Source organism: Pinus tabuliformis, chromosome 7 (assembly GCF_031772625.1).
Source record: "Pinus tabuliformis cultivar Carrire ecotype Pingquan chromosome 7, CPIR1, whole genome shotgun sequence".
NCBI lineage: Eukaryota > Viridiplantae > Streptophyta > Pinopsida > Pinales > Pinaceae > Pinus > Pinus tabuliformis.
This window is the reverse complement of record NC_142293.1, coordinates 493090014-493162102: the sequence shown is the minus strand read 5'-3', so window position 1 is coordinate 493162102 and position 72089 is coordinate 493090014. Positions and strand designations below refer to the sequence as shown.

General features: G+C 37.6%; 1 pseudogene; it reads left to right on the top strand.

Moving 5' to 3' along the window:
- The first annotated feature begins 32598 nt into the window (after window positions 1-32598).
- Window positions 32599-38659, top strand: LOC149248185 (1-aminocyclopropane-1-carboxylate oxidase-like; annotated as a pseudogene).
- The last annotated feature ends 33430 nt before the right edge of the window (window positions 38660-72089 follow it).

The following is a 72089-nucleotide window of genomic DNA, read 5'->3' as shown; positions in this document are numbered from 1 at the left end:
TTTTTTCCATGAAAAAACTTTGTACATCATATTTGGTTAAGAAAAATAGATATTACAATTTGGTTAATATTACTTGTTTTCATATCTTTTTTCCATGTAAAAACTTTGTACATCATATTTGGTTAAGAAAAATAGATATTACAATTATTCAATCCATGAAAATATTACTTGTTTTCATATCTTTTTTCCATGAAAAAACTTTGTACATCATATTTGGTTAAGAAAAATAGATATTACAATTATTTAGTCCATGAAAATATTACTTGTTTTCATATTTTTTTTTCCATAAAAAACTTTGTACATCATATTTGGTCCTACAAATACATTAAGTCTTACAAATACATTAAGAAAAATAGATATTACAATTATTCAATCCATGAAAATATTACTTGTTTTCATATCTTTTTTCATGAAAAAACTTTGTACATCATATTTGGTCCTAAAAATACAGTCTTACAAATACATTAAGAAATATAGATATTACAATTATTCAGTCCATGAAAATATTACTTGTTTTCATTTCTTTTTTCCATGAAAAAACTTTGTACATCATATTTGGTCCTAAAAATACACTAAGTCTTACAAATACATTTATAGATATAGATATTACAATTATTCAGTCCTACATTTACACTAGGAAAAATATATACTACAAATATTTGGTCCTACATATACACTAGGAAAAATAGCTAGGTTAAAAGTCATGAAAATATTACTTGTTTTCATATCTTTTTTCCATGAAAAAACTTTGTACATCATATTTGGTCCTACAATGTCCTACAAATATAATAGTAAGAAAACTAGATATTACAATTATTTGGTCCTATATATACACTATATATTACAATTAGGTGTTCCTACATGTACACTAAGTACAATTATTTGGTCCTACATATACACTAGGTATTACAATTAGTTGTTCCTACATATACACTAAGTGCAATTGTTTGGTCCTACAAATACACTAGATATTACAATTAGTTGTTCCTACATATACACTTAAGTCAAAATAGCTAGCCTAAAAGCCATGAAAATATTACTTGTTTTCATATCTTTTTTCCATGAACAATAGATATTACAATTATTTGGTCCTACACATACACTAGATATTACCATTAGTTGTTCCTACATATACACTAAGTACAATTATTTGGTCCTACATATACACTACGTATTACAGTTAGTTGTTCCTACATATACACAATCAAAATAGCTAGCCTAAAAGTCATGAAAATATTATTTGTTTTCATATCTTTTTTCAATGAAAAAACTTTGTACATCATATTTGGTCCTACAAATACACTAAGTCCTACAAATACAGTAAGAAAACTAGATATTACAATTATTTGGTCCTACATATACACTAGATAATACAATTAGTTGTTCCTACATATACACTAAGTATGATATTAGAATTATTTGGTCCTACATATACATTAGGAAAAATAGGTAGCCAATCATGAAAATATTACTTGTTTTCATATATTTTTTCCATGAAAAAACTTTGTCCATCATATTTGGTCCTACAAATACACTAAGTCTGATATTACAATTATTTGGTCCTACATATACATTAGGAAAAATAGCTAGCCTAATAGTCATGAAAATATTACTTGTTTTCATATCTTTTTTCCATGAAAAAACTTTCTACGTCATATTTGGTCCTACAAATACACTAAGTCCTACAAATACAGTAAGAAAAATAGATATTAGATATTACAATTATTCAGTCCTATATTTACACTAGGAAAAATAGATAGCAGTCATGAAAATATTACTTGTTTTCATACCTTATTTCCATGAAAAAACTTATTCGGTCCTACAAATATTACTTGTTTTCATACTTTTTTTCCATGAAAAAACTTATTTGGTCCTACAAATACACTAAGTCCTACAAATACAGTAAGAAAAATAGATATTACAATTATTCAGCCCTATATTTACACTAGGAAAAATAGATAGCAGTCATGAAAATATTACTTGTTTTCATACCTTTTTTCCATGAAAAAACTTTGTACATCATATTTGGTCCTACAAATACACTAAGCTCTGCAAATACACTAAGAAAAATAGATATTACAATTATTTGGTCCTACATATACACTAGGAAAAATAGATAGCTATAAAATATTACTTGTTTTCATACTTTTTTTTCCATGATAAAACTTTGTACATCATATTTGGTCCTACATATACACTAGGAAAAATAGATAGCTATAAGTCATGAACATATTACTTGTTTTCATACTTTTTTTCCATGATAAAACTTTGTACATCATATTTGGTCCTACAAATATACTAAGAAAAATAGATATTACAATTATTTGGTCCTACATATACGTTTAGTTACTTGTTTCCATACCTTTTTTCCATGAAAAAACTGTGTACATCATATTTGGTCCTACAAATACACTAAGAAAAATAGATATTGCAATTATTTGGTCCTACATATACACTAGGAAAAATAGATAGCTATAAGTCATGAAAATATTACTTTTTTTCATACTTTTTTTCCATGATAAAACTTTGTACATCATATTTGGTCCTACAAATACATTAAATTCTACAAATATACTAAGAAAAATAGATATTACAATTATTTGGTCCTACATATACATTAGTTACTTGTTTTCATACCTATTTTCCATGAAAAAACTTTGTACATCATATTTGGTCCCACAAATACACTAAGTCCTACAAATACACTAAGAAAAATAGATATTACAATTATTTGGTCCTACATATACACTAGGAAAAATAGATATATTTTGATGAGATAGCCTAAAAGTCATGAAAATATTACTTGTTTTCATACCTTTTTTCCATGAAAAAACTTTGTACATCATATTTGGCCCTACAAAGACACTAAGAAAAATAGATATTACAATTATTTGGTCCTACATATACACTAAGAAAAATAGATATTTTCCATGAAAAAAGGACCCCATATCAATAACAAATTTGTTATTGTGTTTTTTCCATTATCTTGGCATGCACCAAAATAATCTTTAGCTAAAACAAATTTGTTATTGTAATTTTTCCATTATCCCAAAACTTATAGCTTATCAATTCTCACTTATTACCTAGTATTCTTGACATGCACCGTTAAACAATCTCAAGTTAAAGTATATTTGATTATCAGAATAGCCATTTATCTTGGATGTTTCAATTCCTTGGAACATGGCTTTGTTCCTAGCTAACATATCCCATTAGAAGTATTAGGATGTTTAAATTCCTTATGAACATGGCTTTGTTCCTAGCTAACCATAACTCATAGAGAACAAAGCAAGTAATGTATTTTGACTTTGCTACATATTTTTATTAAAGCCAATACTAAAAAAAAATCACCTAGGTATCTTTATATCCCATTGGAAGTTTCCACAGGTTAATTGTAGTACTTCTTTCCACACAAGTTTTGAGAAAGGACATATAATAAAAATATGATCCACTATTAATGTTTTATCATCTCCCTGATTTGTGAGAAGAATAGAACTTTGCTATAAGTTATTTGTAAACTAATTTCATTCTAACTCCTTTGTTGACTTCCATCTTTATATCAAATAATCTACCAATCCTTAACTTTCTACTCCTTCAATCTTATAAAACCCAAATACTTGTGAGTTAGCCAAAAGAGTTTCAATTAACTTGTAATTTCCCTTGCAACTAATCGATAGGTCTTTCTCTTGATCTTACCTTATCTCATTTCCCTATTTTTCAAGTTTTCTAAGTTATTTGTAAACTAATTTCATTCTAACTCCTTTGTTGACTTCCATATTTATATGAAACCATCTACCAATCCTTAACTTGCTACATCTTATAAAACCCAAATAAACATTGATGTCTTCCACAACACACAACACCCTAAACAAAATCTACTTTCATTGTATAGTTATTGTGTTTGTTGTCTTCCACAACACACGACTACTTTCATTGTATAGTTATCATCTTTGTTATATTGTATATTACGTTACAAACATAGGTCACCAAATTATGTGGAATCATTCTTTTTTGGATAAGAGAAATTAAAGTACAATCAAATACCCTTAACATTTTCCTAGAGGTTCTAGATTTTTCAACCAATCTCATAATTTCATCCTCTAATAACTCATAAACACACAAATAGAACTTAGGTCCAAACATCTAACCCTAGGCTCTTAGCTTTCTTGAAAGAGTGTAAAATAACCTAAAGCATAAATTACAATTCTTTAGTCAAGGTCTTCAAAATGAAGCTTTAATTCTTCTTGAAGGAAAGTATATATCTTGAAGCATAAATTACAATTCTTCAGTAAAAGTATTTAATATATATAAAAAAAAAATATTCTTCTCGAAAGCAAACTTTTCTTAATATTCAATCCCCTTTTCAATGGTCATGGTAAAGTGACTTTTAAATCTTCATCATAAGTCTCTTATCACACTTTAAACATTGAGTTACATTTCAATATTGAAGTTCTTTCATCCTAAGAAAGTAGAACGACAAATCTTCACCAAAGCTCTTAGACCTTTGCCCCCCCTTTCAACCTTATGAAGACTAAGTATTGAAGTCCAAAACATGAAATATTTGCATTTATCGCAGTTAAACACTATAGTATTCACTATGTTTCATTTCCACAACAATTATCATCTAACATGTAACATAAAGTAATGTAAGGAGGATTATTGTCACTTTGCCAAAACACTCACAACCGATAGTCCAATGTTTAATTGTGTTATTTTTGGGTAAGTCAAGTCCATCGTATATTCGTTTAAGCTCAATTCCTCGTAATAATGAAATCCTTGTAGATTCACAAGTAATGTTAACCTCAATACTATGAAATTGTGACTAAGTTCTCATATCCATCAAGTAATGTTAGCCTCAATGCTATGAAATTGTGACTAAGTTCTCATATCCATTACACTGGTTTTATCTTTGTTTAAAGGATGTTTTGTGTATTTTGGTGTGAATTTATATCTAGCTAGAGCTTTAAAGCTTTCACATTATTCACTATATCACTAACTTTCATGAAATTGCTTATAATTGGTAACTTGTAGCATGATTCCATAATCTTCATGAAGTAATGAATTTGGTTTTCATAAGTAGATTTTAAATAAGCTTCCTTGATGTAAGAAGCAAAGTTTGTGAATCAAAATCCCATGTCTCCCATATGTCTTATAAATATCACTATTAAATAAGCTTCCTTGATGTTAGAAGCAAAGTTTGAGATTCAAAATCCCATGTCTCCCATATGTATTATAAATATCACTATCTTAAAGCAAAAAAACCATATCCTACTATATTTTAAGAAATATTTCTTTATTAAGAATTCCATTACCATGCTTTAACATAAATACATCATTGATCACAAAGGAAATTCATTATTTTTTTTCTACTAAAAATATTGAACAAAATTGTCTTTCTTAAATCAAGATATATTAATTAAAGGTGATTATTTTGTGATTTTGGATGATTGATTTTGACATGTTGACAAATAGGGATTATATGGATCTAAAGACTTCAAAGAGTAGAAAACAAAAATTATGACAAAGAAATTACAACTAGAATTACCAATAGATCCTACCATGTCAATTATAAACCTTGTCAAACTAGTTACAAAGCTTTCTAGGCCAATTTTTAAAGACATATCCCATACCACAAGTGTAGCTCATTTTTTGTGGCTAGGGTGATATTTTCATCAGATTTAGAGAGGAAGAATATCCAAAAAATATACCGCGAAATTGTGCAAATGATAGAGGCATTAATGAACATGTATTTCCAAATATAAGAAAGCCACATTTACATTGTGTGGCAACTAGAACATCAATGTTCCCTTATTCTAAGGTCATTAATGGATTGTAGATCACACTAATGTAGAAATAAGACTATTTTTAGTGATCACTGAAGTTTCATAGCATATATTAAACCTTCAAAATTGGAAAAGTTTTGGAAGTTTTACAACTCAATTGTTTACATGACCACAACATTGATAGAAGAGTTTCACAAAGATAAGGAAGATAAGAAATTAATAAGTGGTGGGAAAGAGGGAGAGGTTTTGAATCTAAGAATTGTGGTGTTCATTCCATTATCAACTTAAGAATCCCTTATATATATATATATATATATGTTTTTCGCTAAGTAAGTAGACTCTATAGATGTTAAAATTGGCAACTAGGGCCAAACTCCACATGGGTCATCTTATTTATGACAGCTGATATTTTTCTTGGATTCCTCTCTCTGAGAGGTGTAGGATTAATCTAGAGGTCATATGATTCTGACATGTACAAATGAAGTTTTGAATTTATTTTGGTTATGGACAAATTGTGAAGTTCGGCCATCAAACTTATGTAGGCTCAGAAGCCTAACAGTCACATCTATTCATCCTCTGCATATAAATAGAAGGTGACTTAACCTCATTTGGACACACTCATATTCGCACACCTCTCTCTCCCCTCATTGATTCACTACGCATTTATGGTCAGCATCTCTCTCCACACATGCGAATGAAAGGAACGTTCTATTTTGGGCATTGACCAGGTTTGACCGAATTTCCAGATTGTTGTTTTCACTGTGTTGACCACCTTTGACTGCATTTTTGTGAGGGCTATCTCTCTTTGGGTAGGCCGTATTTTTGGGCATAGAAATCGCTAAACGTTGACTGCGGCTAGGTTTGACTACTAGTGGATTGTTTGACCAAACTTTGACTGGGTTTTTCAGATTGTTTTGAGGGTTGATTCATCTTGTTGTTTGGAGGCTAAAGTTAACTGAAGTTGACTGAATTGTTGAGGGTCAAATCTTCCATGTTGACCAGCGTTGACTTTTCTGGTTAGTCTCTTTTGCTGTTGTTATAAATTATCATATTTGTAAATTGTATTATCTCTCTACTTAACTATTGAAGACTAAAGAAGAATTGATCAAGGGTTTCCCCACATTTGGGTTTGTCCCTGGTGCCACATCTTGTGTCCTCTTGTCTTGGCTTGTCTTCTTCTGTTTATGTTTTATCTGCATTTTACTATCATGTTGATGTGATTCTTAAATTGGATATTGATATTGGGCTAATAAAGAAATTGAAGTAAAATTACTTTTAACCATAGAACGTACCATAGTTGCCTAAAATTACCATGGTATCAGAGCTGAGGTGAAGACAAAGCCTAAGCAAGAGTGAAAGAGCAATCACCAAAGACAGTTGGACAAGGACAAAAGGTTCAATGGGTTCTCCATCTTACTTCCCGGTTAAAGACAAGCTCCATGATAAATCTGACTATAATGGATGGAAGATGTCTCTTGATTTGACCTTGAAAGAAAAAGAAGTGATGGATTATCGATATCAACCCTCTCCACTACCTCTCCCCCGGACACTTTGGGAAATTGTTTGATTGATAGTGGTGCCTCAAGGAACTTCATCGGATACAAGGAATCCCTCTCTAATCTGATAAAAAAGGAGACAAACTTGGAGATCATCCGTGGAGACGATGCCACCTATCCCGTGAAGGGAGTAGGGAATTTTACCCTTCAATCGAATCAAGGTAACATTATTCATTTTCAAGAAGTTCTATATGTACCCAATCTCAAGAAGAACCCGGTGTCCATTTTGGAAATGGAAGATAAAGGATTCAAGCTTGCTTTTATCGATGGAAATGTACGTGTTTTGAAAATAAATTTTAAAGATTCTTTTACTCTTGGGTTTAGGGTTGACACTATGTATCAAGTTGGAGGAAGTGCATTGGGATCCATGTCTTTCGACACATCTCTACAATCTGAACTATGGCATCGGAGGTTTGCCCATCTTCATTATATGGCCGTACCCAATGTGAGACAGATGGTGATAGGTATGCCTGAGTTCAAAGTAGAGCATGAAGGTGTATGTGCGAGATGTGCCGAGGGAAAACTTACAAGAGGACCATTCCCCTCAAGTAATAGAAAGACAGATATATTGCAATTGATCCACTCTAACATATCTAGTATGATGCTCGTAAACTCTTTGGGAGGATACTTATATTATCTCACCTTTACGGATGATTATTCCCGCAAGACCTAGATCTTCTTCTTGGAGAAGAAGGTTGAAGTGTTCACCTGGTTTCGACACTTGAAAGCCTTGATCGGAAACCAATTCGAGAAGAAAATCAAAATATTGAGGACTGATAATGGGGGACCGAGTGTGAATCTAGTGAATTCCAAGATTATTGTAGAGAAGCTGGAATTAAGAGGGAGACTACAATTCCATACACTCCCAAGCAGAATGGTGTGGCTGAAAGGAAGAATTGATTTATTGTAGAAGTTGTTCATGCCATGCTTCATGATCAAGGCCTTCTGAAGTTTCTATGGGCTGAAGCTGCAAATATTGTTGTGTATGCTCAAAACTGATGCCCTCATAAAGCATTGGAATCCACGATTCCCGAAGAAATGTTCACTGGTAAGAAACTTGGTGTCTCTCATTTTAGAACTTTTGGAAGTCCTGTATATTTTCATATGCCAAAAGAGAAAAGAAGCAAATTGGGTGCATCTGGGAAGAAGGGAATCTTTGTGGGCTATAGTGAAAATTCTAAGGGATATATAATTTATGTGGTTGGTCAAAAGGAAGTTGAGATAAGTCATGATGTCACCTTTGACGAAGATATCACCCTCAGGAAGATCAACAACCTTCCTATCCTAAGGAAGGACAAAGAAGCTAACACCAGAAATCAGGGTGAAAAAGAGGACGAAATGATGCCTGATGTTGATGAACCTATGGATCCTATTGATCCTCCTCCTCATGAGCCCTCCTCTTCCAAAAGGAGACCCTCATGGCTTAGGGAGACTCTCGAAGATGTCGAGAGACACATTGCACCAAGGGAGGCTTTCCGTGAAAGCAATAATTCGAATAAGTATCAAGGATATTTGAACACCATGAGCACTATCATTCAAAATGAACCTTCATCATTCGAAGAAGTCCTGAAGCAAAAAGTTTGGAAGGATTCTATGAATGAAGAATACGAGTCAATTATGAAAAACGATGTTTGGGATGTGGTCCCTAGACCCTAGGACAAATTGGTTATCACCTCTAAGTGGGTCTACAAAATCAAGCATGGAGCTGATGGAAGTGCATAAAAGGCCCGCTTTGTTGCTCGAGGCTTCTCTCGAAAGGAAGGTGTATATTATGATGAGATACTTGCACATGTATACACCACCATCCACTCGATCATATCCCTTGCTGCCTCGCAAGGATGGAACCTACATCATATGGATGTCAAGATCGCTTTCTTGCATGGTTCAATTAAAGAGGAAGTCTATATGGAACAACGGGGTTTGAGGTTCATGATCAGGAATATCATGTATGCAGGTTAAGGAAAACTCTCTATGGATCGAAGCAAGCACCACGGGCTTGGTATGAGAGGATCGATAACTATCTGATGAAGTTGGAACTCACTAGAAGTGAAGCCGATCCAAACCTTTACTTTAAGGTTGAAAATGATAAACCTCTGATTCTAGTACTTTATGTGGACGACCTCTTTCTAACAGGTGCAGACCCTCTCATTTTCAAATGTAAGAGGGATTTGGCTTCTGAATTTGAGATGAAGGACCTAGGACTGATGCACTACTTCCTAAGGTTGGAGGTCTGGCAAAATCCAGGTGAAATTTTCCTATCTCAAGGAAAATATGTTGTGAAGATATTGGAAATATTTGGGATGGTGGACTACAAGCCTGTGACTACCCTGATGGAACTTAACTTTAAGAAGTTATGTGGTAGTGTTGTTGGACCTTAATTGGGAAATGCTTATGAGTATCGTACGCTCATAGGAGCATTGATGTTCTTAGTGAATTCCCGTCCAGAAATTTGTTTTACTGTTAACACGTTGATCCAATACATGGTTAAGCCTCATCATGTACATTTGATTGCTACCAAGAATCTTTTGAGATATCTTTGGGGCACAATCACTCATGGATTGAGATACACTGCCAAAAATGTGACGTTGCATGGTTATTCTGATGCTGATTGGGCTGGCAGTGTGGTGGATCGCAAGAGCACTTCTGGATGTTATTTTTCTTTGGGTTCTACTTCGATATCCTAGATGAGTAGGAAGCAGAAATCGGTTGCCTTGAGCACTGCCGAGGCCGAATATAGAGCTACTGGTATGGCCTCCTATGAAGTTGTTTATTTGAGGAAGCTCTTCAGCGAATTGTTTGGACATGTGCTGGATACCACCGTGATCCTCTGCGATAACCAGAGTGGGATCCGATTATCAGAGAATCTTGTGTTTCATGATTGCTCCAAGCATATAGATATCATGTACCACTTTATCCATGATATGGTACAACGAGGAGTAATAAGGCTCCATCACATTGGGACTAATGAGTAGTTCGTTGATATTCTCACAAATCCCTTAGGGAAGGTCAAATTCTTGGCCTTCCGAGAATGGCTTGGAGTCATGGAGAGACCCTCTTATGGGGGTCCTGTATGAGATGGACATTGAGCTATGGGAGCTTTGGGGTGCTTGGGGTACTTCTTAGAGCGGTGAGCAACCATAGGGTGAGTGTTTCAACCTTCCCCTAGTAGTTTGTTGTGTATAGGGTGAGTGGTTCAACCTTCCCCTGTGATACCGCTTGGCCACATGTAGGCAGGATGAGTGGTTCATCCTTCTCCTACTGAGAAATCCTACCCATGCAGTCAGGGATTCATGGGAAGTACCTCTCATTTGTCCAATGAGTAGGTAAATGAGGATAAGTACCATAGTACTACCGATGGATGCATCGTGTACTACTGTACTCCCTATGCTAGGATGATGGATATTGATCTGGGATCAATTGGAACTGACTTCGGGTCAGTAAGAGTGGTATGAGACACTCTCTTTTTATTGGGACTGACTTTGTGTCACTAGAGAATGGTACAATACATTCTTGATCACTTCTTCTTCTTTATAGTTCAGTAGAGCAGAGCAGTGCATTGATGGCAGAGATAGTATAGATTGGTAGATGGATTAGCAGGTGGAGTTCTCCCTAGTTGAGAGGGAGTGTTAAAATTGAAAACTAGGGACAAACTCCAGATGGGTCATCTTATTTATGACAACTGATATTTTTCTTGGATTCCTCTCTCCGAGAGGTGTAGGATTTATCTGGAGATCATCTGATTCTGACATGTACAAATGAATTTATGAATTTATTTTGATTATGGAGAAATTGTCAAGGTCGACCAACCTCATGTAGGCTCGGAAGCCCAATAGGCACGTCTATTCATCCTCAACGTTGCATATAAATGGAAGGTGACTTAACCTCATTTGGACACACTCATCTTCACACATCTTTTTCTCTCTCCTCATTGATTGGGTATGCATTTTTGGGCATCATCTCTCTCCACACATGCGAAGGAAAGGGAGGATAAATTTCTATTTTGGGCGTTGACCAAGTTTGACCGAATTTCCATATTGTTGTTTTGATTGCGTTGACCACCTTTGACTGCATTTTTGTGAGGGCTATCTCTATTTGGGCAGGCCTCATTTCTAGGCACAAAAATCGAGGCTAAACATTAACAGTTGACCAGCGTTGACTGCGGCTAGGGCTAACCGTAGGTGGACTGTTTGACCAAACTTTAACTAGGTTTAGACTGTTTTGAGGGCTGATTCGTCTTGCTATTTGGAGGCCGAAGTTGACCGAATTGATGAGGGTCAAATCTGCCTTGTTGACTAGCGTTGACTTTTCTGGTTAGGGCTCTTTTGTTGTTGTTATAAACTATCAAATTTGTAAATTGTATTATCTCTCTCTCTTTGTTGAACTATTGAAGACCAAAGAAGAATTGACCAAGGGTTTCCCCACATTGGGGTTTGTCCTTGGCTGGTGCCACATCTTGTGTCCTCTTGTCTTGGCTTGTCTTCTTCTGTTTATGTTTATGTATGTTTATGTTTTATCTACATTTTACTATCATGTTGATGTGATTGCTAAACTAGATATTGATATTGGGCTAATAAAGAAATTGAAGTAAAATTACTCTTAAGCATAAAACATACCATTGTTGCCTGAAATTAACAATAGAGAGCCAAACGCCATTTATTTTAAACAAACATGGGTCTCACTAATCTAAATCGTGACTACATGAGGTGCCATTTTTTCTTGGGTAATTGGCTTATCCAATACTATGAAGTAAGCATTAGCTAAAGCAAAGGGCCACAAACCTAACTCTCCTTTAACATTCTACATATTTGGTAGACATTATATTCCAAAAACCATTTTCTAGGTATGGGATGGGCATGGAGCATCTCATATATTCATATGCATGTGTACTAGTGGAATATATGGAATATCAAATACAAGAGAGTGTGCAAGTATTTATTATAATTTCTTTGCTAAATTTCAACTTACTATTATGCAAAATTTCTCATATTTTATATGATGAAGCTATATAGCTCCTCAACAACTTCAATGAATATACTTATATTAGAATCTATGGGGTTATTGTAGCATTGCACCTATTACCAAAATTTGTGTCAAATAGGTTAGTGCTGAGAGAGATATTTTTCATGGCTTTAATGCATCACCGATCAAGGAAAAAGTGAAAATTTTCATTTATTATTCTTTGTACAATGCACAATATAGCTAAATAACTCCACCTTCACAAGAATAGAGGCTCAATCTATGCTAGAATGTTAATTCCATAGAGGAATATTTAAAAGGCACAAACCCAAAGAGATGGTAGGAAAGAATGCTACTCAATTTGTTATATCATGGCCTTACACACATGAGAAGTGGGAAGTGGAAGAAGTAAATAGAAGGATTACATCATGGGAACAAGTCCAAATAAGAATTAGGCAACGAGACTAGATATTATCTCATCAACAAAAAGGAGCAACTAAAAGAAAAGAAGAAAAGTGATGAAGTTGACATAAACAAAAACAAAAACGAAAACAAAAAAAGATTGCATAAGCCAAAAGGAAATGGGAAATGGATGCAAAAGCTAGGTAGTTGTGAGCTAACGAATTGAAGAAATAAGTGATGCAGGAAAGGAAAAACGAAAAATTTATTGTAGGAGAAGTTGTTACTAAAAAAGATAAAGGGGAAGCAACTGCTAGAAAAATGAAGAAGAAGATAAAAGGAATCAAGATGGACTTAAAAGGAAACAAAAAAAGGAGCAATATGTAATGGCTAAAGAAATAATTGAAGCAAATAAAATAGAAGATGAAATATGATAAAAAAGATAAAAAGGAAAAAGAAACAAATCATATTTAGACTAGAACTTTGAATTAAAATAATGAGAAGTAAACTAATGCTCATAGTGAGGTCACAAAGGGAATTGATTGAGAAAATAGGAACAACGAGATAAACATGTTTATGATATTCCTAAGAAAAGTATAGTCATAATGAGTAAGGATAAAAGAAAATGTAAAATTGATGAAGTGGTCAAACCAAACAAATTGGAAATTTTGTTAGCATGGGAAGATACACTTATGCCCCTTCCCATTGATGAATTTGTAGATTTGGAATTGTTAACATATAACGAAAGGAAGATGAAGATTGTCAAATAAACCCATAAGAAAAGAAAAAATTATGTAGATAAAACAATAGTGCACACAATAGACGTCAACTTCCTAGATACCAAGAAGCCCAAACTCGTGGCCTTAGCGTCAACTAATTTAGCACTAGCACATGGAATTGCAGGTAGAGCCAATGATGAAGAAAGAAACATAAAACAATATGAATTATGAAATTGTTTTTCTTGAGAATCAAGTTAATTAGTTTAAAGTAATATACAATAATAATAGACTTTATTGAATATGATCTTAAAGTTCTACATGAAGTTGGACATGTGAAAAGGAAATTCTATGTTAAAGCTAAATAGTTACAAATAATTGAGAGTTAAATTATTACATTTACACAATGAGCTTCAATGCTTGAAAATTTAATAAGAAATAATTCAATTACACTTTGATATGGTGAAGGAATTGTAGGATTTTTTTGGGCAAAATCCTCTAGATATTCTCACCTTAAGTCCATGGGAAATGATAGTTATTGAACATGGTTCAACATATTGGAAAGATATAATTGAAGGTACTCAGGGATATCTAGAGAGAGAATGGACTGAATGTTTAAAGATATGGACTCGTATGGAAAGGTTAAATAATTTATGCAAGCTACCATCATTCAAAGCTCTTGATAGATTCCACCCACCATATGAAGTCGTACAAGCTTTAGAAAAATATATACAATAAATTGAAATGGGCATTAGAAGTATACCACATGTTTGTGGGGTTCACATGTTTGATGCATCTCACAAACCCAATAGGTTGCATGTCTCTCATAAGACAAATATTTCCTATGTTGGATAAATACATTAAAAAGGTTTTTGCAAGCTTAATATCTACCTTATTAGGTCCACTTACTAAAATATTTCCTTCCAAAGAGAACTATGTAATAATTTATTTGAAGCTTAAAATAAATATGAAAAAAATCAAAAGAATGAAATGTCCCTTATCTGTTGAATCACCCTAAAGAGAGTTAGGGTTTCATGTAATTGAATCAATTAGAGGAATAACGTAATTCTCATATATATATGTGTGTGTGTGCGCGTGTGTATATATATATATATATATATATATATATATATATACACACACATATCTATACACACGCACACACACACACACACACACACACACACACACACACACACGTCAAATCTATCATGAATGGATTTCTAATCTATGATTTTCTTGTAAAGTTATCTTTGCTAAAGTAATATTGAGAAGGAAGTTTGTAACTTATAATTTGGGAATGAAATTGATCTCTACTTTTCACGAATTAGAGACTATTCAATAGCTATATAATCATGTTTTGTAAAGCTATCGTTGTTATTTCACAAACTATTTTTGAGTTGTGCTTTAGTTCTTTTTATTCTTTTTCCTGTTGAAATATTACTCTATTATAGACTTGTAGTTATAATTTGCAATTAAATTTGAAGATCATTGTGATATATGTGATTAGCCATTTGAATTCAAGCTCGTTCTCCTTATGATTATCCTTAGAAATAGATTTAGATTAGGATTATATTGTTAATAGTAGCTTAAATATAACTTATGCATTTTTCTTCAAAGAACTCATCTCCCATTAAAGCTCATTGAAAGGTTTTTTAGATCATTAATCTTGTAGATGGGAAGTGGTGGGGGAGGATTTCCATCCCAAATAGGAATGATTTTAACTGGGTCTTTTCCTATGGTAAACCCCTCCTACTAGTGTTGAACATTCCCCCCATCAATACATAATAACGCAAGCTCTTGAGCTCCTCGTATGAGGTGGTATGGATGTGATGGAGGTGATGTGTGGGAGCAACATGTTGATTGTACCTCCAAGCACTCAAAGGGAACATGCTAGGAATCCCCTCCCATAGTGAATTAATGTCACTAAGTGGTGACAAGCTCTTCTCAAACAACCATTATTATTATATGTTTCCTTTCATCATATTCTAGTTTTGTATTGGCATGGGTTTTATTGGTTCCTTGGATCCACTCATTCTCGTGATTTTCCTTAGTCAATTTCAATTATGATCACTCTATTTATTGATGTTATCCTTGTTGGAATGAGAAACCTCAACAATGTGACCTCTAAGACACGTTGATTAGGTAGCCACTCTATCTTGTTGTTTCCTTTTTCTCTATCCTAAAATATGGGAAGTTATTACTCCTTGTCGGTGCTTTTTCCTCTGCTTCCCTCTCCCTTTTTTGTAGAATTAGGTGGTTAGGTTCTCTAGTTCAAGTTATCCATCTCTTTTCGCAAGCTTTTAGTCTTTTATTCTAGTCTTATTCTGGCATGTCAACCATTCCTTAGCAAAGAGAAAGGTATCGTTGGGGTGTTGCCTACCATTAGACCCACGGGAGTTCTCAAGCATGATAGTGAACCAAATCATCTAACAATCTATTCCACTTTCTCACACTACATCATATACAAGTTGAGAAAGTAGAAAGGGAGATTGTTGGAGAAAGAAGGTGCTTATCCAACATAGATATGATAAAAGAAGTTATTTCTTGGGTACCTGACTATGATCATACCTAAGGGACGCAGAACCAATACCTACAAATGGTCTACTTGTATTGGTAGATGAACACAGTCCTGGGGCAATTTTTTTTGGATTGCAACAATGCTAAGAAGGGAATTATCCTAGTGTTAGATGAGATTATGTTGTTTTTCAATCTATGGATAGGTGTCTCCAATGAATTGAAGATCAAATTGACTTTACTCCTCATTTTGGTAGTTCTTCGATTAATGGAAAGATGCTTATTGAAGTAATCTTATTGGATTCATTTTTGTTAGCATAATCAGGTGCAATTTCTTTGTTTCTCACCTCGGGTCTTATGTTTTTATGTATATCTTTGTTGATAGGTTGAATTGTAGAGTTATTTGGACTGAACACTCAATTTTTTTAATCTTCATGCATGGTTATCTCAGAATCCAAAATGTTGTCACTGGTATGGTTCCCTATCGACAAACCAGGGCAAATCCAAGAGTATGTTTCTCTAGTATTTTGGTTAATCAACATAATTTTTAATTTACACAAAAGAAAACATAAGCTCTTGAACTAGATATTTAAATAATATTAATCATGTTGAAAACATCATGCTCATGAATAGAGTGATTTTATTCATTCACTTGCAACCATAATAAAACACTTCTAAAGGATAGAGATGCATCCATACCTACTCTAAAGGAGAAAGAAACATTTATATTTGTCCAAATAATTACAATGCCATTGATCAATCGAAACCCATCTAGCTAAATTTTGATCCAAGTGGCCTTTGGGTAATGCATTTTAGTGATAAGCAACCTAAGGTTCAATGTGATGATCTAGGGCTTCTTTAAACCATTATGGAATGTTTGAAAAAAGTTTCTCACTACCTAAATAACATAATAGTTGCCCAAGATAGATCACACTTCATAAGGGATTAGCATGATAAGGTAGTGAGCATAATGTTTTAGTTGAGGAATTGTAGAAAGTGAGAAAGAATGTGATTTAACCACAATTTAACTAAGGAATTTGAATGTTAGGTTTATACTCACCACTGAAAACCAGTCAGGAAAAAAATTAGGACAAACATGTAGCAACAAAGGCAACTATGTTATTTACCTTAGGATCCAAAACACATTTCATTAGCAATCCAACCCACATGCCAAGTGAAAACATGATGAATTTTAGCTTGAGTGGAAATTTTATTAAGTTCCATTATTGTTTCCAATATTCTCGAGGTAAATTGCATGAATGGAAAAATTGTTGCAACATATCAAGTGATATGTTTTATCTTATGGTGCTTATCAGTGTCATAAAAGTACTAAAGATAGACCCAATGAGCTGAATTTGTTACATGGAGGAGTGCAACAACATGTCAAGTAAACAAGTGTGTTTTACCTTAAGAAACCTCAACAACCCCTACAAAAACCAATAACATGCCTATGATGTCAAAATGAATTAGTTGGGAAACTACAATAGCATATCAACATGAGAAGTAATTTATTTTCCTTGGGAAGGAAAATTGATATATATCTATGTCTACATCTACACACACACAAATATTATACCTCACACAAGCAAAGGCAACAACCAATAGAAAAATGCATCAAATGGGGGAATGCAGCGATGAATTAAGCAATGTGCTCTACCATGGGGTTGCATGTGTGGTGTATTTTTCTCAACAACTTCATTTATTGTATAAATTTCCCATATTCATTATGTCTCATACTATATATATCAAAAGGAATTGAAAGAATTGGAGATCTCACAAAAACATTAATAAGCAATATAGACTTGTAACACTCTTTGTCATAATCTATTTCGAATCCAAAGATGCCAATTTCATCCTCGGGGATAAAGCATAATTCATCATGGGAACGAAGATCAATTTGGGTAGGATATTTCACCAACATTGTTGATTTGGGTCTAAGATTGGTTGGATGCATGAATCATCACCTTTTAATAATTGATTAACCCTCGATTCCATTGTTATACATTCTCTCTATGTTTATAGATGCGTGTTTGGTTATTTTGTGCAAACATATAGTCATTTGGATGCATTGTGAATTGGCAAAAGATTTTGGGATAAAATTTAAGTCTCAAATATTATTCCTTATACTGATTTACCCTAAAATGAGTGATTACGCCACTTATTTAACTTCCAACACTTAGAAATATTAATTATTTATATTTATTACTTGATTAACAAGATTTATTATTTAATAGACAATATTTATTTTATTAGCAGTAATTATTGACTCAATGCTTTTTATTGCATGAGTAATGTTATAGATCATAGTCTTATTATGCAAAGCATAGAAGAAGTCATCTCCATGCTTTATTTTTTTATCACTTTGATCTTTTTATTTACATTATGTTTCCCATCATTTAACATTGCTCACTATTTAAGCCTTTTCCATGGTCTGCCTCTTCATCTGGTCCTGATGATCAACCACACTTTTTGGTTCGAAACACATCGGCCAATTTTCTTTTCTCTTATGTGATTTCTATCGAAAGACTTTGCTTAATTCATTATGGATCACAAAATCTTGAATACATAAATTTTCCATCTTTTAATCAACAGAAAGAAGTTATGAGCTAATGTGTTTTTTATTTGCTTGATCTATTAATGATGTTCCAATTTACCTCTTTGTCATTATGATGGCCAATATAATTTCTTATCATCCCCCACCCCACCCACCCCCACATGGTTTCATTTCTCTAGTTAATATAGGCATAGTGCGTACTATTACAACCTTGTCATAAATAATTTATCATTTTGTAGGTTTAATGGTAATCATATATTGGAGAGACAAAGAAGATGGAGAGAAGAAGGGGGATTGTAATTTTTCTATCAACAAACCTTAAAGCATGCACAAGAACCTAAGTGTTGGAGAATGTGCAAACTAGTGAACAAATGACAAAAGACTTGTCAAGCACAAGTAAAGAATAGAGGTAAATATTTTTCCCATCTTTGATTGATTAAGTTTTAGCTATTTCCCCCTTGATGGGGGTGAGTATCAAGGAGTTGGTTGGCTCGAGGCTATGTTCCCGCTACCTTGTGAACATAGAGTGAATTAAATGGAGGGGGTGGCATGGCCACCCCTGTGCATGCAATACATGCGAGTATTTCACCTGTTGTAACTCATGAGGTAAGTTAAAGGTAGGAGCCAGGGAGCATGACAATCTTGCCTGTACGACGTCCCTGTAGGAATTTTGATTGTTGCTGGTACAAGTGAGATTTGGACATATTTTCAGGATAATTTTGGGCATGAGCGCGCCCTTATTTCTATTCTAGTCTTGAATTTTTTCAGATCCTCAACCAAGTGATCTATCCCTCCAATTCATTACTCTAGAAGCAAAGCTTGTGCCAACTATGTGGAAGGAAATGGTGCTTTAAATCCTCGAGACAAGGGGCTCATAAAGGGTGTTAGTAGTTCAAGAAATGAACATATATGACAATCCTACGTTCTAGTCACCCATGGAGGATTCAATATGTAGAGACCTGATGTCGCTTTCGGTGCTCATCATTCGACAGTCTCATTTCCTCAGGTAATTTCACAACTCTCTAGAATTTCTAAGTTTGATTTTGACTCTTCATTTGGTTACTTAATTGTTAATTTCTTTGAGGTTTATCGTCTATACTTTGTGGGTCGAGTGGATTTCTAGATTCAAGTGTTTTCAAGTTGTGCCTGTTGTATAACTGGGTTCCTATATATTTTTTGGGTTAGTGCCTAACCTTATCTCATAAGGGTTTGTTTGTTTCACTATAATTACACCTTGGATGGTCGATTTTTATTTAGGCTTAGCGATGTTGTTTCTTTAAAGGGCCTCTCCCCTCTCATGCTTGTTTATTTGTCTCATATTTGCATTCAGTCCCCCGTTTTTAGCCAAGTTGGTTCTTACCCATGGAATTGCAATTAGTCAACTCTAACGCAGAGGCAATGTATGAGAATTAGAATGGAGGGTAGGGAGGGCATGGCCCCCAAGACTGATCTCGAGCCCAACAACAAGCCCAAGAGGCCGCTGAAAACGTTCATGTTGCAGTTCCCTAAAAAATTCAGAGTGAAATGCAGAACTTGTAGACCATAACAATGAGAGATAGGCAAGCCTTCTCTAATTCAGAGGTCATTGAGGAAATAAGATAGTGGGTTCCCAACCTTGGTCATACCATGGGAAGGAAAAGGTAATATTATCAAGCTTTGTCTTTCTATTTTCGAATGGAAACTCTATTGGGCAGGGTCCTTAATGGGAGACAAGATGAAATCTATAATGTTTTTGCAAGTTAGGAAGATGTGAAACAACAACAAAGAAACCAACATATCTATATGAAAATAATGGACATGGGTCTGGCTTAGATTGAGAGACATATTCCTTGCATCCCTACTATGTCAACTCCTTCGGGATCTAGTGCACAAGATTTTTCTCCAATAACCTCTTGTGATGCCTAGTTGTTTGACGATGTCTGTCAATTTTTTGTTATGGGATTATGTAGTAGAATCTTTTGTTATGCTTCAGATGTTGAGACTCTTGAAATGCTGGACTACTTATTCTATAGGCAGGTGGTCAACAACATCTAGTTTCCCATTGGGAAGATTGAAACCACCTATCTAGCATATGTTTGTGATGAAATGATGATTGATGTACATGATGTAATATTGTTGTGAGGTAATACAAAATATCAACTTACAAGAAAGAAAAAATTAGTAATTAGTGCAGTTTGCAATTTCTTATTTCTTATTTTTATTATACCTCCCTATGGCAAAGTATATTGTAATTATTTTGTCAAATTAGTGTTTGACTTTCTAATTCATAAGTTTAAACAAAATTTTTATAATGTTTATTAAATTTAGCATACAAATATATATTAACTCAAATATTTTAAAAGTTTAAAATTATTTTTTATTTAAAAAATAAATTATATTTATTGATTGGTTAATATTTTTGATAAGACTATTTTTATTTGGTTTCAAATGTAATCATCATATACAAAATAAATTGAAAATTATAAAACATGGCCATTTATCTTTATAATTACATATAATATTGTAATAATTATTAAATGTAATATGAATTCATCAATGATTGGTTCAAGGGGTATGTGATGAAGGACGAATTTAATAGATCAATATGTTGTCAAAACACATTTAAAAGATCATTTATGTTTATGTGAGAACCACCCTAGATCCATCTAACTATGAACCTATCATGCACCGAGAGGGATCAAATCCCTCAAGATGTAAACCTTTCCTCAAATTATTAATCCAAAGTTATTAAATTTAATAAATATTAGATTTAAGGAGTAGGGGGGATTGATTTCGAAGCTATGAGGGAGTCGATATGGAAATTTTTAGGCGATTAGGGTTCGACAACATCAAAGGAGGCTAGGGTTCATTATCAGGTTGCTTCTCTTCTTAGAGGGTTCAGTGTCTGCGATGCCTCCAGATCAGCAAGTGTATATTCCATTGTTTGCTAACTTGTAGGGGTTTCAGGTAAACGTGTTGCTGCTTGGTTTTCACCATTACATTTTTTTACTATCTGCATTGGGATTTTCCTAAACTTTCTGCCATTTAATAGTTTTACTATACGCCCCATTTCCAACGAGTTGGCATAGTATCGTTCAAATGTCGATGGATTTGGACCTTGTGGACTATGAGCCAGAAATTCCAATGGAGGGGTCTCTATTTTCCATGTCAATCTTTCTTGGGGCACTCAGCTTGGTGGAGGGTATCGACTTTCTTCCATGATGGCGTTTACACCAACAAGTAGACTCACCTTCCGGTTCAGTCGCGTGTGTCGCTGAACGCCTAAAGGATATGATTGTTTGCTCTACAGGCTCAAATTTATTTTCATATATTTCATCCTCTTTTGGGCCCTCTAATTGTTTTTCCTTTCTATCCCCTATCCATTGCAGTGCTCCTAAAGGAATTTTTTTGTGGGAAGAATATACCACTGTAAGAAAAGGGGTCGATTATTCTACGAGCAGGGGGGATCTATCAGACATTTTTGGGCCTCAAGGTACACTCCCTAGTGAAATAGGTCTTGGAGCTGTGGAAAGTTATGGGATTTTCTCATTACTTTCTCAATGGCTCTCAGGGCTTAAGGGCAAGGTTTTCGAAGGTTTCCCCTTTTAGCAGGAAGTGCGTACAATCCCTTGCTAGAAGGAAATTGGTTCTCAATCGTTGGTTGCACATCAATGAGAATCCATCCTTTTGGTCCTTGTGAAGAGTTCCAAAGGTGAAGAACAGTGTGTTGCACATGTCTAGGGTGTTGAGAAATCTAGGGCATGAGAATTAGGAGATTTCTCTTCTAATGATAATTTCTTTTGAGGACTTTTTACTTCTCTTAATTAGGTTCTTCTTGTACTTGATTATTATGTGTTATTCTTCATCAAACAACTATTAAACCATAAATAAAAATGAGGCAAAGGACACAAGATGTAGGTGATCAACTAGGGCCAAAACCTCTCCAAGCTTGAGATGAAAACCCAACAAATTTTTCTTCTAATGGAATCTTCAATTCACGAATTCCAAGACCTAGACCCTTTACCAAGAACCCTTCCAAGACCAAGTTTATGCTCCTTCTTTGAGTAGCTCCTCTTTCAAGAAACTTCGACTTATCCTTCAACTACACCCTCGACTTGCCTAGAAATTGCAACTTCGACTTGCCCATAAATTGCAACTTTGACTTGCCCAGAAATTGCAACTTCGTCTTGCCCAAAAACTGCAACTTCGATTTTGCCTAGAAACTGCAACTTCTCATCTTTGCTTAGGTAGATTCTCTCTCTAGAGAATTTGGCTTCCAGAACAACTCTTCTTGCTGGTCTAGCTTTACTTCTATAACTTGAATTTACTCCAACAAAATGTGCCCTAATTCCTTCGCACGTGTGGAGAGAAGTAGCCCAAAACTTTGAATTCTTCTCCTTCCTTCTATCTCCTCTTCTTCCCACTTCTTATTTTCTATATGATCGAACTTGTGTGAGTGACAGTGTGTCCTCCAATTGAGGCCAAGGTCTTCTTTATATAGGGTCGAATTGCTTCCTTTAGGCCGAGTAAAATTTTCCTTAGGATGACTTGAACTTTGTGCCATGACGAGGTGTTGGAGGGTCTTTTGACTTGATTATGACTCAATAATTTTTTTCTTTACAATATGTAACATCCCCAAATGGGCCATTCATACATTACAATGACTTAATGACTTTATTAAAAACCTAGAAACACTCAATGGGTACTTGACCTATAAATTCTCTTGAGCATGAAACCCATGCCTCAAGTCTTACAAAAATAAATTTATGTTATTTTCATTATATACATAAAATCATAATTACACGTCATTATGAAGATCGAACATCGTTACATATTTCAACACTCCCTCTTAACAAGGGAGGTATTCATAATCCATACAAGGTACTTGGACATTCTCAATTTGAATAATTCTCATAAGAAGAGTCAGATGAGTAACCCATCTGTATAACATCATATCAACCAACATTGTCACATAACAAGACCTTGACTAACAATTATATTTATCCACAAGATCAGAGCACAATGTTGGCAAGACCAATGATGTATAGACACCCTCATCATTGTCTCTCTTGGAACATACACTACCCGGGTTCTCAGTGTGTGTTCCATCAAGGCTATTCTTATCTTGGATTCCCAGTCCTCAAAGAATATTTTTCCTTTAAGAATAATCTTATCTTGGATGCCCTAACTCATCCTTAAAGAGTATCAAATGCCAGATGTTTTCCCAGTCCTCCATTTCATCTTCCTAAGTGAAGACAAGAAAGATGTGTATATCTCTCCCTCTCAACCTAGGGAGGACATACCCATTCTACTAAAGGAATGCACCCATTCCTATAGACAGGAATGTACCCAAGATCCCTCTTAAATAGGGGCTTTACAAATCTCCCTCTTGAACAGGGACTTGCTTTCAACAGCTCTTCGGGTGGAGATCATGGGACAACCAACTTCTTGTAGAACTCCTTCCTTTGATGTCATGAATTTCCTCTTTGTTATAGAGTCTATATCTTTTGGGACTTCTTCGTAGGGCACACACCATCCAACACTTTCATTCATGAGTCAGTCATGTCATCATTCCTTTCATTGGAAAGTGATCCATTAGTCCATATCTGGTAATCCTTCATGCCATGTTGCCTTCTTCATATAATGTTTCCTTAAGGACCTTTTATCATGCCACATGATTTTCAGTTCTAGAAGACTTCCGTAGTTCTTTCCTTTGCAACCCTGCATAATCCCATCCAGATATCGTTCAAAAATAAAAAATGAACATTAAATCAAAATTACCTTTGTGATGTTCTTTCATCCGGTGACATATTTTTGTTTGGATCGGCATCTTGCATACATATTGACACATCTCCAAAAGATATATACTACCAAGGGTCTCTTTCTTTTTCATACTTCATTGGTGTCTTCATATCTTTCATGGAGATATCATAGTCAAATATTTCAGTCCTTGGATGTTGATTTCCTTTTCCATAGTTGCATATTTCGTGATCTCTTCTTTTCTTTCCTCACACATTTTCTTCCAAGAACTTCCAATCAGAGTTCCTCTAAAATTTTCAACCACCTCATATTTCATATGAGGACATATTATGTTGAATTCATCTAGTCAATGTGTGACCCATGCCTTCCTGCATCCTTCCAAAGGAGGAGATCCTTTCTTTTGCTCTCAAAGTAGAACACTCATAATATCTGCAACCATGTGACATTACTATCTATATATATATATATATATATATATATATATACCTCATTTCTTCCTTTAGGTCACATAGACTTCGTTCAACAACTTCCTTGATCGAAATAACTTCAATCCCTTGACTTGCTTCACTTATTTTGACATCATACCATCATCCCTTGAATTCCATACAATTTGAAATTCTCGGTGAGACACTTGCTTCTTCCAGTAGGTGAACCTTCCAATGAAGATTCCAACGAAGGATCTCGATCATCCTCATCCTTGCTAATTCTCCTTTTGAATGATGTATAATGAATTCTATGCTAGATGATTTTATTTTTCCCATTCTTCTAATGAGGTTATCAAAAGCTACATCCGTCTATAGGTGACAACCATAGACTTCTATTTATACTATCTTTCATGCTTCATTATGATGATGTCATTGGCTCTTGCTTTCAATCCTATGCTTCTATGATGCCATCTCCTAACATGATGCATCCTATCACGCTTCTAATGATTCCTAACATGACAGTTATACTCTATAAAGAAAACAAAAACTTGAGAAGAACTAGGTGAGGAAAATTATCTCAATAATAGTAGAGATATTTTGCTTCCTCCTTCTTGAATTTCTTCTTTTCATCTTCTTCCACTTCTTTAGTGATATGGGATTCTTCCCTTCTTCATTTGTTTTTGTCCTTATTGAGCTTAGGATAACCTCTCTTCTAGTACCCATATCCTTGACATCCATAACATTGGATCTGAGACATATTTATATTTTTCTTTTTATGAGGAACAACCTTGCCAAATATCCCTTTTCTTTTTGACATGAAAACAAATTTTTGACCCTGCTCATTTGATCCTGTATCACTTTTTGCCTTCAACTTGTTTTCTTCACTCTTGCATAGTGACCACAAATTATTCAATGGGATAGATTTCTCCTATTCATAGTCATTTGATACGAGGTTTCCTTGTTCATCAATTAGAGCATTTAGAACAATGATAATAATTTCTTTATCAAATATCATCTCTCCAAATCTTGAAGTTGATTCCTTATTAGACATTCTTTTGTGATACATGTAGATATCCCTTCACCCTTTGATGCTTTCAATTTGCATAGATAAGATCTTAGTGATATGATTTTTCTTGTCGTGCTTTCAGAGAATAATTTTGCTAGCCTATCATATATCCCTTTTGATGTCTCCAACTCTGCTACATATGGGATGAGGGAATCCTTGATGGATTCTATAAGGATCCTTTGAGCCCTTAGATCCTTTTCATATATTTAGATAATGCTTTCCCTTCAGATGGTTTGGATACTTTTCCATTGACATGATCAATAACTTCATTTTCCTTGAGGACTAAGTCTATCCTCCTTTTCCATGCAAGGAAGTTCGATGACCCAACCAACTTGTTGATCTCCTTGCAAAATGAAGTCATTTTACTAAATTTAATTATAGGAATAAAGATACTTACTTGTCAAGTGAAGATGAACTCTTCAACTTGATCCATTTGTTGATGATTATTGATGACTTCTTGATGTTGTCTTGATTCTTTTTGGACAATCTTCTTCAAGGACAAGGATTTTATTTTCACATGAAATCCTTTGCTTCAAAGAGAGGGATATTGATGAAAATGCCTTTGATTTAGCTACCCTTGGATTAGCAGTCTTCAAGATGCTTCAAATTCAAGTCCTTCCTTTCTTGAGTAGAGATAGGGTCTTTGAGAGCTCCTTCTTTGAGGTGATGATTAAGTGTGGATCTCAGTAATGCTCCTTTTATTGAACTAGGGTTTTGAGTATTTTCAAGATGATGATGTGATCCTTATCCTTGAAATGTATTGGAGATGAGGGAATCCTCGTGATGCTTTGATTTCCTTGATACTTTTCCCAAACTTTGATCCTTGAGTCTCCTTTATTGATTTGCACTTCCTTGAATTGTTAACTTAGCTTTGATACCATGTTGAGAAATCTAGGGCATGAGAATTAGGAGATTTCTCTTCTAATGATAACTATTTGTCAGGACTTTTTACTTTTCTTAATTAGTTTCTTCTTGTACTTGATTATTAGTATGTGTTATTCTTAATTAAACAAATATCAAACAATAAAGAACAATGAGACAAAGGACAAAAGATGTAGGCGATTAGTCAAGGCCACAACCTCTCCAAGCTTGAGAGGAAAACCCAACAAATTCTTCTTCTTATAGAACCTTTAATTGATGAATTCAAAGACCTAGACCCTTGACCAAGAACCCTTCCAAGACCAAGTCTATGCTCCTTCTTTGAGTAGCTCCTCTTTCAAATAACTTTCACCTATCCTTCAATTGTACCTTCGAATTGCCCAGAAACTGCAAATTCGACTTGCCAAAAAACTGCAAATTCCACTTGCCCAAAAACTGCAACTTCCACTTACCCAGAAACTGCAACTTCCACTTGCCTAGAAACTGCAACTTCCACTTACCCAGAAACTGCATCTAGAAACTACAACTGCGACTTCGATTTTTCCTAGAAACTGCAACTTCTCATCTTCGCTTCGATAGATTCTCTCCTAGAGAATTCGTCTTCTAGAACAACTCTTCTTGGTGACCTAACTTCACTTTTGTAGCTCAACTTCATTGCAACAAAATGTGCCCTAATTCCTTCACACATGTGGAGAGAAGTAGCCCAAAACAAAACCAAAAACTTCGACTTCTTCTCCTTCCTTTGAACTCCTCTTCTTCGCACTTCTTTTTTTCTCTATGATTGAACTTGTGTGAGTGAGAGTGTGTCCTACAAATGATTTTGAGGTCTTATTTACATAGGGTCAAATTGCTTCCTTTAGGCCAAATAGAAGTTTCCTTAGGCCAGCTTGAACTTTGTGCCATGATGAGGTCTTAGAGGGTCTTTTGACTTGATTATGACTCAATAAATTTTCCTTTACAATATGTAACATGCCCAAATGGGTCACTCATACATGGAAATGACTCAATGACTTTATAACAAACCTAGAAGCACTCAATGAGTGCTTGACCTATAAATTCTCTGAGCATGAAACCCATGCCTCAACTCCTGATGATGAACCACACAGGTTAGTTCGAAACACGTCAGCCTAAATCTACCAATGTGATTTCTTCTGAAAATGTTTTCTAATAATCAAAATATGGATCATAGAAGCTTGAATTTGAATAACAATAATTTTCTTTTCTTTTCATTAGATATATAAAATCATAATTACACTTTTCATTATGAAGACCGGACCTAGTTACATATTTCAACATAGGGCAGTGAGAAAAGAAGTTTAAAGAAAGGGAAAAAGAAAGAAAATATCCTAAAGAGTGAAGACGTTCCTATCCAGTACTATCTATGTGTTGGAGATGAAATCGAAATGTCAAAAGATGCAGAGTTGGCAAAAAAATATTTGGTAGGAAGAGCTAGAAAGAGGATCTTCAGCATAGGTACCCTAGAGTAGTGGCATGACATGAACATCAATGGCAAGGTCTCAACCTCCCCTGAGGTCTGTCATCTGGTTAATGGTTGGATTCAAATTATATGTCAGTCATGGGAGAACGATGAGAAGATAGAAAAGGAGGTTAGGTTCATCAACTCCACTCTGGTTGCTTTCAAACCATGGACTCCAATGTTTGATTCGCAGTGGGATAAAATGAAAATTATGCCAGTTTTGTTCCTCCTTCTGGGAATTCTAGCACACATGTGGAATATACAAAGCTTTTGGCGACATGTTACTTTTACAAGGAAACCAAGGATTTCATGGTGGCCAAAACACTTATAAATTTGGACTTGACCTAGAAGCTTTACCAAACCATGAACATAGGTAAGTAGAAGGAGTCGTTAGTGGAGTTGGCTTATGAAGGGATCCCATTTAGATCTAACAGGTGCCATAAATATGAACATTTAGCAAACAGTAGCCCTTTTTCATTCAACCCAAAGCAGATAGCAACGGGACCAAACAAGAAGTAGAAGAACCTTCGTGGCTCAGCGGGGTTGGAGAATCCAGAAAAGCATGATGTCAAGGTTCCTAGTTTAGTAAAAACCAAGTGTGGGGATACAAACAGAGTCGAGGCAAGCTTTAGATATGACTGGATAGAGCATCCCACAGTCAATCTCGGGGGAGGGTGATATTACAAATGATGAGCATCAGATCAAAAGTGTTGAGGTTTCAAAGGATGTCGGGGGGTCGAAACTTGCTTAAGCGGTTTCGATCTTATCGCACCCCATGCTTGTTCCTGATGCAGGTTGTTCCACTGTTCAAGTTGCAATAGAGGTCGTGGTCTCTGATCCTTCCCATTTGGGTTCCTCATAGGCTACTTCTTTTTCCTTTTCGACAAATCCTTTTTTTTTCTTGCATGTTTTCCTATATGGATGTGAATTTAGATAGTGTATTGTGCAATATTTTGGCAAGAGTCTCCCATATTCCACTTCCACCCTATTCTTTGCAAAAGGGTTCTTGTGTCGTGTCATGTGTAACTTAGGAAAATGTTACCCCCTCTTTAATCTTAGACTATGAATCCTCTGACCTTATATCATGACAAATCAACCCTTTTCCTGACCCTCCCTCTAGTGGTCTTGGCTTTGTTCCTGGCCCGCCCCTCCTTGGGAGAGGTAGGAGTAGGAAATCAAACATCTCTTTTCCCCAAGCCAGAGCTAGGAAGTAATTAGTATTTGGAAAATAATCATCCATGGATAGGGCCCTTATAGCTTTAAAGGCCTAATGTGGAGTAATCCAATGATCATAGTCTCTTTCAACTTTCATAGGTTAGCAAGCCCCCTCAAAAATCTTGTGCTAAAATGACTCATCCAAGTGGAGCATCCTGAGGTTATTTTTCTGCAGGAAATGTTGGGGGAAGGGGACTCTATTATGGATTTCCTTGAGAAAACATTTCCCTTCTAGAAATTTATAGGATTTGATGTTAGAGGTTAGTCTGGGGGATCGGCACTGGGATGAGACTCTAAAAAAATATAGGCCAAAAACACTTGGAGTGTCCCCTCTGGCCTTAGGATGGAGGCTTTTCGGTGGAATTGGGGAAGAGTTTTACTTTCCTGAATATCTATGTGCTGCATGAATATTGGGTGGGGTTCTAGACCTAACTCTTTGACCCATCAATAGCTAAGAGAAACAACCTAATTATAGGAGGGGATATCAATTTCTCCATTGGTGATTTTGAATCTTGGGGTGTGTGTGCTAGATTGGTTCCTTTTTCTGGTTTTTTCCTTCAACACCTTTCCTCCTCCAATTTGATTGATCTACATCCTATTCATTTGAAGCCCACTTGGAGGAACCACGGGGTAGTGGATGATATATTGGCAAAACATATAGACAAATTCTTATTAGCAATTGGCCTGGTGAATCAACTCATTCTTCTTCGTCATTGGGTTGGGGTTGGGGGAGTTTCATACCACTCACCTATCATCCTGGAGTTGAAAGGGAACTCCCTTAAGTCAGCCAATCCTTTTAAATTTAATGTTGAGTGGCTCAAGGACGATTCTTTCCTATATCTAGTAAAGGAACATTGGAGTCCTTTCGATGCAAGTGTAGACAACTCAGCAACATACCAATTCACTGCTAATCTAAAACAAATAAAATCTTTTGCAAAGTATTGGGCTTATTGAAAGAAACTCAGGGAAGAGGAGGAATTTCGAACAATTGAAATCAATTTATTCTTTTATTAGAGTTACTGGATGAAGGATTCAATGATCAGGGTTCTAGGAAAGTTTTGGGAAGGCTCTTCATAAGAAGGAAGGAGCTTCTGGATGTAAAAGAAGCATAATGGAAGTTAAAAAGTAGAGTCATCTAGCTTGTAAAAGGGGATGATAACACTAGGTTCCTCCAAGCATATGCCAAGAATTAGAGGATGGTAAATACAATTTGGAGGCTTAAATATCCTCTTGAAAGGGAGGTGTCAAACTTCGATGGTTTGGAAAAACTAGGCAAGGATCATTTCCAAGGATTTTTTTCTGCATCCATAGGAGCCACAATTGTCGATGTTCTTAGAGTTTCTTACCATTTTCTAAGGTTTGTGGCGGAGGAGGAAAATCAGAATTTGATGGAGGAATTTTTGGTTGATGAACTTAAAGGTGTCTTGTCTAGCTTCCAGAAGGACAAGATCCTTGGACCTGATGGATGGACTATTGATTTTTTTCAAGAGTTCTATGAGCTCCTTGGCAAGGATCTCCTGCGGGTGGTAAATGAATCCAAGAAGGAGGGTCACATTATTCTGGCCTTAAACTCAACTTTCATCGCCCTGATCCCAAAAGATGCCAACCCTTCCACATTTGAATATTTCAAACTTATCTGACTTTGCAATTTCATCTACAAAATCATCGATAAAGTGATTGCCATCAGGATTAAACCAATCCTCTCTTAATCTATCTCATGTGAACAATTCAGCTTCCTGGATGGTAGACAGATCCATGAAGCAATAGGGGTGGCCCAAGAAGGATTGCACAACATCAAAACCAAGAATTTGAAGGGGGTAATTCTCAAACTAGACTTATCAAAGGCCTATGATCGTGTGAGTTGGATTTTTATCCGTATTATCCTCACTCAAGTTGTTTTTGAAGTTCCTTTCATAAACTGGATTATGGGATGCATGTCCTCGGTTTCTTTTATTATGTTTATCAATGGGGAAACTTCCCATTTTTCAAAGCTGGGAGAGGTTTGCACCAAGGGTTCCCTCTCTCCCCAATCCTTTTTCTTGTTGTTGTTGAAGGTTTGAGGAGAATGCTCAAGGTGGCAAAGAGAAGAGGATATTTCCAAGGCATAAGAATTGTTCAAAATTTTCACATCTCCCATATTCTTTTTGTCGATGATGTCTTAATCTTCTGCAATACCGCCTTAAATGAACTAAAATGCCTTCATGATATTTTGGGCTTATTCTACAGAGCTACTGGTATGGTCATCAATATCTTAAAATCGTCCATAACCATTGATAATGTTGAGCACCAAGACATTCAAAATATCAGATCTTTCTTCCCATATGTTATCTTGACTTTTGAAGCTAGGCTAAAATACTTAGGCTTCCATCTTAAGCCAAACTACTACAAAATTCAAGATTAGCACTGGCTAATTGCAAAATTGGAGAAGAGGCTCTCAAACTAGAGTCACAAATGCCTCTCTCGGGCTAGCCATTTGGTTTTGACAAAATCATTGTTAGAGGCCATCCTTGTCTATTAGATGGCCCTTGCCTGGATACCCAAAGGAGTCTTGGAAAAAGTGATGATGATCTGCTTGAAATACCTTTGGGGCAGAACGAAGGATAAGAACACTTTACCCTGGGTCAAATGGATGAAAATTACAAATCCAAAATTGTTGGGGAGCTAGGGGCTAAAGAATATCTTTTATGTTGAAAAATCCCTAACTGCAAAGGGTGGTTGGCGTATATTGTCCAAAAATAGTCTCCGGTCGAAGGTTGTTTTGCAGAAATACATTAGTCCAATGTCTCTTGAAAATTGGATCAGACTCCCTGTCAATCCAAAAGAAAATATTTCAATCGTTTGGCGCGCGGTTCTAAACTCTTTTGATCTAATCGCCTCTTGTCTAGCCTGGAAGATTGGAAATGGTCAAAGACAGATTGGGATATGACCCTTGGCCTGGATGTCAGTTTCATCATCTACTCCCTTAGGAAATAATTATTTTCCTTCAGGATAAGGGTTTCACTCACATTTCACAAGTTTCAAATCCCTTTTCTACCACAATTTGGAGACAAGGTTGGCTCACTGCAGAAACTTTAAACATGCATGTGGAGTTCCGTGAGGAATGGAGGCATTATGTGGGAGCACATGAAAAGGGTTTCATCAGATTAAATGATCAAGATGATGAATTAATTTGGACCTCATCCCCCCAAGGTATCTACACTCCAAAACTAGGATACATCCACATCATATCTCAAATAGACCTGGTAATCATGAATGGTGGTGGAAAGTTGTGTGGAAGGAAAAATGTCCACCCAAATTGAAACTTATTATGTGGTGTATAATGGCAAGGAAAATTCCCACCTGGGAAGTAATGCATAAGAGGTATATTGTTGGGTTGGGCTAGTGCTTGCTTTGCAAAAATTCGGATGAATCTCTAGACCATTTGTTTGTCTTGTGCCCTTTCACTCAACAAATTTGATCAGAGTGTTAAACTATCCTTCATTCTCCTTATTGATGGAATGGAGAACCCTTTGTTGATGTCTGGTTAACATGGGAACATGACCATTTAAATAGGTTGGTGCACGCTTTACCCTTCATCATATGTTGGTGGGCCTGAATTGCCCGGAACCAGTCAATATTTAGAGATCTTGTTTCTTATCCTGGGAAGATAGTAGTGGAATGCACTATTATTCTAAGTCATTATCCTCAGAATAAATGCATCGCTCCTATTAGACAAATCAGTCAGGAAATTATCAATGTTGAATTTCCCTAGGATTTTTTTGACGGGGCAGCTCAAAACAACGGGCTTCAGGCGGGTGGTGGCTTCATTCTCTTTATTTCTTCTCGGCACTTGTATCATGTTAAAATTGGCCTAAGCATCGGTACTAATAACTAGTCTGAGACATGGGCTTGCAGATCTTTAATTGCATTTGCTAGGGAAAAAGGATGTGAATGTTTACAAATTATGGGAGACTCATTGTTGGTAGTAAATTGGGTGAATGGTGTGCAAAAATGCAGGAACGTTTATTTGGAAAACATTATTATGGATATCAGAAGGTTATGTCTTAACTTTGTAGAATTCTCTTGCAGGCATGTTTACATAGAAAGAAACAGGGAAGCAGACCAGCTTTCTAAAGAAGGCATTCTCTTGGATAGGGGCCTCTGGCAGGTAACAGAAGACATTAGTCTGCTTCACTACGAGTACTACCACAGGCCTTTTGAGGACAGGTTTTAGGATGATGGGGGGCTAGTACTAGCCCCATGATTTTGGTTTCTTTTTGCCTCTGTTTTGATTACGATGTTGATATGTTGGTTACTGGTCACTTGGTTGATTGTTTAATTATGTTTTTGTTTTCCATTACTCTCCTCAACATTGAAACTCCATATTTTTGTATGTATTTGTCCTTCCCTGGAAGGGCTTCAATGGCACAAGATGCATGATAGGTTTCAATGTCTATGATTGGCTATCTATTTTGGATGGTTTGGTTTCTGGAACCTTGGCAGCTCTCTGTACTTTGGATAGTCTACTATATCAGGTTTTCCTATAACAGTTGGCCATTCTTACTTTCCTTGTTTCAATATTGGGACAATCTTAGAATGCACCAGTTTCTTGACTGGTGTATGTGCAAAATGTAATTTTGTTAAACTTTTTAATGGAATTAAAAAAAAAAATATTAGTTTTAATAATGATTTTTTTTTTAATTTTTTAATATTAATATTAGATTTAATGATGTTTTTAATATGACATGATTACAAAAATTATAATAAAACTACATCAAACTAATATTTGCAAATATTACAACTTTGACTTAGAAATATTTGTCTTTAACATTTTTAATATATCCATAGGATATGGTTTTTCATTCATTTTATAAAAGAAATATTAAAAGATTTTTGATTCTTTGTGTTGAATTGTACTATAATTTTTTTAATCTATATGGTTATTTTCATTTTTTTGGGTTGACATTAAATTTTTTATTTTTATTATTATTTTATCACAGATGTGACATAGTTACACATCCTCTCCTACTAGGTTGTCATCCCCACCTACTAGGTTGTCATCCCCTCCTACTAAGTTGTAGAATGCACCTCTCCACAGAATAAACACACTTTCCATTGATATGACTTGTGGTATTTTATGCTAAACATAACTATTTGTGAACACTAGTGCTATTAACATGTGAGTGGTAGTTGATCTACACTAATGATACGTTTCTATGCAATTTTGTAAAATTTCATCAATGGCTTTGCTACATCAACCCCTTTCTGCGGCATCATGTGACTATGCATTAAGAAAATGCAACTAAAACCTAACTAAAAAATGTTATAAAATAAAATAAAAATAAAGTATTTTGATTTTAAAATGAGTTATGGTTTTTGGGGAAGTGGTATTAATAAGTCGTTGTATTGGTGGTGATATTGTAACAAAACCTATTTACAATTTAATAATATTTAAGGTAAAATGGAGGTAAATATCTATAGTTAAAAATCTTGTTATATTGTGAGTATTAAGTTTTAATTTAAAAAATGCTATAAAATTAAATTAAAATAAAATATTTATTAAATATTTTGATTTTGAAATGAATTATGGTTTTTGGGCAAGTGGTATTGATAAGTCATGATATTAGCCCATAATAATGTAACAAAACCTAAATTATTATGACCACCAATAAAAACTTTTTTTTTTTAACTTTTTTTAATATACTTTTTCTATTATAATAATAATTCTGAATTTTTCCAAATTTCAAAAGGTAAAAATTAATTGTATGTAATCACAATGGCTTTAGAACATTATAAAATAGATATAAATACTAAATGAACTTATAATGTAAATGTGGATACCCATATTCTAAATATGGACACCCATATTCTTATTATGGAGCAGCCAGCTTTATGTTTTTGTAAAAACTAGGTGAAAAAGGTTAAAATTTGAAAATGTATTTATTCTTATTATGGAGCAGCCAGCTTTATGTTTTTGTAAAAACATATTCTTATTATGGAGCAGCCAGCTTTATGTTTTTGTAAAAACTAGGTGAAAAAGGTTAAAATTTGAAAATGTATTTATTCTTATTATGGAGCAGCCAGCTTTATGTTTTTGTAAAAACTAGGTGAAAAAGGTTAAAATTTGAAAATGTATTTATTTGATAATTGTAGTTTATTTTTAATATTTTTCAAAAATTTAATAAAAAATTATATATTTAGATTTATTATTATTTTTAATTTTTTTATTATTTGATACTAAATTTATATAATATTTTATTAAATATAATAATCAAAATATCTCAATTTATCATCACATTATCTTTTCACTTGTGTTAGAAAATAAACCTATATAATAAATATTAACATCCATTTTTATTATAATGTAAATGGTACACTCTAATTTTAAATTATTGTTATATATTACACCTTCATAAGAGATTAGTGAATACTTCACATTTAATCTAAATATCAAACATTGATATTCCTATAAAATATTAATATAGTCTAAATACGTGAAGAATTAGATTTTTTAAACCTAATAAATTAACATTTTTAATTTCAAATTCAATATAGATATTAAATATTAACATTATTTAAATTAATTAAATTCAATATAGATATTAAATATTAACATTATTTAAATTAATTATAACAAGAATATTTAATAATTCTTAATCCATGGATAATTTCATTAATTCAAATTATATTTTAACAAACACATTACCTCACCAAAAGCTTTATTGTAAAGTAAGAATTCCAAATCAAAATATCATTAAAATATGGATAAATACACCAATTATATATGTATATATATGTGTCAATTGGATTTAACTTGCGTAGTTAAAAAAATTGATTATTATCCTTCCCATTTAAAATTCATATTTATTTATTTATATTTAATAATAATAATAAATGAATAGATTTATATAATTAATTTATTGAATTTAAATTATTTAATTATTTAAATTACTTATATTTATTGATTATAGTTTTTTTAGTTTTTTAAGTTTATGTGAATATTAAGATGATTAGTGTTGCCATTTAAGGGTATTTAAGTCATCAAAATCATTTAGGGGTATTTAAGTCATCAAAATCACTTACAGATCACACCTTGCTTGGGTCACAGTAGCTCTTAGCATCCTTGTATTTTTGCTCCATCGCTATATTTTTGCTCATAGAATTCCAAAAAAATGATCTTTATACCACAGATTGCCTTAACATATCACTCTCACCATCTACTCTATGCCCATGGGAAATTTTAACTTTAACTTTTATTCTCTTTCATTTCTAAAATATAATACCAATATAAAATATAAAATATAAAATAATTAATATAACATTTTCTTATAAAGAAATTTACAAAATATGTTATATATATGAATCTTCCATTGAGTTTCAAAATAAACGAAATCTCTTCAATTTTATATTAAATTTGGTAATCAATTCAAGTATATATTTTCATAACAGCTTAGTTACAATTTAATCTAAGTTATATTAATAACAACTTAGTTACAATTTAATCTAAGTTGTATTAATTTTTAGAAGAAATAATAGTTTCTCGATACAAATTCAGCTTTGTTTTTGTGTTTATAAGATGAAGTGTTCTTTGAAATGTTAGGAACATAATAAGTTTGTTTTTGTGTTTATAAGATGAAGTGTTCTTTGAAATGTGTGGGTAAGTACATTAATCTGTAATATGAGGTTAATTTATTATTTATATTTAATTATGAGATTATATTTGTGAATTTAAATTTACTAAAATAATTTACAAAATCAAAATATTTTGAAGATTTAATTTTATTATTAATATTTTATAAATTATTTTTAATAAATTCATAATGTGAGTTATTATCAAAATATTTTGAAAATTTAATTCAATTATTAATGTTTTATAAATTATTTTTAATAAATTCCTAATGTGAGTTATTAATATAATATATTACAATTTCAAATGCCCTCCATCATCTTATTAGTCCCTGCCTGGGACTTTTAGCGATCGATTGTGTGTTGACCGCATATTAATCTCTTGTTTGACCAAAAATTATCGTTGTGCATCACAACTTTAACCAAAGTTTTCATATTAGAAAATAATATAAAATTGATTATGTAATTTTTGATTGGACAACAAAGTTGGGGGTCTTATTGTAGGCTTCGCAGCGTTCAAGACATTATGTTGGGGTAAAAATAAGATATCCAAAGTTTTCGGAGATGAAAAGTTTTTGTTATCCAAAGTTTCCTCATATTGCCGAGCTGAACATTTTATCAAAAGCACAACTTAGTTTGTCCTAAGTTTTTGGTACCTGTTCTCCGTGTCCTGCATGCAGTGTCGTGCATCCTGCAAGTGCCAGCTGTTTGCATATGCAGAGGCGTCCACGGTGGTTTACAAATGCCTTGTTCGGAGTCCGGAGTAAGTTCAGAGCAGAGAGTGTCGAGCAGCTAATTCTCCGGAGTAAGTTCAGAGCAAAGGCGTCCACGGTGGTTTACAAATGCCTTGTTCGGAGTACGGAGTAAGTTCAGAGCAGAGAGTGTCGAGCAGCTAATTCTCCAGAGTAAGTTCAGAGCAGAGAGTGCGGAAAGGATATTAGATATAATCTGTGAAAATCTAGGACTGGAGAAAGGGTATCTGAAAGAAGCCATAGCAGGGGGCAATGGCGATGGCAAAGCCCCTTTCTTTGGCATAAAAATGGCTCACTACCCGCCATGCCCAAGGCCAGAACTCGTCGATGGGCTGCGCCCCCACTTGGACACTGGCGGAGTCATTCTGCTACTGCAAGATGATGAAGGACGGCACTTGGTTCGACATCGAACCCATTCGACACGCAATCGTTATTGACATTGGCGATCAGCTGGAGGTATATAAATTGTATATATTCAAATATCAAATGTTTTTTCGGTGCATATATGACTTATCTAATTACTAATGATGGGGTTTGCGCGTGAATACAATTCAGGTGATGACCAATGGGAAATGCAAGAGCGTGTGGCATCGCATGCTTTCTAAGAAGGATGCAAATCGAATTTCGGTCACAGCGTTTGATAACCCATCGACCAATGCGGAGGTGTTTCCAGCTCCACAGCTGATCATGAAGGCGACAGAGCAGAATGGCAATGAAAATGACATTAATAATATGAATGCCCAAAGTGGCTATAGTTATCCAAAGTTCGTCTCAAAAGATTATATGAAAGACTATGGTGAGCAGAAGTTTCTCGAGAGAGAGCCGCGATTCGAGGCTATGAGAGCACTCTGTTCCCTGAAGTAATCTTCTTGAGGAGATACTAGCTCCCAGCAATGCTTCACTTTCAACTGGTTCTCGTTATAAACTTATGTTCAATAAAGAATTAGAATTAGATTAATCTATATAGGAAATAGAGCTCTTCCCTGTGTATTTTCTTATCGAGCTCCATCGCAATATTTAGGATCTATGCATGGAACAGAATTAGGATAGGATATAGCAGGTTGGATGTTTTCCAAGTGGTTATCACTCTTTTGGAATCTCCACTCCCCAGTAAACGCATTAAACTTTATTCGTGCAGGCTATATTCATATCGAAGGTACTTTGATGACATATCCTCTTTTAAATTGTGTAAACCGTTACGCAGACTTAATTTGAATACTTTATTGAGATGTAACTGTGCATCCATTTCTAAGCATTAAATTTGGATTACATATTCTATTTTAACTTCTCGAACCTCTTGATTCCGCGTTAAATTGAACACTTTAGTTATTTGGAAGCGCTTTACTGTTTCTATCTCCAACCTCTTGATTCCGCGTTAAATTGAACACTTTGGTTATTTAGAAGTGCTTTACTGTTTCTTTCTCCAACCTCTTTATTTCGCGTTAAATTGAATACTTTAGTTCTTTGTCAAACCAACCAGAGCATTTATATTGTGTTGTTCTGGCAGAATACTTTAGTTCTTTGTCAAACCAACCAGAGCATTTGTATTGTGTTGTTCTAGCAGATTCCGGCAGGGACTACCGGCTGCATGCAGCACTTGTTCCATATAGTTGGATTAAGTTTTTAGAGTAACATATTATTATCTAATTCTATTTTAATTCTAAAAGGTATGGAGTAGTCATTATCATTTCTATTCTACTATTTTTTAAGATGTTCATAATTGATACATTATTGCAAGTTTTAAGTATTTTATAATTACTTTAATATTTTTTTTGGATTACATACAATTATTATCGAGAGGTAAGTATAAGCAACTTTATTGCTAATTTCACTTGTTAAACATTTATCCCTATAAATTAGTTGAACATCCAAGCTTAGGGTAAACAAGTTTGGAACGATTTGACAAATTGAGAATCTCACCTAGAGTAGCTAAAGAGCCATAAGGTTGCAAGGCCAAGAGCTATGAATTGCACTTGTAAATATGATTATTACCTTCAAGAAAAGGATTGTTTTTTAGCATTGGAAGTTATCGTCATATGTTAACAAAGATACTATTATTAGCTAATGTGTTTTTATTCTTTTGTAGTTGCTACAACAACATCCAAAATTTTAGCCTAACACCAAAGTTTGGGTCCCCCTCTACTTTTCAAGGTTCCAATGGTTAGGTTTGTGTCTTTGAATTGGTCATATCTTTCAATGTCCTAGATGTGTGATCTGAAAATGGGGCACTTAGGCTTCTTGTCTAATTTATAAGAACCTCTCCCACTCCCAAAGCTTAAACATTCCCAAGTCACAAATGATTAACCAATGCGGAATTAAATATGTGCTTGAAAGTAAGGTGCATGCTTATGGTTATTTTAACTGTTTATGTGCTTTAAAATATGTTGTTTGTGTTGATATGTAAATACATGTAACAGTGCAAATAGTGCAGCAAATAACAAACGCATAAGACAGCAACTTAATATGGAGTTCACCCAAAAATCTTGGGCTACGTCTCCATGAGCTCTAGGCAACTCAATTAGGCTCTCTGGGATTATGGCAAAGTCCTTTTACAAGCTCTTGGCTCAACTCCACATTTTTACACATAAACAATGAGTTTAGACACCATTTTATCCCTGGCTCTTGAAGCTCTCGGCTCTCGCTCTGGCTCTCGGCTCTCACTCTTGGCTCTGGATCTTGGCTCTCGCTCTGGCTCTCGGCTCTCGCTCTTGGCTCTCGCTCTGGCTCTCGGCTCTTGGCTTTCTACAACCTTCAGCTCTCTGGCTTTTCACTTGAACTGCAAGTGACTCCAAAGGCTCCCTCAGTTGCTTTGCGCAGTAGCTTTTTTCTCACCTGCTCTCTCCTTTTGCTTCTCGAATTCTCCTGTCTCAGCATTCCTTGCCTCTGTTTCTGTTAGTCTATGGCTTTAAAGCCAATTGGTGTTGTCTGTTCGTTTCCCCTTCTCGGGCTCTCTGGCTCCCGGCCTCTGTCCGTTCGAATCCCCCTCTGAGCGTTAGCAATCATTGCTAAACGCCTTCAGGGATGGTGGCCACCTGTTCTGTAACAGAATGGACCATCGGTGCCTTGGAAATCCCAAAAATGGTCGTTCTCTGTTTACACAGAGAAATACGCAAATACACAGGAAAATTCTCCCAAACGCGGTCTATCGGACTTCAAAAATCGTTATTTCTGCCCTATATTCCCTTCGAATCCATCTTTGGGCGCGATCACAAGTGATGTTGATCAACAGATGTTATTGATTTCAGGTGGCTAACACAGACTGGGATTACTTGCCCGAAAAGGGTGGTTTTCCCACTCTGGCGCCTAGCCACATGGTAGCTAGTGTATGGGCTCGGGCAGAGCCCGACCAAAACCACTTACCGTCTACGGCCTGCCTGAAATCCCGCTCGTTTTGTGGTTTCCCTTTGTATTTGAAAAATACATTAAAACACTGAAATACCGATGAATGGCTTTATGGAGGACTTCAAATACTATACATCAGCACTTATACACCCTTTCGGGTCCAGATTCATCGTATTGGGCGCATTCCTTTTGTTTTTTGTTTATTTAACGAAACTCATTTTCACATTGAAAAAACGCCTTTTTATGGACTTCAAAATATATATACTTTGACCCAGAAGACCCGTCGGGTCTGGCTTTATCGCAAGTCATGTATGTATCGGCCCTCGCTCTTTTATATCGTTCCAATGCAATATTGCAATATCGCAATCGCATAGTCCTGAGGACTTTCCATATGGCATGGCCTATGCCAACGCTGATTGTGATCCGCCGATATCGGCGATCGCAATATCGCTCGGCGCGGGGTCTCGCCTTAAGCCCCATGCCATTGCCGATGCCAATCCGCCGATATCGGCGATCAACATATCGCATCGGCCCGGGGGTCCTCACCTTATGTTATATGCGCATGTGCCTTCCTCAAACCCCATTTGTCAGGGATCGGAAATCGGGGTTTCTTCCCATTTTCACCTAAGTCCGCCTTTGGCCTCCTCCGATGCGATTTTTCTCCATAAAACCTTTTAGGCCATTTTTTTGAAGATTTGCCTCTTTTTCCAAAGAACAAAGGGCATCTTCTTTCTGCGATAACTTCTGCATACTAAGTCCATTTTTTCCCATTCAAGTTGCAGCAGATTCAGAATGAGACGATCTCTGCAATGGGGCTATTTCCATGAACTTCCTTGGACTTTCATTTTTCCTCTATGAGGAACACTTAGACTTAGGAGTTTATCCAAAATCCATTTTGGATCATGCCTTCCCACTATAAGAACTTTGGTCACCAAAAGACTGATATATTGGTCTGAACAGTAAATGAGAGTAACAACACCCTCTTCTTTCAGCCTCCACACTCTTTCCTTTGCATAGTGCCTCTGAACCAAAGCCTTTGACCACTTTCCCTTCTGGATGTGCCGGTCATTCTTGGGAAGAACTGTCTTCCTCCTTGCCTTCCTGCAAAACTCCTGTTGAAATGGTCATAGAAGGTAGTTTGAACTTCTCTGCCTTGATCATTGATCCAAGGTGGCTCAAACAAATGTGAAGTACATCTGCTTCACAAAACTTTCATTTGTACCTGTTTGAAAAGCTGTCAACAACAATTGTTAACAACAACAGAAATACAAACAACAACTGGATGGCATAAATTCCTGCTTCAACAAAAGAAACAGATTTCACATCTTGTGAACACGTCCATGTCTTACATCTACATACAAATGATGGACTAGATAACAAGCCCACAAAACATGCCTTTAAACAAGTGACCCTTCAAGTCAAGCATGTGGAAAAAGACCATTAGGACTCTTTTTCAAAAGACGAAACACTTCATCATTATCTCCATCTTGGTAGAAACTTGCAACTTGAATCTCATCAACAAGAAATGCAAATAGATGCATCAATAGACATGCAATCCTTAATTGGAAAAGAACTCTAACCATTTCTTACCAATCCAGTTCAAAGGTCTTTCCTTTGTCTGCACATCAGCATCAACATGTGAATCATTCTGAAGCACATCATCCATGGAAACTTCATTTCCATTTCTGCCATCTTCTCTTTCCACTTTCTTCAGCTTTTGTAGAAGCATTGTTGGATTCAGAGTCCAACACCTTTCAGCAAGATGCCCTTGCTTATGGCAGTAAGTGCAACACATGTGCATCCTCTTGACAACATGATTTTCCTTGTCCAATGGAACTTTGGCTCTTTGCTTCTTTTCCTTCAAAAGTTTCCTGTATGTGGCCATTCTCTTCCAACATCTAGAAACATGATGGTTTTCCAAACCACAAAAGGAACATGCAATTCTTTTCCCATGCTTACGTGGAAATTTACCATGCTTTGCAAAATCAAAAGGGATATGATTAGAACCAGATTTATACCTGCCTCTTTCACCTTTATTGCCTTCATGAGGAGGTGAAGCAAATGAAGAAGTGGCTCCCTTCAAAACACCATCAATCTCTTCAAGGCTGTTAGAGTTTCCACAAATCCCTGGTTCAAGTGTGTGCTTCTGCACACCTGCACTGCAACTCCCTCTTGGAGTTGTTTCAATGGCCTTCATGGAAACTTTGGAAATTGCTCCATAAGACTGTCCATAGCCAAGATCCAAATACTTAGGCCTTTCCTCAATCATTATTGGTTCAACAATACCTTGTGCATGTTTTCCCAAACCCTTTCCTTCATAGCCCATCTTGGAAATTAGCTTGGAACCTATGCCTCTAGTATGTTTTTCAAAAAAAACAATATAAGCATTCTTAGAAGAATTTGAAGACAAATTGGAATGGTTTACCTCTTCTTCAAGCTGATAGTTGACCAAGGCTTTTTTGGCAACAAAGAGTTGTGACTCCAACTCGTGCATTCTCTTCAGGTTCATATTTGCAATATGAAGTTGCCTCTCCATTTCCTGCAGTCTGTCAGAAAGCAACTTCTTCTCTTCCTTCATGTAATTCAACTGCTCTCTAAGTATGCTGCTATTCTTTCCATCCTCATACATTTCTCTCACCTTGTCCATCATGATGAACAAGTCTTCCTTCAAGTCTCCATCATAGAGTCTTGTGATGAAGGAGGAATTTGAGGATTCACTTGTAGAAGTTTTCATTAGACCAATGAAAAAAAGAAATTCAAACAAGATTAACAAAGAGCTTATTCAAGTAACCTTTGGTAACAAACCTCTTGTGCTTCAAGGATTACTTTGAGGTCCTTTGGCATAGAAGAATGCCTTCAGCGCTTCTTCATTTTTTCCTTCCTGGACTGAGCTATCAATAGCTTTCCCTTCACCTCTACGAACTCAAACAATAGTCAATCTACAAAACAAGCATACAATCAACCTCTGGCTGTTTAAACACCTTTAGACAAGCAATCTTTGCTCTGTCAATAAAGCATGCTGATATAACCTTCTTTGAAGGTGAGGTTAACCAATCTCAAGATCTAATACCACCTGATCTGAAAATGGGGCACTTAGGCTTCTTGTCTAATTTATAAGAACCTCTCCCACTCCCAAAGCTTAAACATTCCCAAGTCACAAATGATTAACCAATGCGGAATTAAATATGTGCTTGAAATTAAGGTGCATGCTTATGGTTATTTTAATTGTTTATGTGCTTTAAAATCTGTTGTTTCTGTACATATGTAAATACATGTAATAGTGTAAATAGTGCAGCAAATAACAAACACATAAGACAACAGCTTAATACGGAGTTCACACAAAACTCTTGGGCTACGTCTCCATGAGCTCTAGTCAACTCAACTAGGCTCTCTTGGGTTATGGCAAAGTCCTTTTACAAGCTCTTGGCTCAACTCCACTGTTTTACACAGAAACAATGGGTTTAGACACCATTTTATCCCTGGCTCTTGAAGCTCTCGGCTCTTCTGGCTCTCGGCTCTTGCTCTGGCTCTCGGCTCTGGCTCTTGGCTCTGGCTCTGGCTCTCAGCTATGGCTCTTGGCTCTATCTCTTGGCTTTCTGCAACCTTCAGCTCTCTGGCTTTTCACTTGAACTTCAAGTGACCCCAAAGGCTCTCTCAGTTTCTCTGTGTAGTAGCTTTTTTCTCACCTACTCTCTCCTTTTGCTTCTTGACTTCTCTTGTCTCAGAACTCCTTGTGTCTATCTCTACCAGTCTGTGGCTTTAAATCCAATCGACGTTCTCTATTCGTTTCCCCTTCTCGGGCTCTCTGGCTCCCGGCCTCTCTCTGCTCGAATCCCCCCTCTGAGCATTAGAAATCATTGCTAAACGTCTTCAAGGATGGTGACCACCTGTTATGTAACAGAATGGACCATCGGTGCCTTGGAAATCCCAAAAATGGTCGTTCTCTGTCTACACGGAGAAATACGCAAATACATAGGAAAATTTGCCCAAACGTGGTCTATCGGACTTCAAAAATCATATAGGCACGATCGCAAGTGATGTTGATCAATAGCTGTTATTGATTTTGGGTTGTTGGGTTGTGTTATATTCTTTCCACGACTAGCCCATGTAGTTAATCGGGGGGTTAGAGGGGGGGTGGAGCCCTCCCTTCGTTGTGCAGATTACGTAGTGAGGGGAGTTATAGGGGGTTTGAGGGGTACAAGTAACCTCACCTAGGTTTTGGACCCTATGTTAGGTTGGTCGGACCCACCTATGGTTTTGTGCATGATTTTCGCACATGGTTTTGGACGCGATGGTTTTTGGTCCATGTTGTTGGATGCTTCGGCATGTATAAATATGTATTGTAACATTGAAAGGAACATAATGAAAAATCAAGCTGGTAGTCCCAGTTTTGGGATCCAGGGGAAAATCTTTGTGTATATGTGTTTTATATGTTATGCTCTCGCATTGTTTATTTTCTGTGTTTTAGAATTCGTATGCAGGTAATTTCTATACGGGGTTAAAACCTACATTTAGTATCAGAGTTGTTTTGGCTTCAAGGGGACGCCTTTTTTGCTGAGGGGTTTCACTAGGGTCTGTGGTAGACCCTGTTCAATGGGATACCTGCGAGATCGATTCTGGTAGTGAAAGAAGATGGCGAGTAGCGGAAAGATAGAGATCGAGAAATTTAATGGTCAGATTTTTGAGTTGTGGAAACTCAAGATGGAGAATCTGTTGGTGGATAAAGATCAATGGATCGTGGTAGATCCAGGTACTAAACCAACGAGAGTGTCTGATGAAGAATGGAAGAAGTTGGAGCAGAAGGCAAAGAGCACAATACGATTGTGTGTCTCAGATTCAGTATTGCTCAATGTATCAGGGGAAGCTACGGCAAAGGCTTTGTGGGACAAGTTAGGGACTTTGTACCAATCTAAGTCTCTGGTGAATAAACTGTTCCTGCGGAAAAAGTTGTATAACCTGAGGATGAAAGATGGAGACTCGGTAACAGAGCATCTAAATGCATTTAATATTGTGGTAATTCAGTTAGCATCTATTGATATTAAAATTTCAAATGAATATAAGTGCATTAGTTTGTTGTGTTCTCTACCAGATTCGTGGGATAGTCTGGTTATTGCAATAGGTAGCAATGCAACTGCCTTGAAGTTTGATGAAATAGTCTCATCCTTGTTGATGGAGGAGATGAGACAGAATAATATGGAGAGCCAGAATGGTGATGCCTTGTCTGTACGAGGACGGTCCCAGAACAGAAACAAAAATAAGTCATTGAGTGGGAGATCTAAATCTAGAGGGAGATCTAAATCTCTAGTAAAACCTGTAAAGGTAGTGTGCTGGAAATGTGGAAAGGAAGGGCACTACAAAAGGGACTATAAATCTAAAGCTCCTGATAAAGGAAAGGGATCTAATGATGCTCCTTCTGTAGAGGCGAAAACCACCTCAGATGAAGGTGGGGATGTGTACTTGGCTTCTTCAAGTACACACATAGATCATGAGGCATGGTTGATTGACTCAGGTGCATCCTTTCACTTCACTCCCCATAGAGAGTGGTTTTGTGAGTATGAGAAATATGATGGTGGTGATGTTTTCTTAGGGGATGATAGGAAGGCTAGAATCGTTGGTCGCGGAAAAGTAAAGTTGAAGTTGCAAGGTGGAAGGGTTAGAACACTTCCGAGTGTTCTGCATATTCCTGCATTGGCTAGAAATCTGATTTTTGTAAGAAAGTTGGATGATGCAGGTGTAAAGATAGTGTTCGAGAAGGATACCTGCAAGATGGTTCGGGGGGCACTGGTGATGTGGGGAGTTCAAATTGGAACTTTGTACAAGCTGCAAGGTAGCACTGTTGTTGATGGGTGCAATAGTTCTATGGTTCTTGAAAGTGGAGCAGAAAATCTAGTGGTCTCTGGAGAGAAGACCATGCTGTGGCATAAAAGGCTTGGACATATTGGAGAGAAAGGGCTTCGAATACTTCATGGTAAAGGTATGGTAGAAGGTATGAGTAATAGCTCTCCGGATTTTGATTTCTGTGAAAATTATGTATATGGGAAGTAGAATCGGGTGAGTTTCCCCTCTGGTGGTAAAAGGGCAAAACAGATATTAGAGCTTGTGCACAGTGATGTGTTTGGACCTGTGAAGGTTCCATTATTGGGTAAGTTTGTGTACTATGTATCATTTATAGATGACTTCTCAAGGAATACATGGATATATTTCCTTAAGAAGAAATCTTAATTCTTTGACAGGTTTAAAGAATTTAAGGATTTGGTTGAAAACTAGACAGAGAAGAAGATAAAGGTGTTGAGGACAGATAACGGTGGAGAGTTTTGCAGTAAGGAATTTGAAGAATTCTGTAAGAAGTGTGGTATAGCATGGCAGAAGACTACTCCATATACACCTAAGCAAAATGGAGTTGTAGAAAGAATGAACAATATGTTGACGGAAAGGGCAAGAAGCATGCTCAGTGGTGTCGGGTTAGGACAGGAATTCTGGGCAGAGGCAGTGGTGACTACATGTTACCTGGTCAACAGGTCACCTTCATCAGCGTTGGATGATAAGACTCCATAAGAGGTATGGAATGGTAAGAAACCCTCTCTTTCACATCTGAGGGTATTTGGATGTGATGCATATGTACATGTTCCAAAGGAGAAAAGAACAAAGTTGGATAATAAATCTGAAAAGTGCATCTTTATTGGGTATAGGGATGGTTTAAAGGGTTATAAGCTTTGCAACCCAGTAAAAAGGAAGGTTGTGTACAGGCGAGATGTGGTGTTCAGAGAGGTGAAAGATGTTATTAAACATGAAGTCCAACCAAAGGAACCTGAGAAGATAGAATTTGAGCTAAAGGAGGAAGAATCAGACTCTACAGCAGAGGAGGAATCAGAAGATGAAGAGCCACAAACTCCGGGTGTGAGAAGATCAGTTCGAGAATGAAGGCAACCATAAAGGTATAGTCCATCTTATTTCTGTTCAATTTTTGCTTTATCTATTACTGATGATGATCCTAGAACTATGAAGAAAGCAGTAGATTCAGAGGATGGAAAACTCTGGAAAGAGGCCATGGTTGATGAAATGGCATCTTTGCACAAAAATGAGACTTGGGATCTGGTGGAGTTGCCGGCTAGAAGGAAACCCATTGGCAGAAAATGGGTGTTCAAGAAGAAGACAAATGCAAAAGGAAAGGTGGAGAAATACAAAGCTCAGTTAGTAGCAAAAGGTTATTCCCAAGTGCCATGAATTGATTTTGGTGACATTTTTTCTCCTATTGCCAAGGTAACTTCTATTAGATTACTTTTATCTGTTGTTGTTGATTTTGATCTTGAGGTAGAATAGATGGATGTGAAGACAACATTTCTTCACGGGGACCTAGAAGAGGAGATCTACATGAAGCAACCTGAAGGCTTTGCGGTGAAGGGTAAGAAAGAACTGATATGCAAGTTAAAGAAGTCTCTGTATGGGTTAAAACAGTCACCAACAATGTGGTATCAGAAATTTGATACATTTATACAGGGACTTGGCTTCACCAAAAGCAAAGCAAATCAGTGTGTGTATTTTAAATTAATTGGTGACTATGTTGTTTATCTAGTCTTGTATGTGGATGATATGTTGCTGGTTGGAAATGACAAAGAAATTATCCAGGATTTGAAGACCCATTTGTCCTCTGAATTCGACATGAAAGATCTTGGTGCTGCAAACTATATTTTGGGCATGGAAATTAAAAGAGATTGGACAAAGAGGAAGCTCTGGTTAAACCAGAAGAAGTATGTCGAGACAATATTGCAGAGGTTTAATATGCATGATAGTAAACCGGTGAAGGTTCCTATTCCTGTAGGTGTAAAATTATCTGCTGAACAGTGTCCCAAGACACAAGAAGAGGAAGAGGACATGTCCCATGTTCCATATGCAAGTGTAGTTGGTAGCCTGATGTATGCGATGGTCTATACTAGACCAGACATTTCACATGCAGTGGGAGTATTGAGTAGGTTTATGTCAAAACTAGGGAAGGGTCACTGGACAACAGTGAAGTAGGTTTTCAGGCATTTGCGTGGCACTAGTGATTATGGTTTGTGCTACCAAGGAAGACCAAGATTGGACAGAGTATTAGATATTCGTGGATTTGTTGATGCATACTGGGCTGGAGATCTAGATCAGAGAAGATCTACAAGTGGGTATGTGTTTAACCTATTTGGAGGTGCATTCAGTTGGATGAGTAAGAAACAATCTATAGTGGCACTATCAACTACAGAGGCAGAATACATGGCAGCCACTCATGCAAGAAAGGAGGCAGTTTGGTTGCAGAGATTGTGTTCAAGTATGAGGTTAGTACAGGGAGCTATAAGGATAGACTGTGACAGCCAAAGTGCATTTTTCTTGGCAAAGAACCCTGCATATCATTCAAAGATAAAGCACATTGATGTTCAGTATCACTTTGTGAGGGATATGATAGAAGACAAAAAGGTGTTGCTGGTAAAGGTGGACACTTTGAAGAATACTGCAAATGCATTGACAAAATCTGTGAGCTCTGAGAAGTTCTCTTGGTGTAGAGAAACAATGGGCGTTGCAGGGCTGGATAAATGACTAAGCTCTCTTGTGGCCCCCTGTGGAAAGAAAACAACAAGTGGGAGAATGTTGGGTTGTGTTATGTTCTTTCCACGACTAGCCCACGTAGTTAACCAGGGGGTTAGAGGGGGGGTGGAGCCCCCTCTTCATTGTGCCGATTGCGTAGCGAGGGGATTTACAAGGGGTTTGAGGGGTATAGGTAACCACACCTAGGTTTTGGACCCTATGTTAGGTTGGGACGATGCACCTATGGTTTTGTGCATGATTTTCGCACATGGTTTTGGACGCGATGGTTTTTGGTCCATGGTATTGGATGCTTCGACATGTATAAATATGTATTGTAACATTGAAAGGAACATAATGAAAAATCAAGTTGGTAGTCCCGGTTTTGGGATCCACGGGAAAATCTCTGTGTATATGTGTTTTATGTGTTACATTGTTTATTTTCTGTCTTTTAGAATTCTTATGCAGGTAATTTATGTACGAGGTTAAAACCTGCACGGGTGGCTAATGCGCATGGGGATTACCCGCCCGAAAAGGGTGGTTTTCCCTCTCTAGCGCCTAGCCACGTGGTAACCAATGTATGGGCTCGGGCGGAGCCCGGCCAAAACCACTTATCGCCTATGGCCCGCCTGAAATCCCGCTCATTTCGTGGTTTCCCTTTGTATTTGAAAAATACATTAAAACACTGAAATTCCGACGAATGGCTTTATGGTGGACTTCAAATACTATACAGTGGCATTTATACACCCTTTCGGGTCCGGATTCATCGTATCAAGCGCATTCCTTTTGTATTTTGTTTATTTAAGGAAACACACTTTTACATTGAAAAACTCCTTTTTACGGACTTCAAAATATATATACTTTGACCCATAAGACCCGTCGGGTCCGGCTTTATCGCAAGTCACGTATGTATCGGCCCCCACTCTTTTATATTGTTCTGATGCAATATTGTGATATCGCAATCGCATAGTCCCGGGGTCTTTCCATATGGCATGGCCTATGCCAACGCCGATTGCAATCCGCCGATATCGGTGATCGCAATATCGCTCGGCGCGGGGTCCCGCCTTAAGCCCCATGCCACCGCCGATGCCAATCCACTGATATTGGCGATCGGCATATCGCATCGGCCTGGAGGTCCTCACCTTATGTTATATGTGCATGTGCCTTCCTCCGACCCCATTTGTCGGGGATCGACAATCGGGGGTTTCTTCCCCTTTTCGCCTAAGTCTGCCTTTGACCTCCTCCAATGTGATTTTTCTCCATAAAGCCTTTTAGGCCATTTTTTTGAAGATTTGCCTCTTTTTCCAAAGAACAAAGGGCATCTTCTTTCTACGATAACTTTTGCATACTAAGTCCATTTTTTCCCATTCAAGTTGTAGCAGATTCAGAACAAGACGATCTCTGCAATTGGGCTATTTCCAGGAACTTCCTTGGACTTTCATTTTTCCTTTGTGAGGGACACTTAGACTTAGGAGTTTATCCAAAATCCATTTTGGATCAATGTGATAAAACCTTATGCTTGCTCATGCTTTCATGATGCATATTGCACATGCTCACTTTTCTTCATCTTAATTCTCATTCGTTTGGATGCATCAGGGTTTGTGTAGTGGTTGTTTTTTTCATGGATATTACAGCCATATGTCTCCATGGTATGCATTTCAAATTATAAGTAGACATGTTGTTTTGATGGTTGTTCTTTACCTTGGTTTTCATTATGCGATTTTCTTGAGTTTTCATGAACATTCCATGGAATGTTGAGTCACATTATTGTATCATCATGTTACCAGTTGCATTTTTTGTCATTCCCTCAAGGAATCCCTAAAGCATCCCTATCATATGTTGGAGTATTGCAAAGTCTATTTTGGTGAGATTAGTGTGATCTATCATCTTGTGCTTGCAATATCAATCACTTATTAAGTATCCAAATCTTTAGCACTTGAGATTATGAAATCTTATCATGTGTCGCATAATATTACTAATTCATATTACGTTTTGGGCATGCTGGGTAATCTTTCAAAGTTTTCACATATGCAATGAATTTCACCATTTGACAAAAACCTAGAAGGATGGTAAAGTGATATTATAATCATGCCTTAAAGGAACCCACCTATTTTCAAACACCATTGGAGTATCCTTTTCAAGCTTTGAAAGAAGATGCATTAGATGCATTTCATGAAACCTTGTAGTAGCCCAAGTACCCTAATATTTACACACGCTGAAAGGCCATGTCGAGGGTTGCAATAAAGGTATTGATGGGGGAATATATCTAATTGGTACCATGAAAGGCTATATCTTAGCATTGCAACAGCTAAAGGCTATACATTAATGCATGTCAAGGATTTAATATATAGATGAAGGTCACATTTTATTGCATGTGAAGGGAAAGATTATTCAATTGGCATGTGTGGGTTACAACATTTAGGCCATTGTGTGCATTGGCAACAATTATGGTAGTTATATACAAAGGCCTTTGCAATAGATGAGATGGAGATCGATCCAAGGATATATATCAAAGCATAGTGCAAATGGCGTTATAGAGTTAAAACCAGTGCATCTATGAAAACTCAATGCAGAAATAATAACACATTACATTGAAGGATTTCATATGTTAGAAAGGTGACAATACAATGGTTGCAATGTATATGATATAATGGTAACAACGAATATGACACTACGTTGCAAAGAGGATACACATAATGTGTAGGAGGATGGGATAATACCATAGGATTTCAAGTGATAACAAGATGGATAGTAGCGTGGCTACTACTCCCTGCCTAAGGAAAAAGGAAACACCTGTGGCGGCATTCAGACATCCATGGAATAGAACACCCGGCCATTCGGACAGTCGTCGAATAGAACACCTGTATTGGGCATTCGAACACCCAGTGACAATGGAACCACCTGCATGCATTACATGTGCTCGTTCCTGCATATGTCACGACGAATCTACTTGCTTCAAAACGAGATGTTGTAGCATGTTGTAGTGGTTTTTGAGATCCAGCCTACTCATGAAGTCAATGTTGCAGCATTCCCACTCCTGCGCTGGCTCAAGAATCTCATGCTTATGCAGTCTTGTAGGTTGACGCAACTTAATTTTCACCCATTTCTTCTTATCCATCACAAATAATTCACACCTTGAAAGCTTATCTCTTCCTCTTTCTCTCTACATCTTATATATAAATCCAAAACCAATTTCAATGAAGTCTAAGATCTCCTCTGATTGAGCCAGTCACGCAAGTCTAGTAATGCCATTTCACAAAGGTTCAGTCATCGGTATGGACTGGGGCTCAATAAGGGAATCTAAAACTCCTGGGTGTGGGGATGAGAAACTGTTCATGCAAAATCACTTCATGTTAACACAGAACAGGTAACACACACACACACACACACATATATATTATCGAACCTTCCTGGGCACATGGTATCCATAAAATGTAACACCGAAAAATTGGGCTTGGTGCTTACTAGTTAGAACGATTACCATTGATTCCAGATTGCTTGAACAATATTACACTACTGATATTGTTGAATAGTCGGCAGTTGAAGTGGAAGTTTTCGCTATCGCTTGAGAGTAAGCAGGATTGGATAGTAGGTTCATACACTGGATAACAAGTGGTCAGCAGGAGTTGCAGCTGGAGAACCAGTGGTATAGCATATGTGTTTCTGGTATGTATGAGTAGATATGAACGAGGGGGGTAGTGTTTTTTTCCAGTTACCCAGCAACACCAGTAGTGGTTCCTGTTTTAGTGTGAATCCTGCAAGGGCATTTGAATTATGATTCATTCTGTTGCAATTTTCAAAAATTGGGATTTGTATGTTTAATGGAGAAATTGCAAATGCATAGAACTTCTCATGGCATACACAGGTTCAACAATTGAGATTCCCCATGCACAATTTATCTGAGGGACAATGTCTGCCATGGCATTTTGCTGCAAAAAATTATAGGAATATGCAGATGTAAGAAAAATGTGAGCAACTTTTAGTTTCTTGAAATTTTCCAAAAAGAATTCCCCGTCAATTGTTCATAGTCTGTTCATAGTTTTGTGTCTGCATTGCATTAAATTTTAGTTATGTCCTGTTGATAATGGTCCATCCATCACCTTGTGGGTATATTTTAGGTATCTTTGTCTCTAAGAGTATTTGTGTATTGTTGTGTCTCAATATCAAACCCAGTTACCCGAATTAAATTTCTCCACTCAATTCAATTGTTGTGGATTCTATAACTTCTACAAACCAACCCATGTTATGAGCTTTCACAATGGTTGTGAGGTCTAGGCCACTGCAACATGTAAGTGTCTTAAAATATTTAGTTTCCCTCCCTATGTCAATGGGTCTCCATAGTGTAGTGGGCTTCTTAATAATTGATTGAATTGAGAAAAAAAAAATGTTTCCAAGCCCTTCCTTATGAGATGTGTTTTCTATAGAATTTTCTCTACAAATCAGCTATCTTATTAATATCATGTAGAAATTTCACCTGCAGATCCAACTGATATATGCAATGTACTAAAGCATAATACTAGATCTACATCTACCATAAACTTTACAGAAGCAAATCAACCATGAGCAACCTCAAGCATGAACACATATAATTGATAAGAAGGAATCCATCACACATAACACAGAAGAATTTATCCAGGAAAAGCACCAACCTAAAACCCCACCTCTGTATTATCAATCAAGTGGAAATCCTCAACAACATACAAAAAGAATCAACTCAAAAGCTATCATGCTCTCTCTGTACTCTGATGATAAAGCTCATGGACTAACTAGCCCTGTATATAAAGGCTACACCTCAGGTCCAAGCTCATATTTCCTTGAGCAATTTTGATTGGGGTCCAATTACAAAACACATGTAAATTGGCTTAATCATACCTATTGTCACCTCAGGTCCAACTACGCAGTCATAGAAGGAAGAAGCTTCCTTCCCCATGCAAGGAATACTTACTAGAAATATCCTAGCATATCATAGTACATTGTCCCACATCTGATCTCAACTGGGTCTCTGACAGAACTGACATGCATCAGTTATCCATGAGGGAATATGAAGTTATTTGAAAATAACAGTTGTCACATGCATGCAAGAATCAACAAACTATATCTCATTAATTTAACAACTTGTTAAATTAATCTCACTGAACTTGACTAAGTTAAACTAAGTCAACTAATCCTCTCAATATAGAACTCATCCTTAATTCCTCAATCAGTGGAGCAAATCAAGGACACATTCCCCAATTAGTGGAGAAATAATTGCATGTTCTGACAAAGACTTCAAGTTTTCTTTTCCTTAACTAATTAACTCATGGAGAATTAATTAATTAATATTCCAAACTGCTGGTAAGACCAAAGTCGAATTTACTTCCTATAGATAGACCAGGGACTGCTATAAATAGGAAGGGACCCAGAAATGCTATTTTTAGAAGATGTTATTTTTAGCAGTTTCACCTCTCACCCAAAGTGGCCAAAATTCCACACTGGCCAAACTGCTATTTTAGCAATTTCTATTTTTACATTTCTTGTTGCACACTTTTCAACACTCCCTCTGAACAAGAAAGGCTTCCTCTCGAACCAAATCCTGTTACTCTGGAATGTTCTGCGTGCAACACATCTACCAAGTGCGGTTGCTCCAGCAACACTCGGAACAAAAAAACTCCCAACTGAGCACTCTGTTGGGATAGAAACATACTTTGATGCTGAAGCTCTACCTGTTGCTGACAATTGCTCCCTCTCTGACCTCTGCACTACTGCAACATCTCCATGCATCTCGCACCGTTGCACCCTTATCTATGCTACCCCACACTATGCAACACATTTGTGCCTCTCACATTGCTACAGCCTGCATGCTCTGCGCTGTCCCGGGATTCCCTGCACTGTAGCTCTCTTTGCCGCTCCATCCGCATCTGTCTCTACCCAGTTAGTCAGTTCTTGCTACTCCACATCGGGGCTCTCGTAGCAAGGTCTCATCCAAGAGGTTGGGTACCTCAAGGATCCTGCCCCTCCTCCTTGGGACGATCACTCTATATCACCCCACCTCCTACCTGGAGGTATGGCTGCATGTGATCCCTCTGCCCACCTGGCTCGAAGTTTCCCTCTACTAGAGGTCTCTGCATTAGTAGATGTCTCTACTCAATCTCCAATCAACTTCCCCTGTTGTGGTTGCTCCATAACCTCCTGAAGTTGTTGCACCAATCGTGGCTCCTCCACAATCGTCTGAGACTTCTTCTAGTGCTACATGTTGAGAGGTAACATACCCTCCCTCTCAACCACCAAGTTTCCATCAGTTGCCTTGCTGCTCAAGGCTTTGCATGCATCTTGAAACTCAAGAGCATATAGGTTCTTGACCCGTGAACCAATCTGCTTCACCTGTCTAGTGATGATGTGTCTAAGGAAAACCTTTCCCTTAATGAAGACTACATCATAGCCTCTGTCTTCCAGCATCACGATCGACACCAAGTTTCTCTTCAGTCTTGGTACATACTTGACATCGGTCAAGGTAAGGTGAGCTCCATGCTCCCTCTGAAAAATAACCATGCCTACACCTGAGGCACTATACTTCTCATCATTACGCATCGCTATGAGTATCTGGAGATCTTTCTCCTCCAAAGTACTGAACAAACTCTTGTCGCCGGTCATGTGGAAAGAAGCTCCACTGTCAAGAAACCAGCCACTTCCCACCATGGATGAAACCATGCATGCGAAGAGTGTGAAATCCAACTCAAACTGTGAAGCAAGTGCCTCACCTTCATATCCTTCCCCGGATCCCTTCTTGGATTTCCTCTGTGGACAATTTGCAGCATAACGTCCCACCTCATGACAACGAAATCATCGCACTTTCAATTTGTCAACCTTCTTCCCACCATTGGAAGAACTGGATTCGGAAAGAGAAACCTTCTCCTTCCCCTTCTTTGACTTACTCTCTAAGGTACAACTCTCCTCATCCTCCACGGATGAAGAACTGTCTCTGGTGCTCCGTCTGATCTCCTCCTGCATCAAATATGACCATAGTCATTCCCAATCTGGTAGTTTCTCCCTTCCATTAACTGAATCCTGGTAGCTATGCCAACTCTTAGGAAGGCCAAGGAGTGCTAGAATCACCATATCATCATCAGCTGTCATGACCCCTACACTTGCAAGCTCATCCCTGCATGTGATGAGCTTGGTCAAATACATAGAGATCGTCTCATCCTTTTCACACTTGATCTTTCGAAGTTTTTCCTTCAGTGCCAGCTTCCTCTGATCACTGTTATTCTGATATAAATCTTTCAATGTTTTCCACATTGCAAACAGAGTCTCCTTCCCATGGAGGCTCGAGACAATGTGATCTCGCACTCCCTCCAAGAGAATTCTCCTAGCTCTAGCCACACACTTCTTCCATTCCGCCAGTTGAGTAGCATCAATAGGCTTAGGGACTTCTTGATCAATGAAGTCCTTAAGGCCGTTATCTTCCAATACTACCTCCATGCGATCCTTCCAAGCTATATAGTTTGAGCTGCCATCAAGGGCATACTCAAGCCTCAAACCATAGAATGCCATCGGTGAAATAGATGTGATAAGAACTTGAGATCTATATCCCGAATAATGAACTTCGAATTCCATCTTGTATATTGTTCTTCCTTGATCACCTGTGCTTTGATACCATGTAGATTTTTCTCTACAAATCAGCTAGCTTACTGATATCATGTAGAAATTTCACTTGCAGATCCAATTGATATATGCAATGTACTAAAGCATAATATTAGATCTACATCTACCATAAAATTTGTGGAAGCTAATCAACCATGAGAAACATCAAGCATGAACACATATAATTGATAAGAAGGTATCAATCACACATAACACAGAAGAATTTATCCGAGAAAAGCACCAGCCTAAAACCCCATCTTTGTATTATCAATCAAGTGGAAATCCTCAACAACATACAAAAAGAATCAGCTCAAAAGCTATCATTCTCTCTCTGTACTCTGATGATAAAGCTCATGGACTACCTAGCCCTGTATATAAAGGTTGCACCTCAGGTCCAAGCTCCTATTTCCTTGCGCAGTTTTGATTGGGGTCCAATTACAAAACACATGTAAATTGGCTTGATCATACCTGTTGTCACCTCAGGTCCAACTACGCAGTCATAGAAGGAAGAAGCTTCCTTCCCCATGCAAGGAATACTTACTAGAAATATCCTAGCATCTGATAGTACATTGTCCCACATCTGATCTCAACTGGGTCTCTGACAGAACTAACATGCATCAGTTATCCATGATTGAATACATAGTTATCTGAAAATAATAGTTGTCACATCCATACAAGCATCAACAAACTGTATCTCATTAATTTAACAACTTGTTAATTAATCTAACTGAACTTGACTAAGTTAGACTAAGTCAACTGATCCTCTCAATATAGAACTCGTCCTTAATTCCTCAACCAGTGGAGAAAATTAAGGACACATTCTCCAATTAGTGGAGTGTTAGCACCTAAATCTGCCCTAGGCTGAAGGAAGGCAAAATTCAGGGTAACCACAAACCACACTCAGTTTGGTAGCTAGCCCTACCAGAACAGGAGAGGGCTCTCTTCGAGTCACGCTCAGTGAATAAATAAGAAAAACGGTCTAAGATGACTTACAATGATATATTGGTCTTAGGCTAGTAAGTGAATATGGATACAAGAAACTATTTTTATGAATGACCGAGCTTCTGGGATGGTATGGGACCGACGGTCAGCAAAGAACAGAGAATTTAATATAAAGGCACAGATTACTTCGTGAGGCAAGGCAGGCAGAAAGTGTAGCAATTTAGTTTGGAATAACGCGGAACGGAGAGATTGCTGAGGAGTGTGAAAAGGGCATAGGAACATGAATCCTTTTCAACAGAAGAAGAACACTGAACATGAAATTTTCCCACAAGCAGAGCAATAAAATTGAATTCTACCTAATCTCACTCAGAAAATTTCACTGGAAATGAACATGAATTGAATTATGAAACATAACGAAATACATATGAAAACATAAGAGACACATTTGCTATACTCACAACCACAAGAATCTCATGAAACAGAGCCGCTGCCTTTCATTAATTCTCTATCAAAAATACACAGTGAAGAAACAGAGTTTCTTTCCCACAGTCTCCCAGAAGTTACAAACTAACCAACCCTTTGCAAATAGCTTACATACAATATATAGAATGTGCCATGAAGAGATAGAATGCCCAAGGGTTGGGGAGTTACTTGAATCATTACAAAATGGAGATGAAGAGCCAACCATCAGCTACAGGTGCAGCGCTACAAACATGACATTTGGCTTGGGTGACCGTTTGCCTTCCTTCGCCACTTGGATAGAAGTCCATCTAGAAATAAAATGCTTTAAATGCCACCTTTGGTGCCAAAAAACCGAAGTGTAGATGAGCGGGCCCACTTGGAGAAGTCGTGAATCGAAATTTCGCGAAACGGAAGCAAATTTGGCAATTTTTCCTCTGTGTGCCGCGCTACTTTGGGGCCTGTTTTGGGGTACTTTCAGGTGTCCAAAATGTGCCCAAGTGGGATTGTTGGAAATCCTGTCCTATCTACTTTCTAACCCAACTAGAATTTCTGAATTTGGTGCTCATTTGCCCCTCCAAACCTTCATTCTCCCAAGACTACTTCCTGTGTGTCAAAAAAGGGGCAGAGAGGCCATTTTTTGGGTGTTTTTAACCTCCTAGAGACTCAGATCTTGCCCAAATTTCTTGTCCGGGCACCAGTTGTCGTGATTTTCCATGTTGAATCCAAAAATGAAAACCATTCCTCATTTGGAGAAAACCCTGTGTTTTGCCCAAGAGTTTGTCATGTGACCAAAAATTCCCCAAATTTCTTGAAATTTGGGTTGGAGGTTCTCTATGGGGTGTTATGATGGGCCAAGGAAGCCTCGGCCAAGATTCGAAGCCGATCTTGCTCTTTTGCCTCTTTTGCCTTTCTTGTTTCCTCAATTTCGCCTTCAAGCTCCTTATCCGGGCCCTTGCACTCATATTTCGTGTCCTGTAATGATAAACCATGTGTCTCAGCAAGGCAAGGTCCTGATCGGCCTTGTCCAGCAACCTCTCCAAGTGCATGTTCACGCTCTCGAGATGGGCCTCACGATCCTCATTGATCTCTTGCTCCAATGATGTGAGCTGAACTCTTCTCCTTGGAGCAGCTTGGCGATGCTCACGAATGTTTTGCAGCTCCATAATCACCCGCTGGTCCTCAAGCTGCTTGTTTCTCTGCTCCAGGTACTTCATGTTCCACTTGGCCCTATCCAAGTCAAGGGATAAGGCCTTAATCACTGATTGCTACTCCTGGATGATCTCTGTGAGCTCTGCATTTGTTGGTTTTGTATATGTCTCATCATCATTGAGGAGAACGAATTCTGTCTCTCGTTCACCTGATGGCCCTTCCTCCTGTACTGGCTCCTTACCTCTGCCCTGCTTATGTGATGTTGATGTCGAAAGCGAGGCCCCTTCCAACCCGGGTGGAGATAACACTCGCTTTGCTGCTGCAAATAAGGGTCTACTGCCTTTCTAATAGGTGATGAATATTGGCATAGTAGCAGTCTCATGGCGCTCATACTGATGTGATGGACCACCTATCTCATGCTTTACCTCTGATACTACATGTGGAGCGTTGAAGAAGTCACGGGAGATGAAGTCCTCCCAAGCAATACCCTACAATCCCAACTGATGATCCACCAAAATCCGGATAAGAGAAAAGTGATAAACATTGTTGAGCTGCTATTGAGGGGTCTTATGCTGCATGAAATTTTTCATCCTCTCTATGTTCCCGCAAATGAAAAATGGGAGGTTCATCATCCGCACCCTGGTAAAGTGCATGAGCAACCTAATGTGATAGGCATAAAGGCGAGAAAACCTCCCCTCACAACTGAAGTACTTCATGATCAATTTCATGAGTGGAGCATACTCATCTCTCAAAAATCTGAATGGGAAAACTCTCGTGAGTTGACTCAAACGACTAGCCTTAATGTAAGGCTCATAATGATGCCTCTCCACTTTCTTCTTCTTATGCCACTGTTCTCCAACATTTGGTATGCCTGTTGCCATTGATATGGCTTCAGGTGTCAATGTGAAAGTGACCCCAGCCAAGATAGACTGACCTCCATGTAAGTGAAGTGCAAAAAGACGGGCCAACTCATGATGAACTCTGACCTTTGTCACCCTTTGACAAAATTCAAAACATGCTAGGTGCTAGAAACATGACATAGCAAGAGGGCATGCCTACAACTCAGTGAGGGGATTTGGCTCATCTCTAACATGTTTGCCACTCCTGTGATGTCTCCTGGGGGCCTGTTCTCCTGAAGCTGTATCACTGTGGGTCTCCACCTCATACTCTGATGAAACCTCGGATGCCATGACTGTTGTTTATAAACTGAATTTAGGCTGCCCTTTTGATGATGGTGAAAGCTAGGTTGTTTTGATAATCTTCCACCAAGGGGACAATGAAACAAGGGAATATTAGGAGGGGAATAATATAATGGGAACAGGGGTTATAGGGAGAATTTTGTTTAGGGACATGTAGGGGGTTTGGGTATTTTTGATAGGGTAGGGTTTGGGTTTTTGGCAAGGTAGGGTTTTAGGGTTTGTATTGAGTAATGGGAGGAGGGGTAAGGGAATATGAGTTTGGTAGTGTTAGGGTAGTGATAATAGGAAGAATGCAATAAGGGAATAAGGAACAAGGGTAGGGAAGGGAAAATACCTTGGCAACAATAACATTGTTACACAACCCTAGCAAGATGATTTCTTGGTGTCTTTTTGTGGTTGCTTTAAGAAATTTTTGCATTCAATCATGGGCATGAAACCATCATATCTTTACCAAATTTGATGCACAAGTGAGTTTAGGTAGCCTACCTTGCAATTAGAGTGTCTTCACAAAAAATTTGGGTGAGTTTGGCAATTTCTGGGCGCTTTGTCTCTGTGCGCTGCGCGCAAAGCCCAGTGCACTGAGCTCCGGGTGTGCGTCGTGTTAGTTGTAATTTAACACTGCAGGCGGGCTCTGTGTGCGTCGCGCCCTGTTTGTGTGCCGTGCCCCTGCCTGTGTGCGCTGCGCACCCTGAAACCTCCTCAAACTACTCCAAATCGCGTGATTTCTCACTCAAACAGTTTGAAATGTTCTCCCAAGCACTTGGTTGCACAATGACTTGGATTCATGATGGAATTTGTGTATATAGGCTTGGAGGTCATGTTTTAAATTTGCTTTTTTTAAAAACCCACTTTCTAATGTCCTGTTTGGCACCTTTTTCACTGATTTTAATATAACCCTAATTTTCACTTTTTCTCTAAATTTTGGGCTCAAACGATGAAATTTTCGACACTTTTTGCGGGGATTGCATGACAGAGCATTTGGCCATGGAAACCATGACTGCACCTAAAGAAATCAACTGTAGACCCCTTTTGAAATTTTTTCACCAATAGCACTGTTTGACTTTTCTTCAAAATAGAGTTTTGAAGAACAGTCGAAGTTTATCAATATGATGATGAAACTCTGCGGATCATTACTTTGCAAGAACATCACTCTGGCCTGCATGGCTTTACTGGACATATTTAAAGATCAAATTGATCAATCCCTAGACCTAATGACCAAAAATGACTTTTGTCCATTAAAGGACCAGACCTTGACTGTCATGGACTTTAGTGATTATTTACAAAAGACCCAAGCCAGCAGGAACCAGACATGATGGGAAATGACTAGCATGACCTTCTCCGTCAGATTATGGCATGCCCCTAGCGGAATGCAGCTGAGTGAATGGAGCGGGACACCTAAAAATGAAATGCATAAAGAGTTTTGATCTCTGACGGAGGACTGACCAGACCGACTCTAACATTGGCTCCAATGGGGGATGGTAGCTCCTTGGAGGTGCCAAGAACAACAGATCTCTGGAGGAGCTAGATAGTGCCTTTTGTCCATTGGGCTATGGAGTCATCATTTTGACTACAACACAAGACTTTGACTTATTTATGAAACTGAAATGACCAAGAAATTGACTCAAACTTTGACATTGAAATGACTCAAAAACTAATTTGACAGACTGAAACCAAACTGAAATAAAAATGGTATTTACAATGACAGTGGAAGCAGCGTTAATAAATCAGCAGTGGCACCGCTTGAGCAGCCGACTATTGATCGGCCCTCCTGGACAATCTTCCCCGTCCATTTCCTTTAGAAGAAAGGCATTCTGACCCCTATATGCTGCAATCTTGAAAGGACCTTTCCAAAGATTCTCGAACTTTCCGTGCTTACCTTTCTCTTCATTCCTTGCATCCCACTTCAGCACCACATCATCCAATTGAAATTTATCTGCCTTTGCTTTTTTGTCATAAATTGTCTTTATTTTCTCCTACAATTTGGATGTGTTCTTGAAAACTTCTTCTCTTGTTTGCTGCAAGTGGACCATTTGATTCAACCTTCTCTGCATGGGATCTTCTTCACTGCCGGCCTCCTGAAGAAGTCTGACTACCGGGGCAGCGAGAGAGGTGGGAAATATTGTGTCAACTCCGTAAACAGGCTCAAACGGTGACACACCAATGGATTTTTTCTGACTGATCCGATCTGCCCAAAGCGCATGGACCAACCTCTTATTCCAGCTCTTTTTATTTATTTCCAGCAGCTTCTTGATGATGTTGACCAATGATTTATTCGAAGATTTCGCCAATCCATTGCCTTGCAAATGATAGGCAGTTGAGTGGCCCAAAATGATGTGATATTTATGACAAAATTCTACCATCCTGTTTGATTTGAAAGCTGCTGCATTATCGGTGATTAGCTTATTCGGATAACCAAAGAGAGACAAGATGTTATTTTTGAGAAATGAAATGATTACAGTATCTATAGCTTGTCTGGTGGGAGTTGCCTCAATCCATTTTGTGAAATAATATGTCGCTGTGAGGATCCATCTATGCTGACCGGAAGAAGCGGGATGAATTTCCCCAATGAAATCCAACCCCCACTGCTGGAAAGGAGCGCTCACCTCAATGGGCTTAAGTGGCAAAGGCTGTAATTTCTATTTTCCTTCGAAAATCTGACATTTATGATAGCGCTTGACCATCTTGTACACATCAGCAAACAATGTAGGCCAATAGTACCCTGCTCTCAAAATTTTATTTGTTGTTGACTTCCAAAAAAGGTGACCACTGCACTCTCCTCCGTGGAAATCCTCCATGACTTTCTTTGCCTCCTCTTCCACCAAACAATTCAACAAAACGCCACCGGGATCTTTCCAATACAGCGCAGAATTTAGAATGCAAAACTTGGCAGCCTTCAACTTGAGTGTTCTCGCTTTATTTCTAGTCATGCCGGGCGGTGGTGATAGATTTTTTAGCACATATATTATATCTGAATACCATGGGGACAGAGCAAACATTTCAGATACCTGAATGGATGATATTTCCTCATTCTCATCAGACATAGCAACGATCAGATTTATGTCCAAGGCATGCAAGTTTGATTCGGCCATTAACTTCGCCAACCCCTGTCCTTTGACCAGCTTTGTGGGCTTTATTTCCACATCATATTCCAGCAAGGCTGCAATCCATTTGCCTCTTCTTCCTTCTGGATCGGTCTGTACTAAAACATCTTTTACAGCAACGTCACGAACATAGACCAAAATATGAGAATGTAGAATATATACCCGGAAATCCTTCAATACCTTCACCAGTGCCAGGGCTTACTTCTCAATGATGTTGTACTTTAAAGCTACATCTCTTATATTTCTGTTGAAGAATGGATGGGTCTTTCATGATCATCTCTTTTCTGCAATAATACTGCTGCCATAGTGTCCTCTGAAGCAAATGAAAACAATATGAAATCCTGAGTGTAGTCCGGGCTGACTAGAACTGGAGCTGAAGAAAGGGCCAATTTTACCAAATTGAAAGATTTTACAGCCTCCTCTATCCATTTCACTTGGCTATCCTTCGTGAGCATGTTGGTCATCTCTCTTAAGTATTCAGCAAGGTTAGGCACAAATCGGCGCAGAAAATTCATCTTACCATTGAACGACTGTATCTCTTTTTTATTCCGGGGCAGATCAATTTGCTGAATTGCTTGCACATGTTCTGGGTCAATACGAATGCCATCCTTTGAAATAATGTGCCCAAGCAATTTGCCTTCCTCCATGGTGAACAATCTCTTCTTAGGATTCAGCGATAAACCATATTTTTTGCACTTCTGAAAGATAGTTTTTAGATGGTGCATGTGTTCTTCATCAGATTTGTAAAACACTGTCAAATCATCCAAGTACACCACCAAAAAGACATCCTTCTCATTTGCAAAAGCCAAGTCCATTGCACGTTGAAATGTGGCACCTGCATTCTTTAAACTGAAAGGAATTTTGGCGTAATGAAAGGTTCCCCATGGAGTGGTGAATGTTGTCTTGTCTCAGTCATCCTCATGGACAAAAATTTGGTTATATCTGGAATAACCATCAAGTAGTGACATACGAGATACCCCCACTACTCGTTGAAGTATATGGTCCATTTTGGGCAGTGGATAGTTGTCCTTCAATGAGACTTTATTGAGATTTCTGAAATCAATGCACAAGCGGATCTCACCTGTCTTCTTTCATACGGGCACCAAGTTAGAGATCCAATTTTAAAATCTGATGGGCACAATGATATCTGACTTGTACAACATGTTTACCTCCGTTTCAATAGATGGCAGCAACTTTGGATTTATCCTTCTCAACTTCTACCTAAATGGTTTTTGATCGGGCTTGATGGGTATCATGTGCTGAATTATATTGGTATCATAGGTCTTTAAGTTAGAATAATCCCAAGCAAACACATCTGGAAATGAAGCCATAAAACTGATATATTTGTCCTTGATCTTTGGCGGCAATGCTTTAGACAATTTTAAGAACTTAGGATTGGCAGTTGTTCCTATGTTGACCTCTTCTACACCCTTCTCTGTTGGCTGCAATGTTGGCTTGTGGGCTACATCATCTTGATCAAAAAGTTCTTCTAGAGGTATCAGACCTTTAGGAATAATGTTATTCTGCAGCTGCAACATGTCCATTTCATTGATCTGCACTTCATCTGTACCATTCCCTTTTCCATCGTCATTTTCTACATCGATTGAGTTTTCTTTGAACTTGCCTTTGTTTTGCAGAAAATCATTAATTTCCTCATCATCTTGAAACACTTGCCAATATCTCTGATTGTCTGGAATGGTTGGACGATGCTTGACATGGATTTCAAATTTATTGCTAGAGTTCATTGGGATCTTCAAACTACTTGTTGCCTTGGCAAGAGCGTCAACAATACTATTTTTTATACGAGGCACACATGTCAAGGTGTATTCTGAAAATAATTTTAGGATGTCTAGAACTGCATTACGGTAGGCCCGCATCCTAGGATGCTTTGCTTGATACTCGCCTCTGACCTGCTTTATTACCAATTCGGAGTCGCCATATACCGAAATCCTTTTAGCATTTAGCTTCCTTAGAATCTTCAGGCCAGCAATCAGAGCTTCATATTCAGCTTCATTGTTTGAACACTCAAAAGCCAACTTGTAAGAGCAAACCCTCACGCTACTAGGCACTTTGTTTGGGGCGGAAAAAGGACTGCGTACCCAAATTCCAATTCTAGCGCCATCATTTCCCACTGCTCCATCAAAATCCATGGTCCACAAACCTTCTTCCTATTCTTGTAAGTTCTGGAAATCTGTTTGTTGTGCCTTGTCTACTTGTTGTCCATTACTTTCAACTGATTGCCCAACATTGTTCTACTATTCTTGTCCTTCTTTCTTTAAAATTTCTCTGAAATTTTCTGTTATTTCCGGAATATCATCTGCTTCTACTACCTAACTATCTATATCATTTAAACTATATGAATACAAAACAAAAGACTCTAAATCTGTATGTACATAGTTAATTGGATGACTTATGGGTTTCTCCTTGCTTGTGATCATATATTTCATTTTTTGTTCCCGATATAATTTCCTCATTTGTCCAAACACTGGAATTGTTGCATAGGAGAAATCTAGTTGTAGTGTCCCTTTCAATTTCGCTACCCAAGACCTGGAAAGAAGCATGCCAAACCTTGGAGGAATATCTGCTACCACCACATCCATCAAAACATTTTTCATTGGAAGTTGATCCAGACTCACAACCAAGTCTTTGATGAGTCCTATACATCTCACTCTGTTGGAATCAAATGAATAGACATCATGGTATTGCCGAGTGATGTCCAGACTAAGCTTATCCATGATAGCCTTGGTCATGAGATTGTGAGAGGCTCTGGAATCGAACATGGCATTATGTAACACAAAATCATGCAATCTTAAACTGATGTAAAAGGGTGGCACATCACTATCAGGAGACGCATTATTCGATGCTGGTCCAAAAATCATTTCAAGTTGATTGTCTTCAACATTCACCATGTTGGACATTGGGTCCAAATTCAACATCTTAGATATTTGTCCTCTATAACTGTTGTTCTTCATTATTTCAGTCAAGGGGATGGATACTTTTAATTTGGAAACCTCATTCTCTAAATTAAAAGCGGGAATCTTTTCTACCTCTTTGACTAGGATTTCTTTTTTTTCCTTTTCCTTTGATGCAGCTTGTTGCTGTGATTATTTCTGGTGATTTTGATTTGCTGCTCTCCGGACCAACCGCCTCATTTCCTTTTCTTTGTGTAGCTGATGAATCATTCTTTGTTGTTTCAACCTCCTTTTTCTGAATTGGTTTGGCCGGCACATCTCTGTTTCTAAGTGAATATCGTTGCTGCTGTGCGGACAGAGCATTCATATACACCCTTTGATATTCCTCTAATTCTTCTTCTAAAACAGTGTCACTAGCCAGAATGAAATTCGTGTCTTTGTGTGCAGCTGAACTCACCGCACACTCCTCTTCTTTGGCAATGTAAGTAGGCAGCTCATCTGGAGTAAAGAGGTGGTTCTCTTCACCTATTACATTCCCATCCTCATCTGACTCCGGTCCATGCACAAAATTTTGCTGCAAAGGTGTCTGTACTGGCTGTTGTGCTGCCTGCTCTTGGGTTTGTTGATCTCTCTGTCTTATTCTATATTGTGGCTGCTGCTGGCCACGAAAGTTAGGATTTCTAACTTGTGGCTCAGGCTTGTCAAGCTTCACCCTTTCAAGCATCTGCTCTACCTTTTTGAGTAATTGATCCATTGAAGAAGACTCTTCCTTAACCGTGACTTTCTTTTCTGCTTTCGCTCTAGCTCTCTTGGACAGCAGATTTGCTTCAACCCTGACCGCAATTTTCTGCATGTCTTCCTTTGTTTTTGGTTCTCTCTCTCTTAATTGGTAGGCCATATCAGCATCAAAACCATCCGAAAATTTCATCATAGCCAGTCCCACGAGTGGCTTTAGATGATCTGGAATCTCGTTATAAATGGTATTGAATCTAACACAATAATCTTGGATCGACTCACCAGCGTTTCGTTTGATTTGTTCATATTCAGCCAGAATTTGAAGGGGGTTCTTTTTCACTTTCCATCGATTTAAAAATTGTCTTTGTAGTTTGACCAAGGTAGTGATACTTGCTGCCGGAAAACCTCTGAACCATTTCCTCACATCACCTGCAAATGTCTGTACAAAGAGTCTCATTGCCACGTTCTCCGCATCGATCTCATGAAGTTCATAGAAGTCTGCCATTTTGTCCACATGTTGCTGGGTAGTAATGTTGTTAGGAGTGCCATCAAAAAACAGGATTTTGCTTTGATAATCTGTGGGCATGTCATCTAGAACTTGAGGCAGAACCAGGGGTGCAAAACGGGCAGCCATCACTCTTGGTGGATTCGGCCTTGGAGGTGTTGGAGGGGTGTCTACAGTTTGTAAGGGGCTAGAAATTGGAGTTTGAGGCTGTGTCGCAATATAATTATCAATTAATCGGTTAGCTCTTTATGTTTCTAGATCTACAAGAAATTGAGGATTGGGGACAATATAATCAACAGGCCTTTCGGACTTAGACTCAAAAAATGATATTTCAAACCGTTCGTGAAACTGAAGCTCTTCAAGATACTCAAAAATATCAGGACATGAATGAGACTTGAACACGGGAGTTATGGTGCTTTCTTGACAAAGGAGTCTAGGAATCAGATTGGGATTTTCGTAGATATGAGGAGGATCCGGGTCTGGATTGGCTCTGGTATATCGTCTCAAAGCCAGCGTGCTATTGAGGAAAATCATAGGACACAAGCAACTTACTCAGCCTATCCAATCCTAAGCTCATCATCGGAAGCTTAGAATTATTATGAAACAAGGGGATTTGATTTCAGTTTTGTTCCCCAGCGAAGTCACCACTATGTTTATACCTAAATCTACCCTAGGCTGAAGGAAGGCAAAATTCAGGGTAACCACAAACCATGCTCAGTCTGGTAGCTAGCCCTACTAGAACAGGTGAGGGCTCTCTCCGAGTCACGCTCAGTGAATAGATAAGAAAAAATGGTCTAAGATGACTTACAATGAAATATTGATCTTAGGCTAGTAAGTGAATATGGATACAAGAAACTATTTTTATGAATTACCGAGCTTCTGGGATGGTATGGGACCAACGGTCAGCAAAGAACAGAGAATTTAATACAAAGGCACAAATTACTTCATGAGTCAAGGCAGGCGGAAAGTGTAGCAATTTAGTTTGGAATAACGCGGAACGGAGAGATTGCTGAGGAGTGTGAAAAGGGCATAGGACATGAATCCTTTTCAACAGAAGAAGAACACTGAACATGAAATTTTCCCACATGCAGAGCAATAAAATTGAATTCTACCTAATCTCACTCAGAAAATTTCACTATAAATGAACATGAATTGAATTATGAAACATAATGAAATACATATGAAAACATAAGAGACACATTTGGTACACTCACAACCAGAAGAATCTCATGAAACAGAGCCACTGCCTTTCATTAATTCTCTGTCAAAAATACACAATGAAGAAACAGAGTTTTTTTCCCACAGTCTCCCAGAAGTTACAAACTAACCAACCCTTTGCAAATAGCTTACATACAATATATAGAATGTTCCATGAAGAGATAGAACGCCCAAGGGTTGGGGAGTTACTCGAATCATTACAAAATGGACATGAAGAGCCAACCATCAGCTACAGGTGCAGCGCTATAAACATGAAATTTGGCTTGGGTGACTGTTTGCCTTCCTTCGCCACTTGGATAGAAGTCCATCTGGAAAGAAAATGCTTTAAATGCCGCCTTTGGTGCCAAAAAACCGAAATGTAGATAAGAGGGCCCACTTGGAGAAGTCGTGAATCGAAATTTCGCGAAACGGAAGCAAATTTGGCAATTTTTCCTCTATGCACCGTGCTACTTTGGGGCCTATTTTGGGGCACTTTTTGGTGTCCAAAATGTGCCCAAGTGGGCTTGTTGGAAAGCCTATCCTGTCTACTTTCTAACCCAACTGGAATTTCTGAATTTGGTGCTCATTTGCCCCTCCAAATCTTCATTCTCCCAAGACTGCTTCCTGTGTGTCAAAAAAGGGGCAGAGAGGCCATTTTTTGGGTGTTTTTGACCTCCTGGAGACTCAGATCTTGCCCAAATTTCTTGTCCAGGCACCAGTAGTCGTGATTTTCCATGCTGAATCCAAAAATGCAAACCATTCCTCATTTGGAGAAAAACCGTGTGTTTTGCCCAAAAATTTGTCATGTGACCAAAAATTCCCCAAATTTCTGAAATTTGGGCTGGAGGTTCTCTACGGGGTGTTATGATGGGCCAAGGAAGCCTCAGCCAAGATTCGAAGCCGATATTGCTCTTTTGCCTTTCTTGTTGCTTTCCTCAATTTCGCCTTCAAGATCCTTATCCGGACCCTTGCACTCATATTTCGTGTCCTGTAATGATAAGCCATGTGTCTCACCAAGGCAAGGTCCTGATCGGCCTTGTCCAGCAACCTCTCCAAGTGCATGTTCACGCTCTCGAGATGGGCCTCCCGATCCTCATTGATCTCTTGCTCCAATGATGTGAGTTGAACTCTTCTCCTTGGATCAGCTTGGCGATGCTCACGAATGTTTTGCAGCTCCATAATCGCCCGCTAGTCCTCAAGCTGCTTGTTTCTCTGCTGTAGGTACTTCATGTTCCACTTGGCCCTCTCCAAGTCAAGGGATAAGGCCTTAATCATTGATTGCTGCTCCTGGATTATCTCTGTAAGCTCTGCATTTGTTGGTTCTGTATCCGTCTCATCATCATTGAGGAGAACGAATTCGGTCTCTCGTTCACCTGATGGCCCTTCCTCCTGCATTGGCTCCTTACCTTTGCCCTGCTCATGTGATGATGATGTCGGAAGCGAGGCCCCTTCCACCCCGGGTGGAGATAACACTCGCTTTGCTGCTGCAAATAAGGTTCTACTGCCTTTCTGATAGGTGATGAATACTGGCATAGTAGCAATCTCATGGCGCTCATACTGATGTGATGGACCACCTATCTCATGCTCTGCCTCTGATACTACCTGTGGAGCGCTGAAGAAGTCACGGGAGATGAAGTCCTCCCAAGCAATACCCTGCAATCCCAACTGATGATCCACCAAAATCCAGATAAGAGCAAAGTGATAAACACTGTTGAGTTGTTGCTGAGGGTTCTTATGCTGCGTGAAATTTTTCATCCTCTCTATGTTCCCGCAAATGAAAAATGGGAGGTTCATCATCCGCACCCTGGTAAAGTGCATGAGCAACCTAATGTGATAGGCATAAAGGTGAGAAAACCTCCCCTCACAACTGAAGTACTTCATGATCAATTTCATGAGCGGAGCATACTCATCTCTCAAAAATTTGAATGGGAAAACTCTCGTGAGCTGACTCAAAGATTTGGCCTTAATGTAAGGTTCATAATGATGCCTCTCCACTTTCTTCTTCTTATGCCACTGTTCTCCAACATTTGGTATGCCTGTTGCCACTGATATGGCTTCGGGTCAATGTGAAAGTGACCCCAGCCAAGATAGACTGACCTCCATGTAGGTGAAGTGAAAAAAAACGGGCCAACCCATGATGAACTCTGACATTTTCCACCCTTTGACAAAATTCAAAACATGCTAGGTGCTGGAAACATGACATAGCAAGAGGGCATGCCTGCAACTCAGTGAGGGTGTTTGGCTCATCTCTAACATGTTTTCCACTCCTGTGATGTCTCCTGGGGGCCTGTTCTCCTAAAGCTGTATCACTGTGGGTCTCCACCTCATACTCTGATGAAACCTCGGATGCCATGACTGTTGTTTATAAACTGAATTTAGGTTGCCCTTTTGATGATGGTGAAAGCTTGGTTGTTTTGATAATCTACCACCAAGCGGACAATGAAACAAGGGAATATCAGGAGGGGAATAATATAATGGGAACAGGGGTTATAGGGAGAATTTTGTTTAGGGACATGTAGGGGGTTTGGGTATTTTTGATAGGGTAGGGTTTGGATTTTTGGCAAGGTAGGGTTTTAGGGTTTGTATTAAGTAATGGGAGGAGGGGTAAGGGAATATGAGTTTGGTAGTGTTAGGGTAGTGATAGTAGGAAGAATGCAATAGGGGAATAAGGAACAGGGGTAGGGAAGGGAAAATACCTTGGCAGCAATAACACTGTTACACAACCCTAGCAAGATGATT